This window comes from Saccostrea cucullata, unplaced genomic scaffold (assembly GCF_032062105.1).
Source record: "Saccostrea cucullata isolate Sc308-1 unplaced genomic scaffold, CSIRO_AGI_Scuc_v1 ctg3238, whole genome shotgun sequence".
NCBI lineage: Eukaryota > Metazoa > Mollusca > Bivalvia > Ostreida > Ostreidae > Saccostrea > Saccostrea cuccullata.
In genome coordinates this window covers 1-57,062 of record NW_026933424.1, presented here as the reverse complement: position 1 = coordinate 57,062, position 57,062 = coordinate 1, and the positions used below count along the sequence as shown (strand labels likewise).

Sequence of the window (57,062 nt, the reverse complement as noted above, 5' to 3'; positions counted from 1 at the left end):
TAATATAATGGAAATTATAACATTCATTCTCTTATGAATTCTGTTTGTAACGGAGGAATTTTTTAAAGTTTTCATCTTTTTCATATGTAAAAAAATGATTACACAGATAGAAAACAAGCCACAAAGAACACGAATAATTCTTAATGTATGCTGCATGATTCTATCAGCATTAGATAAATCTTTAATACTTGTTGATATTATCATAAATATGAAAGCTGAAAACAGTGAGGAATAAATCCAGATCATTACAGAGCATGCCACAACAATTGACGCCGTAAGTCGTATTTTGCTTTCTAAGGGATGGACTGTTAATAAATATCTGATCATAGATAGGTACAATATGTGTGCAGTTGAACAATTTATAATGGTTACATATAGAAAAAAGGCAGTCATATACCAAAAAGATCTTTTGTACATAAAATGTTGAATAGAAAGATAAGAAAATAAATTCGAGAATTTCTCTACAAAAATAATGATGATATTTAGAGTATCAGGCAAAGCAAGACACCCGATGGCGACAAATGTTGGAGTGTGGAACTTTTTATGGCATGACACTGTGCAGATGGTGATGATATTTCCTACAAAACCCAGGAACCCGATTATCAAAGCCAACACTGCGATTGTTTTCTCAAATCCTTCCGATGTCAAACCAATCAATTGTGAATCGAATAAATAGAACGATATTGCATAACCCTTTTTAGAAAATTCATACAAGTTTGAAAAGTCATCAGATATATTTTTTGTTTCGTTCCAGTTTCTACGAAGAGTGTCGTCGCCTGGTGCCAAGGATGAGATCCAAAATGTACTATTGTTATTCAATTCTGTCTCTTCATTAACCTGAGACAAATTCCATTGGGGAGAATCAGATGTGGATACCGAAATTTCCCTTTTGTAAAATTCCATTTCTCAACAAACTGCAAAAAGTATTTTCTTTAGTGTTAAAAAATTATGCATTAGTTTTTTTATATGTAAAAAGTTAAAGTAAATAAAAACCAGTCCCACTGAATTAATGAAATCTTTTTGATAAAAATTAATTCTACTCCTTTACATACCTTTCTTTGTAATGACCGGGTAGCAGGGTTTAAGCTTGACGCAAGTTAAATCCCGTCTTGTTGATGTCAAGTTTCTTTCAATGTTTACTATGAAAAAAGAAGATAAGGACTACATAACATGTATACACTCTTTAATGAGAGTTAAATTTGAAGAAAGGAAACGCGTAATCTTTCCTGTGTTTGGTTGTCTAGTACAATATATGTTTGTAACACTACACGAAAAGTTTGGTTTGATTTTACTGCGATTATTTGCTTCTTAAATGCACAGTATTTCATATTGGCGAATCGTAAACGTAAACAAAATAATTAGCATTTAAAATGAGTTTACTGGTTTCCCCCAAAAAACAAATTTAATAAAGTTGGAAAAATTGTAAACTTAGTAATATGTTCAGATTCAATTAAGTCTTCAGTAAAAAAAATATTATTGCTCTAGTAAACAAAACGCATGATTGTTATGAAACATCTAACATGGAGTTCTAACAAAATAGAAACTATACTAGAATTACCTAAATGTCGGACATTAAAACTTAACAATCATGAATGTAGCTCATATTTATATGGAATAAACGCTTTTGTTGAAATTTTAACATAGATGTACTGGTACTAAGTACTAAATATTACTGAATTAAATGACATAATTTGGATTTTAATTAATTAGTCAATCCGTAAAAAAGTCTTGACAAGAGCAACAACTCCTGCTGATGTGTCTTCATTCTTTTTTACTTCTTATCTAAAGTAGCTTCCTTGACATTCAAAACTCAAAAGTATTTCATAACTAGCATGAAGTTTGAAACTTTCAACAGCAGAATTTTGCATTTGAACCAGTTTTACATGATTTTTATAATAGTGTTTACGAAAAATATACGATTTTTTTAAGCTGACATATACCACTGCTTATATATTACTCCCATCTTAAGTATTATGAAAACCTATACCATTTTGTAAAAATGCTTGCTTCAAACTTAATGAAATGAAAAAAAGAGTAGTTTTTATACTTTGGTCAATTTTTGTCAGTTTCCCCAGCATTTGAAATGGGAAAGTGGTAAACCCAATACACGAAAAATGGCGACGTTTGATGGTATTAAAGCGCATTTGAGAGCAGTTCAGTTTGATTAGGATGTTGTAATGACACCTCAAGAGACATTAAATTAACACAGAAAAATAAAAATATGAAAAAATATCACCAGATCTTAAGTATATAAAGGGTGCGTCGATTTACCCAAATGGACCCAAATGGAACCCAAATGGAAATTAAATGGACCAATTGAAATATATAATATATATAATATATCTTATTTTTTAGTTTTTACTTATTTAAAATATAGATAATAAAGAAATAAAAAAAAAGAGAATATTTTAATATCATTATTTTCTTCAATTGTTTTCTTAAAAATGCGATTAAATGCTATTTGTAATAACTATTGAACATAATTGAATACAAATTGTAGTATTTTATAGTTTCTATGGCCGTAGGAACGGATGGCGGGGGGGGGGGGGGGGGGGCATGCCACCCCCCTTCCGAACCTACCCCCTAAATTATTTTGCAGGTATATAGAATACTATCAAAACTTCATGTCTCAAAACACAATATTAGAGATTAATTTAAAAAAATCATTTGTAACTGTAAGTTCATTTATTTTCATCATTTTAAATAAGTATTAAAATACGATAATGCATATTCAGTATTCTATTTGATTTCCATTTGGGTCCATTTGTTTCCATTTGGGTCCATTTGGGTTCCATTTGGGTCCATTTGGGTAAATCAACGCGCCGTATATAAATGTAATGGAAGTTTTCTTAGCGATGTATTTTTGATCGAGTCCTACCGGACAACCCTCGTATATAAGGGATTTCATTCATATAACACAAACATTGCAAGGCAAACAGCCAATTATATTTCATCACTGTCAAGGTCATTCCAGAACAACATGAATCGAAATAGCGCAAGCTTATACATGTTATAAGACCTTAGTGCGTTTTCAGCTCTGCTTCAGTGTGGATGCGCTATCTTTAAAGGATATTACCGTTATCTTTGACTTTCCTGCGATTTTAGTGAACAAAGGATTAACTTTGTAAATTAGTATCATAGCTACTGGCCATGATGAGAATGGCCTACTGGGGCTTTTTGATGATGAAACATCATCAGATTAAAAAAAAACATCTTTAGTACATTGAAAACAATTCAAAGCACAATGGAAACTGTTGCCACTGGTATAAACAAAATGGCTGATGCATTTACTACATTAGCAGCGGCAAACCCATATGATTGCGCCCATGACAAAAGGGTCCTTATGACATTTTTGCTAAAACAGAGAAATAACGTCATAAAGATGTGACGTTGCAGACTGACGGTGAAATTCGACGCAGATTTTTTTAACCACGTGTTTTGACGTTTGACGCATCCAGAGTTTTTATCGCTGTTTCCAACATGTGGAATTTATTTTCATGTATAAATTAATTTAATCAATATTTGAATCTCCTAACCCACTGATTTTAATAGATATTTATAAAAACATTTAGAGCTGGTTTCTTAACAAACATTATTAAATACGTCTCTATAATACCAATAGTTTTCCTACATGCGTAATTAAATGTATAGAAGCTGTAGACAAGCTGTTTTCTGATAGCATATTGAACCTTTATACTCTAGATAAATTTCATTTACATATTTATACCATTTTTAGAATACATCTTAGACAGGGTATATCGTAAAAAATATTGCAAAGGAAATTTGTCTTCCTACCTCTTTGAGATCCGCTCCACCACTCTCAAATACACATCGCGATCGCGTCGATCACATGTAAACGTTGATTCATCGGTGCATACTACTTAAACTGTTGTTAAATTGTTTGTACAAATGGTGAAACTAAACATACATTTTCCACGCTTTTTACAAATCTAGCAAGAATGTGTAAGAACGACAGTTAAGATTATTTGTATTTTCTTTAAATAAAAATAGGAAAGATAACTCTGATGTCAACAATCGAAGTAACAGGGGTACCAGACAGGGACATTCATTATTTTAATTGCGTACTTTTTAACATTTCAGCTGCATGTTCGCATGAATTTTCTCCCGGAATATAAAAGAGATATTTTATGAGGAAATAAAAGAAAAATTAATCGTCATCATAATTATGAATTTTTAAATAAAAAAATATTGTTGTACTTTGGGAATAAGGTTAATGTAGAAAAAGGAAAAACAAAAAAAAAAAAAAAGAAAAGAAAACTGCAAAATTGAACAGACTTTAATTTTTTTTTTCAAATCTCTTATCTATAGTTTTTTTTTTTGGCATGAAATAATTTCATGACGAATTTTATTTTTTAAAAAAATAATAAACATGTAAAGCGTCTACCTTATAATCAGGGTTAAATAAATTAAAACTTAAAAATGTTGTCTTGTCTTATATTCTTGTTGCACAAAGACACTCCAATTTAGAGAAATTAAAACAAGCAAAAACAACCGCATGAAAAAAAAAGTTCTTAATGTTCTAACTTTAATAGAACTGGTCAAGTAAATCTGATGAGAGAGAGAGAGAGAGAGAGAGAGAGAGAGAGAGAGAGAGGATGTAGGGTAGATAAAATATTTATATTGAACGTATTTATCTAATATTGAGAAATGTGAAGCTCTATTGAAAAAGATGAGTTTTCAAAACAAATGAAATTAATAAATGAAAGAAAAAATCATTTTTATTCTCTAAACATGTATAGCTATTTATTTTCAAGATCTCCAAGTTAAATATACATGTAACTCTTTGGTACATATGTGTTGTTGTTTTTTTTTCATATGGAGTTTAAATGTTTTAAGCATTATCTGCAAATTAAATCTTTAAGGTACATTGATACTCTTATAAGAGGGATAACTTTTAATGACATAAATGTCTATTATTCCTTTATAAATCTGCCAAGTTGAAGTGTCTTTTTTTTTGTCCAATTTTGCCCCGCAAACTATGTTATAATTGTTTGTATTTTACTTATAATACACATTTCTTTTGGAAAATCATTAAGGTACAAGCAACATTTTATATGAGTGAGCAGAGGGTTTATGATCCATAAGCCATGCCGAACTTTGTCTTTCATAAAAGCTCGATCAACATTGAATGTCTCTTAACAGATCAATTATCATGCTAAAAACTCAATCATCACTGAACTTATAATCTCATTGCAGTAATCAGTGTGGAATAACATATTGTTTAACCTGCCATCAAACTATGGATTAATATTATTAAATATGCTCAAAAATTATTTATTTGTTTTGGTTGATAAAAAAATCTTTATAAGTTCAGGTTCGGTTTAATTTCTACATGTAAATGTTAACAGAAAATAAAATTCAATGCTGAAAATACATGACATAAAATCGCAACAATATGCTTGCATTTTGTTTTATTTTGGCTGCAGTGCAGGGGATTGGGATGGAGGTGTCCTTATATACGTCCGTAACATGTAGGCTTTTACAAGGCTTAGAATATCTAAGCTTCTGGCACCAGGCACGTAGCATCGTTTTTGAAAGTGGGGGAGGGGGGGGGGGGGGCAGCCAGAGAATTTTTTTTTACTTCCCTGAAAAAGTTAACAAGCAAAAAAAAAAGGTTAATGTTGCACAAAGTCGAAAATCCTATTTCGTGGGGAGGGGGGTTAAAGGCCACCTTTTTTCAGTACCAATTTTTATACTACGTTTTCCATACATATCTAATAATGGGAGGGGGGGGGACTAGACCCAGACTTTCAATTATCAATTCCTATAGTATAAGTAAGGTTGGGGAAAAAGTGAAGGGCCAGCCTCCCCCCCCCCCCTGTTGCTACGTCCCAGGGTACGGGACCAGAATGGAATTCATACTCTTTAAAACTCACTTTGTAGAATAAAATTAGAAAACAACAATTTTTTTAGGTCATAAATAATATGAAGATTTTCTAAGATGTTTACGTCCCTACAAAAATCTGACATTTAAAAGCTCAGCCAGTTCACAGACAATTGTCAGGAAATATGTTACATGTGTACAAAACAGTCATATTCAACTGACTGTATATTTAGGCATAAACAATTACATGTTATTAATCTTTAACCCACTCCTACCCTATCAAAAGCTATACATATAAACCGTAAATGGCATCTTTAATTTAATTCTATGGGTGTGCTTCTAAAACCATCAATTTCATAAAATAAAACCAGATTTTTTAATTTTAGGGTATCATTATATACATGATTAACAATACTGAATTTATAGCATAGTTCCAGGCTCATAGTGTTTATGATCGCTGTGCGATTTTGAAAATGGCAATGCTCAGAATTAAAGGTACAAATATAAAATGAAGAATAATAGGCAGCATTATTTCAAACCTAAATAAGAAAAAGTGAATCTGCAAGTTGTAGGGTTAATGGTACTGGATGTACCTAAAACTTTTGAAGTAAAAAAAAAAAATTATTTTATCCCGTGTTCACAAGAATTGTAAGTTTTTGCCATTTACATTTTTTTATTTAAAAAAAAATAATTTTCACAAATATGGCAACTAAAGATATATCGTTTATGCTGAAATCTTGACCTATCGAGAGCAATGTTTAAATTAAAATAATTTTCAAATGAATTCTACAGGCTTATCAAATGACTCTTGCATGGATTACCAGTAAATATTTTGTTTGAGAAATGATTGTTCCAAAAAAAATGAATGGATGTTGCCCGCTGTTCAGGTTTCCCCCTGGTGTCATAGAAAAGTGAAAAGTAAAACAAACACTCACTCATAATGCTATACACCACTGATGAATCCATAATATATATAACTATTAAATAATTATTAATAATGAAAAGAGACAATGAGATAAAAATAATGTGCATGGAAAAATATCAAATATTATACAACTATTAATCACCGTAGTACAATACAGAAGAAAATCATTTAACGTTCACTCTGAAAACGTTTTACGTTGTTAAAAAGCATGACGTCATTATTAACCTGTTAAAGTATATTTGATAAAAATGAAGAAAAAACCTACTTAGAGTAGACGTAGGACAATAAAAATTCATATTTGACAACTTCTAACCTTACTCTATCAGAATCCGTGAAAAACTCAAAATGCATAAAAATTGCCATAAGGACCCTTTTCACATGGGCGCAATCATATATAACACAAACATTGCAAGGCAAACAGCCAATTATCGAGTATGAAAATCTAGAGGAATTGTAGAACATTCAGTACACTCAACACCCTTTTCTGTTACATTTTTAAGATTGTAAATAAACAAAACAGGTAGACGTGTACAACACACCATGATCAACGTTTTTGAATAGTGCCTCTCAGTGAAATATCTCTTTAATAAAATTTTCTTCTCAGATAAACAAATCTAATAAATCAGCTGTCGGTGCAACACTTACGACGTCAAAATATATCTCATAGGGAGTGTTTTTGAATTTGTTCTGGAAACTGCCTCAATAAATATTCATTTGGGCAAACATTCGACAACGTTTCTAATTAGTATTTATAACCAAGGTATAAATCTTAAATACCAGCAGTACTTAAAGGCTGTAGTTAAATTATTTTTTTAAATAGACAATTCCACAATCCCGATAATAAACCTACCTGATCGAATTATTAAACAGCGGACTTCATGTAGGCCTATGACGCCCCCTCTTATGTCTTTTCACTTCATTTTGATATATTTAAGTGGTATTTTCTCTTTTATCGTAAAACCAGTCAAGTCAACCTCAAGCCACTTTTGCTACTCTTTTCTTCATATGGAGAGGCCATATCCCGCTTAACGTATTGTTGCTTGATAGTTTGGTACTCCACGTTACCATTTTTGATTCTAAGTCTAATTCAAAATCGCTTTAGCGTATATCGTCATGTATGTTGGTTATTCATGATGCCAAATAAATGAGATTTTAAACACAAGTACACTGAATTATTGAGTATTAATTTAGGTAAAAGTTTTGACAATATTATGCCGTACAGCCTGATGACAACAAAAAGTTCATTGACAATTCTATTTGTAAAATCAAAAAATGTACGCCGACAACCGATATTTAACATCATTCAAATATTGTTTTATATGCATAAAACATCACAGGCCTCGTATAATATTTTGTCAAAATATCGAAAAGATGATTTCCAACAGCATGAAAAAATTATTTGTTTTGGTTGAAAAGTATTTGCAATATTAAAAAAGTTCGCGTTTTTCTGGGACAACCCTTGTATATGTTCTATATTAAATGCAATTTCAGATTGGAATTCAAAATAGAAACAAAAAAAATACATTTTCCAGTAAATATTTTTTAGTCTATGCCTAGAAAGTACAAAAAGAAGATCTGGTATCTGCACAAATTATCATGCATCAGAACATGTATATGTACACCTGAGAAGAATTCTTGTTCCTTTGGACTTTGACTTGTGACTCAGAGTAATATTTTATTTAAAAATTCCTTTAGAAATCTGTTTAACACAGATTCAAATTTAGTGTCTAAAAATAGGAAGAAGTAACATCATTGGGATATGAGGGCAATAGATATATGCTTTACTTAGTGATAAACATTTTAATAAACCATAAAACTAACAATCATAAAAAGAACTCACGTTAACAAATGAAAACTCACCTTGCTAAGAATAGTATTACTACATTGATTTCCTAAATCAAAAATAGGTGTAATCCCATTCATTAAGTCTGTGTATATGTTAATGTTCACAATCACTGACAATTTCCCACGAAAAATTTACTCAGACACTTAATGAAAGGAAAAAAAGTTTCCAATATCTTTTTCAGACATGAAACAACCCTGTAGTCTATTTCTCAAATGCTCTAATATCCCAGACAAATTAAGCTATTGACTGAGGAGCCCCACTAGCAAACAAGCAGAATCAACAGGATCGGTCAGGGACACCACTGTTCTCTTACATGGGTATCAAGATCTTCAACGTGCTGGCAGGAAAGCTCTTTCAGACTACCCTTTAATTTCGTTGTCTCCTACGTTTTTTCACAGTAAAAGTCCATGCTCTTATTATTTAAGTTAAACTTAAAAATCAATCGAAGTTTAAAAATATATCTGCGCATGTTCTTAACAATAAGCCAGACAACTGCAAACAATAATAAATATGGCAGCTTTGTAATATTTATTCGAATGCAGTAAACACTTTATGTTGACTGTGAAAAATACGAGTGGAAGAAAATATAATACCTTTCTTATCACTTGGTTATACATGTATTAGTTCAAATTAAAAGAAAAGCATCACAATTACACAAAAAAGCAGCTGATAATTTGTCTCTAATAGCTCATTTCTGTTCAATTGCTACATCATCAGGTTTATTGCTTGTTAATTGAAACGTAACATAAGCTCCTAAAATCAATATTACATTGGAATGCAAGACATATTGATAATGATATATTTCAGTCAATCATGCTCTAATCTTTTCCATAAAATTTCAAGAATAAGTTCTGAAACATGTACAGTATATGTGTTCTGTATCAACATATTTATAAGTGTATGCTACAATTATTTTAGCCTTATTCTTTAATCCTAATGCAAACAATTCTAGTCTTAAACTCCTTACATCAAATTGAAGAGCAAACATTCGACAACGTTTCTAATTAGTATTTATAACCAAGTTATAAATCTTTAATACTGGCAGTACTAAAAGGTTGTGGTTAAATTAATTTTTTTTAAATAGAAAATTCCACAATCCCGATCATAAACCTACCTGATCGAATTATTAAACAGCGGACTTCATGTAGGCCTATGGCGTCCCCCTCTTGTCTTTTCACTTCGATTTGATATATTTAAGTGGTATTTTCTCTTTTATCGTAAAACCAGTCAAGTCAACCTCAAGCCAGTCAATCATCCTCTAGTCTTTTCTATAAAATTTCAAGAATAAGTTCTGAAACATGTACAGTATATATGTTCTGTATAAACATATTTACAAGTGTATGCTACAATTTTTTAAGCATTTTTCTTTAATCCTAATGAAAACAATTCTAGTCTAAAACTCCTTACATTAAATTTAAGAAAACAAATTAATTTCCTATTCTTGCGATAGGATATTCATTAAAATCACCAATGACCCTTTTTTACCTATTTTATCGTTACCTCAACTGTTAAGTTTATTTCTTACATCTACGACAAACTAAGCCACTGACAGAGAAACCTTACTCGCACACAAGCAACAGCAAAAGGAGGGGTATCCCCTTTCTCTTGCTTGGGTATCAAAATTTGCAACTTACTGCCAGCAAAGCTCTTTCAGTTTTCGCTTGATTGTATTTTTTCCACAATAAATGTCTATGCACTAATTATTTAAGTCAAACTTGAACATACATGTAAGCCAATCAATGTTCAAACAATTAAAATAAAATATAACAGTTTTAATCTGTAATCAAGCATCAGGAAAAAATACCTATACCGTCAAAAATATAACACTAAGTATATTTTTTTATCTTACATTTTATTGTGTCAATGAAGGTTAGGTAAATAAAGCATCATATTTGTGCAATATAGTAGCTACTCAAGATAATTGATGGCTTATTAAAGCCCATTTTTGTTCAACTGCTACATCATAAGATTTGTGTCTTTTTTGTTTCTTTATCTGTCCTCATTCTTCCGAGGCTCTGCCTTTTAGATTACTTTGATTTGAGAGTGGAACTTTTGGTGTCCAGTTCTCTGTCAGTGGATACTTTTTTCATTCTTCAGATTGCCACTTCAGGTCGAAACGATATATCCTGGTGAGCTTGAGATAAAAGATACCACAGAGTCTGACACATTTGTTTTATGCTTGGATATTTTACTTGAAAAATGCAGCAATATGCAGGTACCATCATCACCTGTATACGGGTTGTATATATCTCGGTTGATTCGATACGCAAGAGCATGCTATACGTATGAACAATTTCTAAAACGAGGTAAATTATTGACAAGCAAGTTGATGAAACAAAAATATCAATAGTCTTGTTTAAAATCATCATTTCGTAAATTCTATGGTCGATACAATGACCTCGTCAGCAAATGCAATTCATCATTGAGTCAAATGCTGACTGCATATCCTTCTTCATAGAGACGTCACCATATACTGACACGCAAAAGAAACGCAACATCCTACTTTAGGGGGAAATGATTATATAATATATATATATCATAGTAAAGAATTTCTTATCTAAAAGTATGGATATCTTCAATTTTGTAAATATTGGTAATTTAACGGTTGAAGGACTTTCAAAGCATAACTGGAAGTCAAGTTGGAGTCTGCTTAACAGAAATTTAAAAAAATGCATGTTTATCAAACAATTGGCAATGTTTTGAGTTTTAAGGGTTTGTAACTGTTCATCATAAGTAATACAGCAATATATTTCAAAAAAATAAATTCTCCTCCCGTTTCCCGTAGCGATGCAAAGGCTTCTTGAAAATGACTTAAGTACGCATTGTCATTGCTGTAGCGGGAAAATATCTAATAAAAGTGATGGAGAGTTGATGATGCAAGGATTAACTACATTACGCTTCAACAGGATCTTACGTATCATGAGTATTGATAACAGTACTTGGACCGGAAGTCCAAGGTTACTAAATGCTCTAGGTTAGAGAAAATTCGACCTAGGCTAGTTATCTGAAAAACAGGCATTAAAAATGGCAAAAAAATTCCTTCAATCAGATCTAGATATTAATGAACCTATTGAATCGTAGAAATTAAACTGCAATTGTTCTGTAGGACAGTCTTGCACGTTTTAATTCAAAGGCTGGAAGGGGGGTGTTTTAACATGTTACGTTATAAAGTTACAAAATAATCATTGAACATTTTTATCAAATCTCTTATGTTTTGAAAGTTGAGTTTAGTCTTACTGTATTCATTTTTGAAAATCATTGGATAAAAAATTCAACCCATTGTAGATTATTGCTTGTTGCGTTTCTTTTGCGTGTCAGTATATTATGTCCATATACATGTAACGGTGTAGGGTTTCAAATTTCGACCTTTACTCGGCACTCAGCGACAGTCAGCAAAAATACAAACTCTGTCTTTAAGTACAATGTATCATTTATTCCCAAATATTGCGTATATCAATTTAAGGAATATGTGCTTTTTCTATAGTCCCATATTAATTCAAGAGTTTTCAGCTAATATATGTTTGTTGCTATGACATTCACAAACATGTGTGTAAATAAGAAAATAAAAAAAATTATAGTATTTTTCTACATATTGGAGTGATTTTTTTATTCGGTCAAATACCAAGATATAACAAGAACTAATTTATTGTGATATTAAATGTATTTCTTCATGAATCTTATCTGTAGGATTTTTTTCATTTACCTTATTTCTTCAACAAATAAGTTTTTATTTACCTTTGTACTTTATTTTATTATTATTATATCAAATAAATATAAAAACGAACTAGTTTTACAAAATATGTCAACATTTTCATAATAGAAAATTTTTTTTTTCTCTACTACAAAGGCAAATAAAAAAACAGCTAAACGAAATCAAAAAATCCCAACATACATGTATATCAAAAGCATGGTTTTTGTGCCAACTCTTGGCATTGACCAAAAAAAAAAAAAAAAAAAAAAAAAAACAATGAGAAATTTGTTGTCTAGAAGGGGATTTTCAATGTCAATATTTCTATATTTAAATTAAACAGTGTGTCTATATGTAAGGTATCTACATCCAGCGGGTAAAATGATGCCTTTCAATTCCCTGCTAAGTTATAATACAGATCGGAAGATGATAGAATTCATGCAACGTGTCAATAGAATCAAATTAAAGAGAGTGATTTACCTGTGTATCTCTTTTAGGATTCTGATTTCTGTTTATAAAACACATTTGTGAAGCAGAAAAGAGTATGTAAGAATTACAAGAGAAATTTAAGAGTCCAACGAGTCTATTTATACTAATAATGTATGTACAAATGGTCCAAAAAATAGAAATCTAAAAAAAAAAAAAATATTTTAGACCAATATAAGCAATTTAAACAAACATCAATGAGATTTGATGGGAAACAAAAATTAATAATATAATGGAAATAACAACATTCATTCTCTTATGAATAATGTTTGTTACAGAAGCGTTTTTTTTTTTTTTTTTTTTTTTTTTTTAGATTTTTCATTTTCTTGATATGTATTATAATGATTGCACAGAGAGAAATCAACCCCCGAAGAAAATTGATTTTAATATTTGTAAGATTCGTGATTCTAAAACCGGTGGAATAAGGAAAAATTTTAATACTCGTTGATATTATCATGAATATGAAAGCCGAAAACAGTAAAGAATAAACCCAGATCATATCAAAACATGCTATAGCAATTGACGCCGTAAGTCGTATCTTGCTCTCTAAGGGATGGACTGTTAATAAATATCTGATCATAGATAGGAACATCATGTGTGCACTAACAATTAATAAATGTTAAAGATAGAAATAACGCAGACATAATATACCACATAAATGTTTTGTACACAAGATCTTGATAAATAAGATTCGAAAATTTGTGCACAAAAATAATGATGATATTCAGAGTGTCATAGAAAGCAAGAAACCCTATGGCAACAAATGTTGGAATATGAAACTTTTTAGAGTATAAATTTGTGAATATGGTGAATATATTTCCTACAAAACCCAGTAATTCGATAATCAGAGCCTAAACCGTAATTGATTTCTCAAATCGTTCCGATGTTAATTCAAATTCCTCTGAATCGAATAAATAGAATGATATTTTATAATTGTTAACAAAATCACTATTGTTTGAATAATCATCGGACCCATATCTTGTTTTGTTCCAGTTTCTCTGTAGAGTTGTGTCATTTAGAAACAAAGGTGAGTAAGAAAATGTACTATTGTTATTCAATTTTGTTTTTTCATCACTATGAGACAAATTCCATTTGGAAGGTTCAGATCTGGACACCAAAAGTTCCTTTTTGTAAAATGCCATTTCTCAACAAACTGTAAAAAAGTATTTTTTTTACATTAACATAAATGCAACATTATTATTTTTAATAAAAAATATTAAAAGTAAACACCAAACACTCTCATCAATTAAAAAGAAATGAATTTTACAAAATGAATTGTACTCCTAAGCATACCTCTATTTGTATTAACTTGGTAACAGTGGCAAGGCGTGGCTGAAGTTAAACACTATCTTGTAGATGTTAATCCTCAGCTGATGTTAGCTATTAAATAAAAACCCAAACGATCAGACTTGTATACGTTTTGTCCTATTTACTGAGCGATCAGTTGCTTAAAAGGAAACACGTCATTTTTCCTGCTTTTGGTTAGATAATACAATATATGTTTATCAGTCAGTAGGATTTTAGTTAATTTATTGGGCATATCCTGTTTATCATTCAGAAGAAATATACAATTTTGCCATATCATACCATATATTATCATATGGCTTACAGAGAAAATGAACGCTACGGTCATTTCTGCAAATTCACTTAATTAAATTTATGTCGCTATGGTTGACCGTAATATTTTTGATCAATTCTGCTGTCATGTGGCTATCCAACCCAAAAGCACGGTTGATCTCAAAAGGCTTTGAAATAAATTTAAAGTACAAAAGAACTTCTCCCCGGTCACCAAATGGAAATGATAAAATGGTCTAAAAACTGAGTGAGTCGGTCTGGTTTTAGCTACATTTTTTTTACAATAAACGTGGGGATTTAAAAAGCCTCTGATTTTTAATATTCATAATCACAGGTTAAATCCTATATTGTTGTGTCGAGTAATCAAGAGATACTCTCCATATGAGTGAAAAATTATCAATAGAGACGTTAAACAATATACAATCAATCAATGAATCAATAACCAAGAGTTAAGCTTTCCTTGGTCTTTTCAAGAAGAGTATTTAAGTCTCAAAGGAACAGAATAAGTTTGGTGCGAATATGATGTAGATTTCACTGTTGATTTACATCAAGTTGTAATGAATCAAATTAGACATCGAGTATAAAAGGTTTATTGTAAGAAAAATGGCCATGAATACACTTTTTGTGAGGTTTAAAAGTTTTATCAGATTTTGTTTTATAGTTAATTATAGCTATGAAAATTACCAGAAAATTAAATTTATATTCATTATATTTATATTCTCTTTACTGAGATTTCAGTTTAAAAAAAAGAAAGGGCACAATATGTCTAACTTATAATGTAAAACGAGGAAATTTGGCTCATACGTATTGTAGCGCAAACACAAGTAGGAATGCATTGGCGTAAATAAATTTTAGCATTTGTCATTAAAATATATAAATGTTATGTTGTCTTCTTTTATCCACGCCAGTATTTGACTTTTTGGTTATTCAAGCACAGAAATACAATGCCACTCCCGTAAATACTATATAAGTAAACATTTATCAACTTTACCGTGATGCTGCAATCACATGGACGTGGCACAATGTCAATTTTATTTATTTATTTTTAAATGAAATAAAACATGGAGTATATATGCATTTAATTCATATTTAAACGATGCATGCATCGAAAGAAAGTTACTTGGATAACGGTAATCATAATCGGGTATTGTCTGCAAGCTCAATCGCCATGCTTGATTGCAATGTTTACTTCGAGGAGATAGATGATTGACACGCCGAAAAGCCAAACTTTGAAGGTGCTAATAATCAGTTTCGGGTAACAACTAACAGAATTTTATAATTAAACTATAATTTGGCAGAACTTTCTCGATCGATCCTATAGTGCTAGTGTGTATATAAAAATCCAACGACCTTTTAACAAAACGTAATCCCACGTTCCGGTTTATATGTACTTATTTAAAATCTGTGAACACACATACTAAGTAATAAATAATATTTAGAAATCCGTGAGCGCGCAATAAATTTTAGCGTTCAGGAGCTCTTGCGCCAAAGGCGATAAAATTAGTAATGCGCTATATATTCTCGTTTTAAAGCATGTGTTTTAAATTCACCAGGAGTTTAGGAGGGAAACCATTGGCGTTATCCGGTTTGTCTCTCAGAAGAAACATTTTACAAACATAAATTTGGCCATAACTTTTGAACGGAAATGGCCATCGCCTTTATACTTCCTTTATGTAACCTCGGAGACAATGTCTTTCTTTAATTAGAAACCTTTGTCCTTGATCCCAGAGTTTGTCCTACCTTTAAAATGTTAACCTTGGATATAATCCTTGAACAGGTGGTGCTAGGGTTTTATATTTAACATTAGTATTTCTTATGAAAAGGCCTAATTCTAGGTACCAACTTATTTGATCTGCATTTGAGAAAGGTTATCCTTCGCTATCCTGTTAACGGGGGCATCAGCGTTTCACAAACACTAATTTTTTTAACAATCGCTCTCGTTGTATAATTTCTTTGTGAAGCTTCATATTTCTTTTATTTTTTAGATCTGATTTCGCAGGATAAGCAACTCTGAAGCACCTTTGTCTTTCCTTGACGGTCCAACTTACCATAATTTTTGTTCATTTTTTTCTTTTAAACCATTTCTTCACAGATTGTTTTCATTTGTACAGAGTGACAGAGTGTCTGTAACTCAATTATTGCCTGTACGAATTGTACGCACATGCATAACTAGTTTGTGACATTTTGTTTTTATTCCTCCAACATTTTTAGAGTTCATTCAGTTTTTTTCTGTGTAAAACACAGAATTATTTCGTTATCTGCTGCTCCGTGACGTTTAAAACGTCATCGTTTTAGTCGTTTACAGTAAGGATTACCTTTCTTCCCAAGTTGATTTCTTTTCCGAAAAGCAAATAATGAGGCCATTATTTGAAATGCGAGTCGATGTAACAAATCTCAATTTGAACTTCTAGATTTTTTTTTCGTTTTTGTTGAATTTTACAGAGATTATTACAACAAGCATTTGCAACTTTCTTGACTTTTTTCGATTTATTCATTTTTAAAATCTGGATACGTCTTGAATAAATTGTATAAATCGTATTCTTTAAAAAAAGAATAGCAATTATTTGGATAAATTGTTAAAATATTTCTACTAAATCTGTATAAGATATGACGTCAAATAAGAAAAATAGATATTTTCATTTTTTATTTTTTTTCTTCTCAAATGGTTTCTTACTTGGATATCAATCTTTTCCTTTGAGTCCATATCTACTTTTTTGAGATAAACGGCAGCAAAAGAAAACATGTCAGGTGAAATATGTCGAAAATGCAGCTTACATATTACGTCAAATGAAAATTACATATTTATTGAAAAAAAAATGAAAATGATAATTGAAAAAGAAAATTAAAGTTGTTCATTCATTGTACTTTTAATTACAGTTTCACATTTTCTTACGAAGCTGTTACCTCCTATGAAAATATTGAAATATTTTAAGATGTAATATCATAATTTTAAAATATATTGAATAAGCACCTAGTGTATATGGTATAACCTTGGTCATTTTTTCGTAATCCGTTGACTAACTTATTTATTCTTCGCAGCTCTGCTTAAGATTAATATGAAGAAATCAACGGAATATTTTATTTATACAAAATTTTATTCACATAAGTGAATGGGATTGGGCAGCAGGCAAAGCCTATTTTAGCCCTCTCCCAACAAGGTCAAAATGAACACACAATATATAGATATAAAAATAAATAGACAAACATAGTAACAAAAACAAAAGAACAAAAACAAAAGAGAAAAAAAGAGAGAAAAAAAAAATACAATGAAATACATGTACCGGTTATAAAGTGTTGGCATGAGTAACATACATTACAATTTAAATAAAACGTTTGGTTGCTGCGATGAAAGCGTGTACTGCTTCAAATATTTGAGTATTAATATTTAGTCCATGATTGGGACTACCATACAAAAGTAAATCAAGTTCATGAGTTTGATCACAATCAATAATATTTTGAATTGTTTGGAAAAGTACATTTCTTGGAGAGTTATATTTTGGACAAGCAAAAAATAGTGATGAGCATCTTCAACAGAGTCAATACAGTATTCACACATTTGTGTTTCTGATAAAAATTGGTTATATAAGTCTGCCTTTAAATTACTTGCATTATTTCGCAACTGACAATGTATTATATTGTACTTTCTTATTCCAAAATGATAAATTTCTTTACCCTTTTTACAATAATAAGAATTTAAAAGACTTTTAAATGAAGATATTCCAGGGGCATTTCTGATATAATCAGGCAAATCATTCCATAGTTTAATAGTTGATGGGAAGAAACTTTCCATATATGATGTAGTTCTAATAGAAGGAATTTTGAATTCTGCATCATTATTTCTAAGATTATAGGGGTGGTTTGTAGGACGAAAAGGTTCAATCAAGTCCTTTAAATATTTAGGTGAATAGCCATTTATGAATTTATATAATAGTAGCAATTTATGAATATTCCTCCTAGTTTGTAAAAGATCCCACCCTAATTCATCATACAATTTTGATCTAGAGGAATTTGATCTTAATCCAGTAATAATTCTACCTGCTTCAACTTGGATATCTTCTAAAAGTTTTGCATCTTTTTCAGAACAATTGTCCCAAACAACATCAGAATATTCTAAAACAGGTCTAATAACTGCAAAATATATCTTAATAAGTGTTTTCTTTTCACCTTATACTTAAGCATTCTGAGGATATTTAGTCGTTTTGTAGCTTTTTCATAAATTAATTGTATATGCGAAGTCCAGGTAGCATCACTTTGAAAATGTAATCCGAGGTGGGTATGAGATGCATTTTGAATAATGGATGGGCCATGATGACCAAATGTAATAGGCGGATATTTTATATTTTTGCGAGTGAAATCAACATTTACAGTTTCGTTTGGATTAAAGTCAACAAGCCATTTTTTTGACCATTTATCAATTAGGTCTAGATCACTAGTAAGCGACTGTGCTACATTTGTGGCTTCTTTTTCTACAATAGCATATAAAGAGTTGTCATCAGCAAAAAGACGTATATTGTTTGCTAAATCATCACAAATATCATTTATGTATAGAAGAAAGAGAAAATGTCCCAAAACAGAACCCTGGGGAACACCAGCATTTACTGTCTCATGGTTTGATGAAAAGCCATCAATTACAACTTTTTGTTGTCTATCACACAAATAATTCTCAATCCAGCCTAATATGTTGCCATTAATACCATATTTTTTTAGTTTAGATAAGAGACCTTTATGCCAAACTTTATCAAATGCTTTTGAGATATCACAAAAAATAAATCTAACATCTTTACCTTTTCAAGACTTGAAATTATAGTGTTGTATATTTCTACTAGTTGGTTCACAGTTGAGTCTCCAGGTTGAAACCCTGACTGATATTTGTAAATTACATTATTATCTTTCATAAAATTATGCAATTGTTTAAACAAGATTTTTTCCATTATTTTACATAAGACACTTGTAAGGGATATTGGTCTATAATTTGATACTTCTTGAGCACTACCTTTATTTTTAAAAACGGGTGTAATCTGTGATAGTTTCCAAATATCTGGCAACTTTTTTTCAATTAGTGATATATTAAAGAGTTTTGTTAGAGGGGTTTTAATTGTGCTAGCTATTTCTTTCAAAATTCTTGGGGAAATACCATCAGGACCGGGTGGTTTACTACTGTCAATGATACATAATTGATCATAAACTTCATTTTCAGTGATAAATATTTCAGATAAAGTGTCTGTATTTTGTAATGGTGGACCAGCACCATGAAGGGGAATGTCTGGTTCATCTGTAATAGATGAAACTTGTGCAAAGTATTTATTAAGGACTGTAGCTTTCTCAACTGGATGGAAGATAAGTATACACGTGGAGAAAGGGGGTTTCTTTTAAAACTGAATTGATTTTTATAAAACTGTTTCATTATCGCATGCGAATGTTTATCTAAATGTTCGTGGAGTTTCTTCATATTTTAATTATTTATCAGTGTGAGTTATTGAAAAGTACAAATGAAAGAAAATATACTAGCTGAAATTGAAAAAAAAATCAAATGTTACTGATAGTAATTCTTTGGCAGTTGGCATAAAAACGAATTTTTGGAATGCGGGGAATGGGGGGGGGGGCATTTACTCTTTCATTATCATTTCAATTTTCAATATTAATAGTGAGATAAAAACACACTAAAAGGCATATAAATGACACTTATGTACTTACGCAGCACAGTTAAGGTGTGCAATGGAAATATCAACTAAATTTTGTATTTAAAAATGTATTCGTATCGTGATGGCGATTATTTTTAGTACATGATTTATATCAGATAATTGTTATCATGTTTTATAAATACATAAAATCATGATTATTTTTTTATATATAGACTAGTCACGTGATGCGGCAGTCAAGCTATTTTAGCACATTGACTTGAAGTATTGATGTTACATATAAATGTCACTTGTGCAAGGGCTAACCAAGTTAAATTTCCAAGTATAGTATATAAATATTTTCAACACGCATTATAGTTTCTAAAAAGTGCTGCGATCCTGTCTAAATTCTGCTATTTCATTGTTAAAATTATACTTGTATGACCGAATGCAATATTTTTTGCTGGTCAGCGGCATGAAATATTGATATAATTAAATTGTTTTTAAGATTTCATCAGGATCGCAGCACTTTTCAGATACATTAATAGTTCTGTAGTTGAAATGTAAAAGCTTACTTTGATCCATAGAGTGTATGCCCTTGCACTAGATCGATTTATTAAGACCCCCCATATTACCCTCCAATGTATTTGCATACAAATATATACGACAGTGTCAATCAAATACGTCTTGTACAGAAAATATATTAATAAGATAGTGAAGAAGACATTAAATTCAAGTTATTATCCCATAGAATATATGTAAATAATATTTTATTTAATTAGAGAATACATATTTTGTTGAAAAAATTTTACTTGATCTGTCTCTCACTGCATACAAACTACGTCACGTCGTAAGAAACGACGTCATATTGACAAGTGCATTGCGATCAGTGACTTGTTTATAACTTGTCGTGTGGGATTTAACTAACGACAAAACAACACGCTGTAGTAAGTTTTTATGTATGTTGATGATTTTTTACGGGTTAAATTAGCAGAAAAACTCATTTTGTGGTATTTTAAAGAAATGTTGTATGACGTATATTGTGTATTGTGTTATGTCATAGTCAAGTTTTCCAGTACAAATTAGGCTCCGTCTCCTTTTTGTAACATTAACTGTGCTGCGTATTAAATGTGCTTGACCACTTATGAAGCTTTGTGTGAAAGATTTACTGATTTAACTGGATATTTAGTTTATCAGTTGTTTAGATGCCTTTGATCATAACATTGTACAACAACGTCGAAATTTGTCAAGTTATATTTTTTTTTTTCAAAAATCTCGGGAACAGTCTTGTTTAAATGCATATACTACTGGTACAGGCTGGAAAAAATGCTGTCAACAACTAAATATCTAGTGGTTTTAAAAATTTAAGGACAATAAAACTTCTATTTAGCTCGATTAAAGGTATGACCTCCTTTTGCGGGTTTGCACCTTTAAAGAAAGACTGGATTTTCTCTACATTTTATGCGTAATCTAATGCATTTCCCTCAGGTAGTGAAAATAATATTCGTCCGAGACTTATAGTAGTTCTAACTCCCCATCTTTAATAGAGGAGGAATATACTTATTACCATGTGTACTTACATCAGTGGAAATTGTACGGAAATTAAAATACAATGTCGACATCTAAATAAGAGAAAAATCAGAATTTTAATTAAGATATACACCTTTGCATATAATCTTAAACGCATTAACTGTGAGATAAAAAAAATTAGATAGCGTTATACTAGTATATTGTTCTACATCCATTCATTTAAAATTTGTATCACAGTATAATGACAGTGCAAAAATTCATTCTAAAAAAATATATCATTTTTTCGTGCAAGCTTATATCCGTTTTTTTTCATATCACAGCTATACACCTGGACAGTGTTGTGTAAGACTTACTCGCTAAAATGTCCAATAGTGACTTATTAAATCCACTAAAATGTCCAACAAAAATTTAATTCTTTCTGTAATGATTCACTTTTTTATGTTATGATTATAGATGATATTGTTTTCTAGTATATGTTTTTTTTCTAAAAATCAAAATCCTCCTCAAGATTGTCCATATCCTTCAAACTGGAGTCACTATTTGTGGTTGAATTATCTAATTCCTCGTCAAAATCTGCACCATAATTATTCATATCACCATTCACCCTTGCAGTAATTGTGTCCATCGCACATACAGAAGATCTCAGTGAGGACGTCTCGATATTCTTTAAAGGGTCGCTCATCTCTGAAAATGAAGACAATGAAGTAAAAATTAGAAAATAAGTGGGATTAGTGAATTATCACTCTGTACGTATTCTGATCATGTAAATGGAACGAAATAAACGGAAATCATGTTTTCCACTCGCATTGAACAGTGACAATTACATCCAAATTTTAACTATACAACTGTGGATATATCAGTTAGACAAGCAAAAGACATTTAAAGAAGCAATACGTTTTGAATCTTACATGAATTCAGTAAGTGTAAATCTAATATTGACTTCTAAATGTCGTTTAACAGTTTTTATGAAAATGTGGAATTTTAACTATTTATAGATTTTACATTCCATCTTTTAGGTATTATATAAAAGATCAAGATAGCGAAAAAGTGAAAGAGTCACCATAATTTACATTTAAAATGTAATTTACAATGAACAAATTGAATGCTAAAGACTTATTAAGCATTGATTATAATTCATGAAAGATATATTGAATAATTCAAGTAAAATAAGAAATACGTATTCATCGCTGAAAAATATTTCAGAAGTTTGCAACAAATATTTCAATTCTTTATGTACATGTATAAAATCTCACAAGTTGTCTAATTTTGCAATTCTTATATGTATCTTTAAATTCTAAAGATTGTTTTAAAATTATCTATTTACCTTCAAGCTTTTTAATTATATGATCTTCCATCAAGTTGATATGACCTATTTGAATTACAAAAAAAATATTCTCGTTAAAATCGTCAATGCAGAAAGCAATGAAACTAATACATGCATTACCAACCAAAACATGATACAAAGGTACAGAATGGAAATTCCTTGCAATGCAGTTTGAAGTTAAAATAACATAATATACTTACCAGAAATCTTCTTTGTTAATCGTTTTTCAAGGTTTTGAAATTGTTCTAAAATAGATAGAATCATTTTTTTTAATGAAAGCCACCCCTTTCAGAAAAAGAAATACATATACTTATTTGTTAATATGTTTTGATCGATACCTTTTAAAATCCCCATTGCTTTATCTTCAAACGCTTTCAGAGATTCTTAAAAATAAAATTAGAGAGCAGCCTGAATAAAGCGAGGTACATATTCTTCTGCGTTCTTATATTATTCATCTTTAAAGGTATTAAAAAAAGAACAGCAGATAATTTATAATATAGATACATGTGTTCATACTTTCATTGTGACTGTATTACAAATTCGAAGATTAAAGGAAACGTTGGGTCTAAAAAGACTTTTTGATATTTCATTCATTGAATGGTCAATAATGAATTTTACCTGCCATTTGTTTTAACTTAATTATAAAGTAATAAGACATCAAAGTTATGAGTAAACTGGCTGCTGGTGGCTGCCATGTTGAGAGATAAAGTTATCGCGCTTGCTAAATATTTTCCCTAATCCTCACTTTTATGACGTATTGCAGGCCATTTGGCTCAAAGTGTAAACGTTATCATGTCGGAATCAAGTTTTGAAAATGTGCCAATTAAGTGTGTGCAATTTGATTTTGGATCTGAATGTATTATAGGAAATATAATTTCATATTCCTATTCTTCTAGTGTTTCAGAATTCAGGAAATTAAAAGAAGGATTTAATAATAAAAAGCCATAAACTTGTCGGATGTAACATTAATTCAAAACTTAGCTGTAAAGGTTGCAAATGTATTATTTTACATGATTTTAATTAAAACTTTTTAAAGTTTTAATGTGTCCAAAAAGTTTTATGTAATTCCTATAAATAACAATTGCTTAATTAGCTTATTTCTGAAAGAAGGAATTTTATTTTTCTGCAGTCATAAACACATTGACTCTATACATCTGGCATTTAATCTGTCTACACTACGTCAGCAGAGGCCATGATAAGGTTTTCCCCATGCTGCTCCAATGAAGCTATCAAAATCCAATTTAACTGCTGTTATCATCAGCGCAGTATTGTTAGATGCAGCTTTTCTTTTTATATGAGAGGTACAGTTTTATATATAAAAATTTTAATTCTGACCAAACGTTCCCTTTAATGATGGTGTTATTTTTCTTATTTAAAAAAAACACAGAAAAAAATATATATTAGTGATTTTATAAATTTATTATTTAAATCTTTCTTGTACAATAAATGCTTGCAAGTAACTTTTTTTACTGAATAAATGGATGCTATTTTAAAATACAGTATCAATGTAGCTTTTCAATTTTTTAAATATCTTCCGGAGCATTGAAATAAAATGAATTAAAATACTAAAGGATTAATTTACTCTATCTGCATCTTAAAAAAAATTCCAGGAAATTTGCAACATTGTTCTTAATGATCCGTAATGAAAATCCACGAAAAATGCATTATTTTCTAGGATAGAATAAAATCAATTATGACAAGAAAATAGGAACTCCAAGATAAAGTCTATCTACTGCTTTTATATTTATGTATCTTTCTGCTACAAAACAATTGATCTTATTATAATAGAAAACTGTTATACACGTTAAATTACGTTTTGAAATAAACAAAAGAATCCTTGTTCTTAATAATCGATTTCTCACCGGATGTCTCCCTTGAGAGAGTCTTCTGATGCTCTTCTGTTTTGTTGAGTCGCTCTTAAGAAGATTTAAAAACAAGAGACACTTTAAAATATATTTCCAAACAAAATTTAATAGTGTAAGAAACTTATGTATACATTATTAAAGAATGTGCTCGATTTAACTTCAGTTTTCTGTATTCAAAAAATTCTTCTTCTAAAGACATATTTAACACATTATAAACTGTGTTTCATTTAACGTCACATAATTCTATTTTACCAGGACTATGATACAACATCAACGACTACTAGGTGTTACTATCGTACAAAACAATTTTTCCTATGTAACTAACTCTCTCCCTTGATCATTAAAATATCAAATTGTAATGATATATATATACTATTTTCCCTATTCTTAGTATAATTATGAACGCTTGTCAGACAGTTAATCATTTACACAACTTTTGATATTCCTATGTCATAAAATTGAAAGGAAAATAAATCTGTTTTAAAAGTAAAATAAAACATTACTTTTTTTTTACTGTCCATAAGTCCGAAAAATAAACAAGAGGCCCAGGGGCCACAACGCTCACCTGAGCACATCGGGCTTGAATTTACTCCCCACCCCTCCAGGCATTCATCATTTGAACAAACTAGAATCTACACTACCTGAGGATGATTCCATATAAATATCACTAAACATAGCTTTGAAGTACTTGAAAAGAAGATTTTAAAAGATTTTCCTATATATCCCTATGTAAAACTTGGGTCGGCCATTTTGGCCCCACCCTAGCCCCAGGGGTAATGATTGGAACAAACTTGAATCTACACTACCTGCGGATGATTCCACATGAGTTTCATCTTTCCTGGCCCAGTGGTTCTTGAGAAGAAGATTTTTAAAGATTTTTCCTATATATTCCTACGTAAAACTTGGGTCGGCCATTTTTGGCCCCACCCTTGCCCCGGGGGTCATGATTTGAACAAACTTGAATCTACACTACCTGAGGATGATTCCACATGAGTTTCATCTTTCCTGGCCCAGTGGTTCTTGAGAAGAAGATTTTTAAAGATTTTTCCTATATATTCCTACGCAAAACTTAGGTCGGTTATTTTGGCCCCACCCTTGCCCAGGGGTCATGATTTGAACAAACTTGAATCTACACTACCTGAGGATGATTCCACATGAGTTTCATCTTTCTTGGCCCAGTGGTTCTTGAGAAGAAGATTTTTAAAGATTTTTCCTATATATTCCTATACAAAACTTTGGTCGGCCATTTTGACCCCACCTTTGCCCCGGGGGTCATGATTTGAACAAACTTGAATCTACACTACCTGAGGATGATTCCATATGAATTTCATCTTTCCTGGCCCAGTGGTTCTGGAGAAGAAGATTTTTAAAGATTGTTCCTATATATTCCTATGTAAAACTTGGGTCGGCCATTTTGGCCCCACCCTTGCCCCGGGGGTCATGATTTGAACAAACTTGAATCTACACTACCTAAGGATGCTTCCACATGAGTTTCATCTTTCCTGGCCCAGCGGTTCTGGAGAAGAAGATTTTTTAAAAATGCCATTAATTTTTAACAAATTCATGATTATCTCCCCTTGGAAAAGGGCGTGGCCCTTCATTTGAACAAACCTGAATCCCCTTCACCCAAGGATACTTTGTGCAAAGTTTGGTTGAAATTGGCCCAGTGGTTCTTGAGAAGAAGATGAAAATGTGAAAAGTTTACGACAACAACGAAAACAACAACAACGACAACAACGACAACAGACAACGGACAAATTTTGATTAGAAAAGCTCACTTGAGCCTTTGGCTCAGGTGAGCTAAAAAGCAGATATTAAAATTAATTACCTTGTTTGAGCATTAGTTCGTCTGCAATATCAATTATTAAAATGCAACTTCAATTCAAAATAATGTAATGTACATGTGACAATATTTTCTGACATTTTATTGATAAGCTCGCATATTAATAAATGAACATAAAACAAAATCGCAAAAGTTCTATATCAATTTACATCGGTATTTATACATGTTCAATTTGGCAATCATAGAAAATATATACAATTAAGATATTTGTTTTAATTTTAATCTTGACTGCAAGCGAATCTTATAATTTAAGTCCATTTTATATAAAAATGACTGATTTATTATTAACTTAATGTAATATGATAGAATGTTCTATGTTTGCAATACAAGACTTAATTTTACGCAGCACAATGAAGGTTACATAAAGGTGTCAGTCTATTTTATATTTACTATGTTTACTATGTTTTAGTAAAAAAAATAAAATAAAATAATAAAAGAAACATTAGGTCTTTCATTTACATCAGCATACATGATTTGCATTTTAAACTGTTGGATAGCTCTATACTATATCATAACTTATTTTGTCATCCAAAGTCTTCGTCAATGTATCCAGCATATTAAGATATATAAACAAATTCACTGATCGCAATGAAATTGTCAATGTGACGTAATATCAAATTATTTGAAACAGTTTGAACACTGTGAAAGGCTGATATACCGTATAGCCGGTTTTTTTGGCGGGACACAAATTTGGCGATTTTAGGTTGTTTAGATATATAATTAATTTTGGTGGATAATATTTTGGTGAATTCAAAGAAGAAGGTATGGTTTTAGCCTTATTGCGCCCTAGAAATTTAATGATATCAAAAAGTTTTGAAACTGGCTTAAATATTAGTTAAATAAATGACTCTGATAAATCAGGAAAGAATATGGCATGAAGGTTTACCATTCTGCAAATATGACGTCATTAATGTGAAGCATTTCTCTATTTTCAACAGAAAAAGCTTCAAAATGGCTCATTTCAAGGGTGATTTTCCTTTAGAAAACTATGTCTACAGCCGTCGCCCACGTTAATTTTTTGATATTTTGTGCAAAATTCAATAACAAATCACATATCTCAAGATCTTTGTGGTCGATGCCTGTGGACAATGTTATCTGAAAGAAAATTCCATTGAAAATTGGTGTCTTCTGCAACTTTTTCAGAAAATACGGGAAAATGCACATGTTTATGACGTCATAATTAGCATTTAAAAACACATGTGATCAAAATTACTTGTATGATTTTTCTGTACATGTATTGATTTTTAATTAATTAAAAAGCATGAATTTTCAACTTTTAAACCAGTTTCTTTTTTTTAGAAAATCACAGGGCAAAATTTGTATGGAAACCACACCTTCTTCTTTATTACCTTTAAGTCGCAGGTTAAGAATACGCTCTTGTTACGATTGCACACCCTCCCAAACTTGCGAAAGTGTCGGGAAATCCTCGGAAATACGCAGATACTATTGTTAAATCACATCCCAAATATGGAAATTCAGATGTAGCTCTTATTTGAACTGCACAAATAATGTAAAGTATATTTTTTAAGAAGTAGAATATTTGTATTTAATTGAAAACAAAAGTAGGACATGAACTTCTTTTTTCCGTAGCTAAATCCGTTTAAATATACGTATTGCTGACAATACATTCCAAGCGCTGTTTGTGTTTACGTAAACAAACCATCCCAAGCGCAATTACTTTCACACATAGATATTAATTGATACCAGTTATTTAGTTATAACAAGTACATATAGTTTAAAACATTAGTTGTTGAAAAAACTTCATTTGTCATGAGTGTGCCGTTTAAATGACAGATGATTTGAACCCATTGTTTAGCAAGCATGACACTTTTTTCACTTAGAGACGTTGTAAATTACTAGATAATTTTCCAAGAACATAATGTGAACACAAATTATATATATATATATATATATGTTTCTGTGAATCGTCATACCTTGCATTGCTTCTTGAGATCTCCGTAACCACTCTTGAGATTCTTCAAGTGTATCAAGTCTTTCTGTATAATACAAGAGGTCCGTAAGCCTTATAGGTCACCTGAGCATTATGCAATAACTTTCCAGTGATTGAATTTGATCCATGTTTTCAGCCAGATGCTATAGCAATTACAATTTTGATCATCATAACTATACACTTAGCAGTTGTTGAGTTTGGTTACTTATTACCCATAGGTAGGGTAGGGGTACAAAAAATGCATTTCAACAAATCAGTAATATTCAGCAATAATCAGTAGTGCCGCTACCACACATGAACCCTTGACTCTTAGGCCTAGATCCACACGTTGCACAATTTTTGAAAAGGCATCCTTGCTTTTCAAAAGTATTTGATTAATACCAAGGAGCAGTTTTCAAACAATTTATTATTTTTTCAGTATATAAGAACAGCCTCCCCCCTATGGTACTACTGACCATGGGGCCGTGAAATTCACAATTTTGGAAGATTAGGGCCCTTGCTCAAAACTATATAGGTAGTTTACATGCTTAATACCCAGGAGCAGGGAAGAAGATTTTCAAAGAATTCATGTATTTTCACTTTATAATCAATAGAGCCCCACCCTAACACCAGAACCCCTGACCCTGGGGCCATAAAATTCACAACTTTGATAGAGACACTTTTGCTCATCATAACTATGTTCTTAGTTAATTTATTTAATGCCCAGGAGCAGAGGAGAAGATTTTCAAGAAATAATGCATTTTCACTTTATACTTATTTAGCCCCGTCCTAGCACAAGAACCCCTGACCCTGGGGCCATGAATTTCACAATTTTGGTAGAGGCACTCTTGCTCATCATAACTATGCACTAAGCTAATTTATTTAATACCTAGGAGCAGAGAAGAAGATTTTCAAAGAATTATTGTATTTTCACTACATAATCAATGGAGCCCCACCCTAACACCAGAACCCCTGACTCTGGGGCCATAAAATTCACAATTTTGGTAGAAGCACTCTTGCTCATCATAACTATGTACTTAGGTATTTTTTTTAATACCTAGGATCAGAGAAGAAGATTTTCAAAGAAATAATGCATTTTCACTATATACTTATTTAGCCCCGCCCTAGCACAAGAACCCTTGACCCTGGGACCATGAATTTCACAGTTTTGGTAGAGGTCTCAATGCTGATTATAATCATGTAAACAGTTTGACTGCTTGATGTCCAGGATTAAAGAAGAATATTTTTAAAAGATTGCATTAATTTAAGTGGTTTTGGCCCCACCCCCAAGGCCCCAGGGGGGGGGGGTGGGGCAGGGATTATGAAATTCACAATTTTTGTTCCCCTTTACCCATAGATGCTTTTTGCTAAATTTGGTTGAAATTGGTTCAGTGGTTGCAGAGAAGAAGCTGAAAATGTTTAAAAGTTTACAACCGATTGACGACGAACAACGTACGACGGACGACGACGGACGAAAACAGATAGCAATAGGTCACCTGAGTGACTCAGGTGACCTAAAAGTGGAATGAAGTAGAAATTCGCTAGCAAAATCATCTTGCTTTAACTCTAATTATGCAGTGTTTGATATATATCTATAAAATTAAATTGAAAAAGTTAAAGTAATGATAAAATAATTACATACCACTTTTAATTTCGAGTTGAACTGCAAAAAACCCACAATAATATTGTTTATTAATGATGATGAAATTTTTAGACATTTTTGTAAGTCTAATATTTTCAATATCATACAATAAATAAGCCATGCTCTTAAAAATATAATTATAATCCTTTAAAAAATCAAGAATCTTGAAAGTATTGTTATAAGAATGTTCTTATTACAAATAAAATTCTAAATGAATAATGGGGAGAAAACAGTCTTTGTAGAATATCTGAACTGTTATTATTTTAGTTCTGAATCTACTGGTCAAACAGACTTCATTTCATTTATTATATTGTGTTAATATATGATATATCGTGCAAATTTATGGTGAAAAAAATTACTAGTATCCCCTGTAGTCAATTTGGAACCAGAATAAAGAAAAAAATACAATATAGATAAGACACAAGTAGAACATTCCTCGAACTTGTTGAAAATATGTGATCACTTTAAAGAGTACTGTATAATAAACATAAGTTTTATACATAAATTTCTAATAAGTTTTACATGTGTTTTGCCATGATATATGTGATAATATTATTCAAATTTGTTATGCTATATGTTCTCATATATTATACTTTTATGTAAATAAGTTGAATCTGATTGGTCGAGAAACACTTGTTAAAAATCATTGTTATACCTTTAAAAATTGTTCCTATACAAATCTATACAGAAAAAAGTCTAACATTTTTAATGTTTTGCTGAGCGGGCATAAAAAAATCGATGTTGGGCCGCTGAGTGAGATTTTGGACCGCTTACGTCACAGAATGGGCGAGGCTGAATCTCATTTTCATTCTTTGGTTTTAAACAGTGACAGATCTAATGTTGCATTACGGAATATAGTACAAAATACATGTATGTCAAAAAATATATAATAAAATGAAAGGTATAACAAAACATTTATTGACAGAGTTCTCGAGCAAAATGCGTTTTGTCGGACCCTCGAATCAAACTGTCTGTCTTCGGCCTAACGGCCTCAGGCAGACAGTTTGGTTCTTGGGTCCGACAAAACGCATGTTGCCCTCGAACTCAGTCAATAAATGTATACTATTACCCGCTGAATAATGAAGCCATGCGCTCCAGCGAAGCAACAGTCAACATTGCTTGATTACGATTGATATTCCGAAAAATAGCAACTGAGCAGAATTAATCCGCGCACGGCTCTCTGTTATATGTATTTGTATGGAATATTCAGTGTAATATTATAAATCAATATAAAAGTTGAGTGTAACATAGAAAATTTTCACCCCTCAAAAACACTGTCTACCTCGGCTGCGCGTAGGTTGACTTTTTTTTTCTTAGGGTAAAAATTTTCAATCTTACACTCAGCTAATTGCAATTTTAAGATAATGTTGAGCATTTCAAAATTTTATTTCTACTTTTACTTTTTAACTCGTGATATCTTTGGACATCAATGTGAAATACATATAATTTGTGTTTTAATCAATTATAAATAATGCCAATTCTCTCATCCCCTATCCCTCTAAAAAAACTTTAGCGATTAATCCTAATTAAAGAAAAACATATCCCAAAATATTTCCAAACAAGCTAACAACAACTGTCACTTAAAACCTACCTTGCATTGTCTTTATTTTATCGGTAAATTCTTTTACTTTTGATGGATTTAAATCACAATAATATAGATTATCCACCTCTCTCTCATACATGTTGCCACCGCCTATTTCTTTTTCGAGTTCAACAACGACGTCTTTCAGATCATTCCATGTCTTTTCGAATGTAGAATTATCAACTTGTCCGTCATGTGAATGTGCAATCAAGTCATTCCTGTAAATCCGAATTCTTTCTATGCAGGCGGACAATGAATAATCTTTTTCAGAAGGATTTCTCCCCCAACTATTGTCGTGTTCTTTGATATTGCAAAAATTCCTTAAAATTTTGTATAGAAGTGAAATATCCAACTCTGTCGTGTTAACAAACCCTGGAGTGGAAGAGTTCTGAGAGATAGGGTAAAGAATGTCTTTCTGTATTTGACTAAGTTTTCCTATCTTTGCTTTTCCATTGTCAAGACTGATTCGAAGCTTGTTTGGAGTTATATGAAGATTCAGAACATCTTTTAGCAGATTCGTACACGTTTGTAAGAGAAGAAGACAAAGACGAGCGAAGTTTTCTGTGTTCTTGTTTGGTACATGTAATTGACTTGTAGGCAAATAGGCTTGCATCGTCTTATGCATTTTTAAGACCTGGAAAAGAGTACCAAAGGTTTTTAATGATCGAATTATCACTTCGTTTCATCAAGTCATTTGCTTGATCAATCCGTGATCGGAAGGGTGTCGGTTCAAATTCCGGTCGCGACTGAAATACGTAAAACAAGATGTTGCACCTATTCCTCTGCTAATCGCTCTGCACTTTGAATTGAAAGTTGTGGTTCTTTCGGATGAAACTTAGAAATTGAGATCCCGTATATAAGTAGACGCTGGCACGATAAAAACCTCACTGCTTAATAGCCCTAACTGCCCAGTAAAAGTCAGAAGCCCTCGTATATGATGACATTTGTTAACGAAGTTAAAACTCTCAAACGAGAGGTAAAAATACAATTATTCAATCAATTGTTTCAATCACGAAAATTTCTTAGGTTAAAATACCAACAGTAGAAACCTAGATTGTACCAAACTCTTTGTTTTGTCAGTTGGTACCGAATTTATAAAAATATTTCGAAAAGTTATTACCGCCGTCAGATATCAATGCAGTGATATTTTTTAAAAAAAGTATACTGTATCCAAAGAAGCGATATGGTATCAATCTACCTAGAAACAAATAATACACTTTTTAAAAGTGAATTGTAAATGTTGGATGCTAATTGTATCATTACATGACGATCCAGCGTAAAACTTTTTAGCAGTTGTTGAACAGTACATTTAACAGCACATTTAAACGTCTTCTTACATGATGTAAATTCCCAAAAGTAACAAGTCATGCTATTCAATGGTTTAAAGTATAAATACAGTATATCTGTATATAAGCCTGCATGGCATGTTTGGTGCAAGATTCCTTATGGCATCACCTATTACGATGGCTTAGTCGGTGGAGCGATCGCTTCGTGATCGAGAGGTCGTGAGTTCGAATCTCGGCCATGACTGAACTAAGTCGATAAAGAATGGATAGCAACTATTCCTTCGCCACGCGATCGGCACTTTGAAGTGAAAGTTAGGAGTCCCTTGGATGAGACCTTAAATCCAAGGTCTCGTGTTCCTCTAGGCGTTGGCACAGTAAATATCCCTCACTGTTTGATGACTGTGAGTGCCGATAAAATGTCAGATTTCGAAGCCCTTCATCGGTATAATGGTGCTGTCTCTATAAGAGTGAAATATTCTCGAATGGGTTGTAAAATAACTACTCACAATCAATCAATCCTGATGGCGTTTACATTTATTTAAAAATCCTTTTACATGTTTTACTTTACTTGATGAGTATACATGAACAATGGCAAAATGAAGAGTATAAGTAAATTACCGTTTTCCTAAGAATGTAAATATCCTGAAGGCTTTTTTAATCAACAGAGAACTTAAACTTCTCTTTTCATTTTTTTTTCAATTTTTTATATGAAAAACGAAGTTTCAAATGAGTTATTCACACTGCGTATTCCTTAAAGTGTGACTTGATTTACTTTATTTGTTCAACCGTATACATCATTTCTGCTCAAGTAAATACAATTAAGAAAAATTTTGTTGATTCTTTTCATTTCAATAGAACATTGCCTTTTAAGTAATTCCATCAGAAATCTGTTTACGCACTAACACAAATAAAATCATACGAAGGCCTTGCACCTCATTCCTGATCATTTAAACCTTTATTTGCTCTACTTGCATTAACTCAATATAAATCTCAACCGACACAATAAATTGCTTAAAAAATATAACGGTTTTCAATAAGTAAAGGGAAAATCATTATAAAGTAAACTTTTTTTCTAACGATTTACTTTTTTTCACCCTTGTCGAGTTAAACCTTAATAAGAGAGAGAGAGAGAGAGAGAGAGAGAGAGAGAGAGAGAGAGAGAGAGAGAGAGAGAGAGAGAATATTTTCTTGACACCGTTACTCTTTTGCATTCAAAAGTAGGTAAAAATTAAGGGCAAGATAAGTACAATAAGACAGTATACATTATTCTTACTTTAAGATGATGAACCCTTCTTAGGGCTTCAGTCATTCATATGCATTAACAAAACTTAAAATGTAGAAGCGCAAAAATATCATTACCACTTTTTTCTACGAACAAGAACAGTATTAGAATCTCAATGATACTTAAAATATTTCTGAAGACCCTTTTTAATTTCCGTGTTTTTGAGTACATGCTGAAGTACGGGAAATTTGCAGGATATTTTGTTTATCATAATTTAATACATATAATATAAGAAAGCAAACTGTTTTATTTTGTGATGGCGACTATCAAAGTGCATCCATTTGAAATATAGAATTTGCTTGAACGCCAAAGATATAGATATAGTTTAAGAGAAAGAATAAGAAATATTACTTACCCAGTTTTGAAGGTATGTCTATTTTTCAATTTTCATTCAAAGCCATTACCTTTCAAAAGCACGTTTTGCAACTTTGCACACTTAAGCAAATCAACTACTACTCTTCATGGATTTAAATTTCAATAACACTGTACGTTAATTTTATTGGAAACATTTGTTTGTATTTGCTGAATAAATGAATGGTGAAATTGTATGCGAAGCACTGCCATGCTTAAGAATTTAAGGAAACGATCGATATGTGAAGTATTCAGTATTTGATAGTCTGCATCATTTTTTGTCTTTTTTAAAACCTTACAGTATAATTGAACCGGTTTATTTTTTGTACATTTCTCTGTTCATAAATAATGAGTAAACTATTGTTTTTGATGAAGAGAAACATTCTAGCAGAATATAGTAAACTAAAAGATGAATTAAGCTGGTATTTGTCAGCTTATTTTTAATCAATTTCGCAATCTCAAATCTACATGCATTTGTTATCATTCACATAACATTCATTCATGGAGGTACCTGCAAGCCCTCCTTTTGAATTTTAGCAATGGTAGTAAAGAACAAGTTTATCTTGGTGGGTTGAAGGCCAGAAGATATTTTAAACAGTTGGCAGCAAAATATGTTCTGTTCTCCATTTAAAACAGTTGTTTTGACCCCGGAATTTTAACATGATATTGGATCTGCGCCTATTCATATAAACAATTTAAATAATGTTTTGTATGTGCATAATAGTATTTCACAATATTTACTTTTCAAAAGTTCGAGATTGAATTGCAAATATTTAATTTTTCGACATAAATGTGCAGGTTAAATGATAAACGTGATAAAAGAAGTCATGTGCAGGGCGGAACAAATAGAGAAAGAAGCGGGGCTTCTACAACAACACTTTATGACTTCCTCTATTTTATATCTTTTGTAATCACAGTGAATTTTTGTTAAAAACCCTTACTCTTCTAAATAATGTTTCTGATCTGTGAACATTATTAAAACATTCTCCTTCTATGACTTTTTTCTCGGCTGATCCCGATTCATTTTCTGAATACAATTTCTAGGCTTCCATTGTAGGCAACATTTAAAAAAAACATTTTATGAAATTATCAATATATTGACAGGAAAAAAATTATAACTTGATCCACGCTAACAATACTAAAAACTCCTTCGGTATACAACTAGATATACTTAGCTTTCATCCTATGTTTAGTTTTTGTTATTAACATTGTTCAGGAAAACAATATCATTTGACTGTTGGGAAAATAAAAATACATATCTACATGTTTAACCGGATTCATGTGCATTGTATCAATATGACCTCACCATGGTTTTCCCACCTCATCATGTGCTAATGTGGGTGTGTACACTTTGCCCCCCCCCCAACAGAGAGAGAGAGAGAGAGAGAGAGAGAGAGAGAGAGTATGTGATGTATGTTGTCTGTGTGTTAAAACTGTCGGAAGTAGCAACTCTTTTAGACCAATCTTTTGATTTATTTTTAATCAGGAGGGATATCTCACTTTTATTCTTCACAAAGAATAGTTTCTCCTTGACCAGCTTGCGATGTATTTCATCATTAAATCATGGATTTTTTTTCTTATCTAAAAATGCTCTATATATAATTCCTCCAGCAATGTGTTTCTTTCCTCGAAAAAAAAAATATTTTATATAAAATACGTTAATTTAATTTGTGTTGTATTCGTGATGGAAGGAAAACGGTCATGAGTGTTCACTTATTAGAATAATATTTATAATAGATTTAATTAATAGCTTTTTAGCTCACCTGAGCCGAAGGCTCAAGTGAGCTTTTCTGATCAAAATTTGTCCGTCGTCTGTCGTTGTCGTTGTCGTTGTTGGCGTTGTCGTTGTTGTCGTTGGCGTTGTCGTTGTCGTAAACTTTTCACATTTTCATCTTCTTCTCAAGAACCACTGGGCCAATTTCAACCAAACTTGGCACAAAGTATCCCTGGGTGAAGGGGATTCAAGATTGTTCATATGAAGGGCCACGCCCTCTTCCAAGGGGAGATAATTATGAATTAGTGAAAAATTATTTGCATTTTTAAAAAATCTTCTTCTTAAGAACCACTGGGCCAGGAAAGATGAAACTCATGTGGAATCATCCTCAGGTAGTTTAGATTCAAGTTTGTTCCAATCTTGACCCCCGGGGGTAGGGTGGGGCCAAAATGGCCGACCAAAGTTTTACATAGGAATATATAGGAAAAATCTTTAAAAATCTTCTTCTGAAGAACCACAGGGCTAGGAAAGATGAAACTCATGTGGAATCATCCTCAGGTAGTGTAGATTCAAGTTTGTTCAAATCATGACCCCCGGGGCTAGGGTGGGGCCAAAATGGCCGACCAAAGTTTTACATAGGAATATATAGGAAAAATCTTTAAAAATCTTCTTCTTAAGAACCACTGGGCCAGGAAAGATGAAACTCATGTGGAATCATCCTCAGGTAGTGCAGATTTAAGTTTGTTCAAATCATGACCCCCGGGGCTAGGGTGGGGCCAAAATGGCCGACCAAAGTTTTACATAGGAATATATAGGAAAAATCTTTGAAAATCTTCTTCTTAAGAACCACTGGGCCAGGAAAGATGAAACTCATGTGGAATCATCCTCAGGTAGTTTAGATTCAAGTTTGTTCAAATCATGACCTCCGGGGCTAGGGTGGGGCCAAAATGGCCAACCAAAGTTTTACATAGGAATATATAGAAAAATCTTTAAAAATCTTCTTCTTAAGAACCACTGGGCCAGGAAAAATGAAACTCATGTGGAATCATCCTCAGGTAGTGTAGATTCAAATTTGTTCAAATCATGACCCCCGGGGCTAGGGTGGGGCCAAAATGGCCAACCAAAGTTTTACATAGGAATATATAGGAAAATTTTTTTTTAAAATCTTCTTCTTAACAATCATTGAGAAAGGAAATATGAAACTTAAATGAAATTATCCTCAGGTAGTGTAGATTCAAGTTTGTTCAAATCATGACCCCCGGGGCTAGGGTGGGGCCAAAATGGCCAACCAAAGTTTTACATAGGAATATATAGGAAATTTTTTTTGAAAAATCTTCTTCTTAACAATCATTGAGAAAGGAAATATGAAACTTAAATGAAATTATCCTCAGGTAGTGTAGATTCAAGTTTTTTCAAATCATGACCCCCGGGGCTAGGGTGGGGCCAAAATGGCTGACCAAAGTTTTACATAGGAATATATAAAAAAAATCTTTAAAAATCTTCTTCTCAAGAACCACTATGCCAGGAAAGATAAAAAACACTTGTGGTATCATCCTCAGGTATTGTAGATTCAAGTTTGTTTAAATCATGACCCCCGGGGCTAGGATGGGGCCAAAATGGCTGACCAAAGTTTTACATAGGAATATATAGGAAAAACTTTTAAAATCTTCTTCTCAAGAACCTTTGGGCCAGGAAAGACGAAACTTATGTGGAATCATCCTCAGTTAGTGAAGATTCAAGCTTGTTCAAATCATGACCTCTGGGGCTAGTTTTGGGCCCAAATTGGCTCACCAAATTTGTACATAAGGATATATAGGGAAACCTTTTAAAATCTTCTTTTCAAGTACTTCAAAGCCATGATTAGTGATATTTTTCTATTTATATGGAATCATCCTCAGGTAGTGTAGATTGTACATTGTTCAAATCATGACACCCAGGTGGGTTAAAATTCAAGCCCCCCCCCCCCCCCCGGTTAACTTTCAGTTTTGATCTGATATGTGCTTTTTCCTAGTAGATGTGCTCAGGTGAGCGATGTGGCCCTTGGGCCTCTTGTTTGATTTAAATATCATTGATAAATTCTTCAATGTGTAACTTTTGTTATATGCATATATATTCAATGCAACAAAACAGGTACTTTTATACGCTTGATTAAATTGGACGTTTCAAATTTCATTAAAAAAAAATTTATCTAAAGGAAGGATATTGTATTTAAAGATTGCATAATATCTATTGAAAAATAGGGTTACCCACAATACCCAAATAAAATGTGCTACTTTCCGAAAATGAACTCCTGGGTAATTGCGTAGTCTTTATTACGCTTTAAATTCACGTATACAGGTATTTATTACACAGGCTTATCTTTAAAGCATATGAAATCAACTTTCTCTTTTCTCAAAAGGGCTTGAATATGAAAGTAAATTCCCAATGAATATTTTTTTAGAAGGATTAATTTTTCAAAAATTATGTACAGTCCAAAATCTAGTATACGTATTCCCTTGTTTACAAAGAGCATGTACATATTTTTAAAAATTTCACACAGAAAGTAGTGTCCTACTAGAAATATAATATTAACTTTATAAATTCAAAAAACAAATGCCTTACACTCGGAAATCAAAACGGACTGATATCTTGGACAAACCAATAGGGCGACGTAAAAGAAAAAAGGTAAAATGGTATAATGAAAAAGGACTTGATGATTGTAAAACTATGTTGACAGCTAAATATTTAACATTCTATGTCATTTTTATGAAAATATAAGAAAAGCCTTTAACATAGAATATTTGTTCAGTTCACAGATAAATGAGATGAATATTTCATAGGTATTGCCATGAAAATAAAAACAAAACATCAATTTGAAAAAAAATCCTTTCATATAATATTGGAAAATTAAGTTCAAATTCATGATCGTCATGTTATTGGTTTACTGTAAAATATTTATTGGTTAAGTTGAGCTCAATATTGCACAGAACATATTGCACAGGACATACTTTAACAATACATGAACATGAGAAAAACGCGTCATGATTACGTTTCTCGATTACAGAAAAACCCAACTATCACATATTTGCGAAATAAGCGAATAAGACATACCTACAGATTTATTTCTATCAACAACCATGTAAAAATATTTCTTATGTTCTCAAATTCCAAAAATACCCCATCATGTACTGATCATAGGGTCACTATTCCCTGTCCTTGATGTTAACTTTGCATTAGACAACAGTTGTATAGTTTTCATTAAATTTATTAAAGACTTGGAAAAGCATGTACAATCTTGTGTCATTCATAACTGTGATGGACAAAAGGGGAGAGTAGGTGTTAAATGGTATCATTGCAGAAATCTACAAATGAAAATAGGGTCCAGGAAGGACAACTGGCATACCGACTAAAGAGTACCAGTGGCCCTGTGTCGGTCATAGGTGCCTTGGATCCCAAATTTAGACACTAGGCAATTGGGCACTGGAGAATTGCGAGCACATCTGTATACCCTGCTTCCGATGATTGCTTCTGGTCAGCAGTACTTTAACACCCAAGTACTCCAGTACTCCAGGGTGCCCCAGGCCTTCAACTTACCCGGTAGCTACGACCCCAATCGAAAGACTTCTAAATTGACTTTTTACTTTACTTTTATTAAACTTTACCATAAGTTGGATACCTTATAAAGAACCTGTCAACCCAAAAATGCGCCCTCAACTTATCTGCAGGCTGGACAGGGAAACAACGAGTCAGATATGTTCAAAAAACCCTTCCACTTATCCCTCCGGACTCGCCACAGGCATCAGTATGATGTTCCTCCATTACTTTACATTAGGGGAAAACTTTCCTCCTCCCTAGAATGAAGGACCACAATCCACTTACATTACATTATTTAAGAAAGTCATGTTGCCTAGCTCAGGGGGTTGGTTCCGTCAAATCTAAACAAGTCTGTATTGTTGACGGAAATGAAGCGTGAGAAATAACACCCCGATCCAATTCTGTGACAAATATTGATAAATTTTTGTTGAATTATTTTGCGTTTCTGGTCTATCTTTTTTTTTTTACCACTGTTCAATGGGGCTATTTCAGCATTTTAATTGAGGGGTGTGATCCACCATATGAAGTGGACAAACCTGTAGAGAAACCGAGTGTTAAACTAGTCTATGATGTCATCTCATTCAGTACAGTGAGATCAAGGTGGCTTTAATTCTACATCCTAATAGTGTAATAGTGACAAAATAAGTTACACATTTATATGATATTTATGAGAAGACATATGTAGCCATTGCCCTTAAGTGATGGGAGCAAGTTAGACACTGTTGCTTAATTTACCGTAATTTTGTATTATTTCAATGCATATAATGTTAATGTGAATAAAACAGATTTCCTTACTTTTCGAAAAATGTTTATCCTTAACGCAAGAAGGTAAGGCTACGTAAAGAGGTTTTTATTCAAAAATATAATTAAAACCCATAATGACTAAACCTACCACACAGAAAAAGTTTAGACTTGGTATAATATACGATCTTGTTACCCACGACATGTCATAGTCAGTACATATTATGACGCCATATGATGACGTCATCGAGATCTAAAACATAAGTTTACAAGGAACTTCAACAAAATCGCTCCGGGGCAAGGGCATAACTTACTTTGTTTTACAGAAACGAGGTAAACATTGAGGGAGAATATATTCTAAGGATTCAAGATGTTGCTGCAAAAATGTCGACACTTGAAAAAATGCATGGGATATGTGCAGCAATTGTATTAATTTTTAGAATAATCTCTTTAATATGAAACATTATCTATTTTGAATTAAATAGGTTATGTCGTTGTGTCGACGTTGTTTTGTTGATGTGTTTATTAACTGAATGGGAAAGAAAAATGACATCATTTTGTGACGCCATAATGTGAAGCCATAATTTTAACATGCCGTAGGTACTTAGTTTAAATTAAAAAAAAATTAACTTGAACTTCCCCCGTATATGAAATAAACTAATTATGCATTTTCATTAGTTCATACGCATAGAAATGCCTATATTGAGCCTTAACTCACTCGCATATCTTTACTTTATGTACTCTCGACACGGACATGTTATGAAAATAATACACCATAAATAGAGCCTTAGGCTTTTCTTCTTCTTAAATAAGCATTGAACCCCATTCATGTTAATTGAAACCTCTTTTGTGTTTGCTGAAAATTTATCCAATAACGAGGGAAATTTTATAAGAAGATGATAAACAAGTAAAATTTGGGACAAAGATGTGTCAAAGAAAAATCTTGTATGACGTTTGTCAGGACTTAGACAAATGTTTTGTCGAAATGGACATTGATTTTTGAGAGAGTATATACGTACAAATGCCTAAAACTCGAAAAAAGCAGGAATATTTCTACAAACCTTTTTATCTCTTTCCTTGCACTTGGAAATACGAAATACTTGCTCAAAATTAAGGATACTTGCATTTTTTTCTTCACAAAATAAATAAAAAATAATAATGTGCTTTATTTTATGATGGCGTCAAGAAAGGTGACCAATTTGAAATGTACAATTTGTATGAGGATTGTTTTGCCTGAAGTCAGAAGAAGACTTACATGTAGTAAATGAACTTACTGTATTTTAATTTTATTTCAAGGGCATTGACTGTCCAAAACATGTTGCACAATTCACACACTTCTGCAAATCAAATCTAACGTTTTATTTTTCTCTTCAGGGATTTGAATTTCAAATACGTTTTTGAGAATGTTGTTTGTATATGTTTGTTTATATCAAATAGTGAAAATTTATGTAGCACAATGGAAAATCTGCAGAATAACACATGATCAATACATAAAGTATTCAAAACGTTACATTCATTTTATATCATTTTACCACCAAGAAATAGTTGTACATTTTATTGTTATTGAATAATGAACAAAGCTTTGTTTTTGTTGATAAAAAAGATTCCAAGTAGAATATTGTAAACCTCAGGATAAATTTGGTTAATTACAGTATGTTTTAGCCTACGTCATATCCTTAATATAAGCAATATCTTTCTGCGAATTATTATTTATAAAATATTAATTGGGGTATCTGCTAACTTTCGTGTTGAATTTTAGGAAATATATAAAGAGCAAGTCAACTTTGCATTGATTGCATGCCAAAATCGGAATGTTTTTAATATTTGACGGTAAAATATTTTTCGGTCTACTTCTATACAGTTGAGCAGTCAACAACCCAGATAAATCTACTTAAAATAACTATTATCTATATATTTATGTAAAACCCGCTAGAGCTGTCCTTGAATTTCCGCAATTGTAATCAATCTACTTGTACGTTTCAGAAATAACTTGAATTGTAATTTGACCTCGGATTTTTTAAAAATGATATCAGATCTGTGCCTATTCAAACATACCTTTTAAATAATTCTTTGTAAGTGCATATTCACAGTAGGTATATTTGACAACATCATTAAAGGAACATGTCTGACATTCGTAAATCCAAGAGGAAGAAAGCGACAGAATCACGGCGCAAAAGAAAAAGGTATGAAAAACGTAAGCAATAAACAGTCATAAAAATATTTCTATATGAAAGAAATATTTTTACTTGGTTTTCTGTTTCCTCATTTTGTACGTTATGTACATGCTTAGCAAAAGGATAACTCCATATTATATACATTTTTCTTCCTGGTAAATGTTTTAAATTTTGTTATTCTAGTCCAGCGAATACAGTGTGGTCATACTTGTAAAATGATCAATTTTCCGAAATGACCGCTTATAAAACTTGTTAATGGTATAAAACTCTTTATTAGTACTTTTTTTTAAAAACTGTTTTCCAAATTCTTATTTCACATTGATGAAATAAGAAGATTTATGTACCTTTTACTCACCAATGTGAGATGACTTTCTCGGGTGTAACTATTGCAGCACGCAGAGCAGCACACAGAACGACGATATTATTTCATGGGATGAATATTTCATGGGTATTGCTTTTCTGTCAGCGAAAAGGAGCAAATATGAAGTTCGAAAGGTAATTATAGGCAAATATTCCGAAATTCTTCCTTTTATGATGAATAGTTATCGTCAATTCCGTATTTTTTGTATTGTGTACTGAATAGGTCTTTTACATGAATCGTACGAAAATATCTGTAGAAAATGACTATTTGATATTTTAAAGGAAAAGAATAAAAGGAAAATTAAAAAGAGAAAATAAAAAATACTTCATTCCCATCAAATATCACTTGAAGTTAAATAAATGTTTCTTTTATCTTTTAACTTTTCTCATACCAAACTTGTTCACGGAGCCTTGGCGAGGGGATAAAAACACACAACGAGTTGGATACAAATTATATCCAACTACAAACCATGGGAGATTCTTTTTATCCCATGTTTTTAATACTTCACAACCGATGTTTTACACTGCTTTTATATGGAAATCCGCTATATTTTACTTCATCACGCTAACGCAAAAACCATAATTGTGACGTCATAACGGCACTTAAGTGTGGGATATGAAAACGATACTGTAGTTTCCTTATTTTTAGCGAGTACTTATTATCGTGAATGGGCTATTCAACATCAAATCGCGAGAATATCAAATCGAAAATGGTAGATTGATCTAGAGATCTTACACAAATTTCAGCACAATAAAAATGGGCGAGTAAATTTATTTCGCGCCTTGTGCCTCTCGCGAAATTACGCGATAATTAATTCCACGCGTATATTAAGAATCTACAGTATCACTTGACCTATATCCACTAAATAAGGGGTAAACATGTGATAAAATATATGATAAAGATATGAGATTTTATACGACGAACAATTGCAGGTTGGTGCGTGTATAGTCAACGATGAAAACAGAATTGTTTCAACTGGATATAATGGTTATGTTGATCCACTGAAAAATGATGAAGAACAAACAACTTCAAATGTCAAAATTCGTCGTACATCGAAAATACATGGAAAAAAGAACAACGATGATATATTTGAAGGAGAGGAAAAACGTCTATCTGGTATACGTCTTTCTCACTTCTTACTCAAACAATAATTCAGTTTGCACAAAAAGTCACCCAAATTAACTAGGTATCACTTACATGTACCTCATGAGAAATAAAACCATTCTAATAAATACAACAAAGATGTTAAAAACAAGCTTTAAGAATAAAAAAAAAAAAAACATTAACTTAAATTCAAAAAGTACTAAGCTTTCAATATTAAGTTGAATTTGTTTAATTTTAAGAGACTATTTACATTTGCGAAATTGACTTGAAAACCATTTTCGTGTATACTCACGCGTAGAAATGTACAACATGCCCTAACGTAACTTCACAACAAGGCTACAGTGACGCTTGGTAAAATTCAACGATATAGGGCAGCGAGAAATTCAAATATTGAGTATATTTTAGTTGCTTTCATTCATGTAAAATGTAAGTATAAGTAATGTTTTTGAGTTTAGTGTGAATTATTGGTGTGTGAATCACACAGACTTGCACGTAGGCTTTTTTCATGAAGCGCTAGCACGCTTCATTAAATATGTCTTCGTGACAAGTCTGTGTGTTTCACTTACTAATAACTCAAACAAAACTTAAAAACATTCCTTAAATGTATAAAAAAAAATGCGTTATTTTATCTTCTAGTTTGTCATGCTGAAATGAATGCTGTTATAAATAGACACGGCACCAGTTTAAAAGGCTGCACGGCCTACGTTACGTTCTTTCCTTGTAATGAATGCGCCAAACTGCTTGCCCAGTCACGGATAAGTAAAGTTATTTATTACGCCAATGACAAAGCTGACAGCGAAAAATACACTATCTCGAGAAAAATACTGGACTTTGCAGGCATACCATACCGGTAAATATGTTCATCATTTACACAATTTTGAAAGTTTGCAACATAAAGAATAATAAAATTTAGCAAGCTTAGCACCACATTATCATATTCTCAATTTCAGTTTACATACGTGAAAAATGACTACTCACTGTATGTTTCTGTACATGTAGGTACTTACAAGTAATAATCGTTTGTGACAAAATGTTGTTTTTGAAAATATTTAACATCACACAATGGATTTGAACTTGCAGTATAAGGAATAAATCCTTTCTATGTGACTCTTAAGTAAATAACATAACTACTGTGCCTCGCGGGCAAGATCTAAGTATATGAAGCAAACATGCAAGACTCTAACACTAGATGTTATATGTACGGACGTGGATACATCTACAATTAATTCTATGGATTAATCGCAATCCCTGTTTTCGTCCGGACATATTTCTCAATGTTAAATCACACAATCTATAATGTTAAAAATAAGTAAATGCAACTGTTTGTAATAATCTAGGATATTTGTGGTACAAAACATATATAAATCAAAATACTCATAAGTTTCTGTTTAACGTTTTTCTTTAAACACCTTTTATTTTATTTGATTTTTACCGTTTCAGTTCGTACAATCTTCTAAAAAAAAAGAAGAAATCATTGTCTTTCTGGAAACAAAAAGCCTATCATCTGTTATTCTGATTGCCAAAAATTTATATCTCGTCCATACTTTCTTATTTCATAGAAGCTACATAGAAGAAGGAAAAGATCCAGCTCTAGGTAGAAATGAAATCACACTGAAGTTTGAAGAAATTGCTTTTCCCAAAAGTCCTAAAAAACGAAAGGAACGTCCAAAACTAAATTAAAGAAAAACGACTTGAAATAGTGTTGTATGTAAAAAGACTATAACCATCTCAAATCAATCGGTTCTATTCTGATACATTTTAACACATTTTTTAATTTTTTTTTTCAAATTGTTCCAATTGTTTGCTCTGTTTAACTGCAAACCAATAGATATTTTTTTTAGACAAGACCAAAAATATCTCAAAGAGTTCTTTGTATGTACCACTGAAGATGTTTTTATACGTTTTAATAAATATCGTTAAAATGACACTATCATTGGTAAAACAAAGGTTACTACTCATGTATTTTATTAATATTTATCAATCATTATTTAAATGACCACTAGTTTGTTCGTTTAAGTTTTGTTTAAACAACCTAAAAATTACAAAGTGAACAAAGTTTTTAAGCTTCTCTGACTAATATTAATATAATCAATTTTATTTTCTGAATGAAACATAAAGAAAATTACGGGTGGGTCGAAATATGCATAGGAGTAATGTAAACGGCGAAGATAACACATAGTGACTGTTCTAATAAAAATCTATAAACAATACAAATATGTAAAGAAGCCTTAAAACAAGGACCCTAGAGGTTGGAACAGGTGCAGGCATACCATACCGGTAAATATGTTAATCATTTACACAATTTTGAAAGTTTGCAACATAAAGAATAATCAAATTTAGCAAGCTTAGCACCACATTATCATATTCTCAATTTCAGTTTACATACGTGAAAAATGACTACTCACTGTATGTTTCTGTACATATAGGTATTTACAAGTAATAATCGTTTGTGACAAAATGTTGTTGTATAGTAGTAGTGTAGTGGTATTATGTGCCATTATAACTGAGCTGATCAGATCGAATATCTTTTTTCAAATATTCATTAAACATGTATGTACTTGGGAAGTGAAAACTGAATTTGAATTGCGTTCACACGGGAGTTTAATGCGAATTAGTTTAATTCGTATCAATTTACAAGAGACGGTTATAACGTGATACACTCCAACAATCCCAAACTTTTCTGAGACGTCACCTTATGAATATAAAACGAGAGCTAGTTTGCTTTCATTCTATGTTTGGTTTAGCTTGATGTTATTTACATTATTGATAGAAAACAGAAGTTATTTTGTGTTTGTTAATTTTTTTTTTATTTTTTTCATTCATATGTGTTATATTTTCGATAGAAGTTACATTGTGATAGAATTTTTTCCATTATGAAAATACTTTTGATAGATTTTTTTTTACCTTTTTAGTTTGTATCATGGATAAATTCAGTGTGTTAATAACTTAATGACTATTGATATTCATTTTAACTGAAAAGGTATTTTTATATGTTCAGTTCTAATGAAAGAGTTACATTTAAAAAACAAATTATCTTAAGGAAGGATATTGTATTTAAAGATTGCATAATATCTATTGAAAAATGGGGTTACCCACAATACTCAAATAAATTGTGCTGTTTTCCGAAAATGAACTCCCGAGTAATATGCGTAGTTTTTATTATGCTTTAAATTCTTTAAATTCAATATATATTTAACGCGGAGAAAGGTATATATTTATTGCACTAACTTATCTTGAAAGCAATCGATATCCACTTTCACTTTCGCTTTTAAAATTCGCCTTAAAGGGCTAGGATATTCAAGGAAATTCCTTGTAAGTATCTTTTTAAAGAAGGATTAACTTTACAAAAGCGATACATAGTCCAAATGTCTATATGTAGTATATATTTATTCTTGTTTACCTTGTTTAGAAAAAACATGTAGATATTTCAAAACTTTTAAACAAAAAGTAGTTTCTTTTACGTAATATAACGTTTATAAATATAAAAAGAAACATGTCTAACACTGGAAAATCAAAACGGACTGATATTGTGAAGGGATCAACAGGGCACCGCAAAAGAAAAAGGTACAGTGATATTATAATAAGAGGTGTTTTCAGTGTTAAACTAAGTTGACAAATAAATATGTGACATGCCATTTTTATTAAATAATATGACTTTTAACATAGAAATATCTTTAAGTCCACAGATAAATGATGTTATTTCTTGGGATGAATATTTCATGGGAATCGCCTTTTTATCAGCGAAAAGAAGCAAGTATAACGTACGAACGGTAGGTCATCTTTTTAAAATCTATAGTTTGAACTATCTCTAATTAAACATTAAAATGCTAGAACCTTATTTATGTTAAATCATGACATTTGCTCTTTAAATGGAAGTTTTAAAAAGCAACGGATAAATTGCCATAACCTTTTCAATCCCCTTTTCTACGACGAATTGAACAAAAAATATATACAAATAAAGAGTAATAAACAGGACTACGGAAGCCCAATAGTGCAAACGAAATTAATATATAAAGAAAAACGAAATTATTAAATAAAGAAAAACGAAATTAATATATAAAGAAAAACGAAATTATTAAATAAAGGAAAACGAAATTAATATATAAAGAAAAACGAAATTATTAAATAAAGAAAAACGAAATTAATTAAATAAAGAAAAACGAAATTTATTAAATAAAGAAAAACGAAATTAATATATAAAGAAAAACGAAATTATTAAATAAAGGAAAACGAAATTAATATGTAAAGAAAAACGAAATTATTAAATAAAGGAAAACGAAATTAATATATAAAGAAAAACAAAATTATTAAATAAAGAAAAAACGAAATTAATATATAAAGAAAAACGAAATTATTAAATAAAGGAAAACGAAATTAATATATAAAGAAAAACAAAATTAATATATAAAGAAAAACGAAATTAATATATAAAGAAAAACGAAATTATTAAAAGTAGAAAAACTGAAACTAAAATACGGAATTTATAGAGGTGCACGGTAAGGGTCTGAACCCATAAATCATTAGTGCACCGCGTCTGATGGACCTGATTTTGTTTCGACAATAAACGAGCGAGATGTTTGCCTTTACATTAACCTTTTCCTACATCGAAAACATATCCATTACAATTCATGGATGGGGAGAATTTAACCTTTGATATCTAATTTCACAACTATTTAAGAAAACATGAACGTTAAGATTCCATTGTTTACAACTCGTAATTGTTGAATTTTTAACATTAAGGAAATTCCCTTATCCATTATTCAACTATCGCACAATACATTCATTAGAAAATGCTGTAGAATAATACGTTATCGATCGGACTTGGGTTTGTTTGACATTATAAAAAATTGTTTAAAGAGAACAGGTGCAAAAAGTAAAACAAGTCAAAGAGGTTACAAGAAGTAGATTTTAATGATTGCTTACTATATTAGAAGTAAAGCAAATCGCCTTCAGTTGATTCCTTGGTCTTATCAACGCATAATTAGAGGTGATGTACTGGCTACTAGTACTTGTTCTCACATATTATAAATGTCAAACTCTCAATCTGTACTATTTATAAGTCAGTGGTACTATAGTTCTTGTTCTCATATATTTTAAATGATAAACTCTCAATTTGTGTATTTATAAGTCGGTGATATTTGTGAACAAACAATGCACACTCTTGTAAATAACAAATCCCACAAAGTAATCAAATCATTTTTCTTTTTATAGTTTAAACAATTTAAGATTTATGGGTACACAGATCGGACGCTAGGTTAAGTTCGTGGGAATCCAGTAATACGATACGCAAGGTCCTGACCTTTTGCAATTCAAGTTCTCTTTTGAATTGGATGTCATTAATTTTAATCAAGCAGAAACAGCCACCCTCATGATCCTCTATGCATAATGCCACACATTAACAAATTACGTATACCGTTAAACAATTATTGACAATTTACTTCAAACATTAGATTGAAGTATTTGTTTCAGTTGATATTTTCTCTTTCTCCCTCACTCTCCTTTTTATTTAATAATTTCGTTTTTCTTTTTTTAATAATTTCGTTTTTCTTTATATAATAAATTCGTTTTTCATTATATATTAATTTCGTTTTTCTTTATTTAATAATTTCGTTTTTCTTTATATATTAATTTCGTCTTTCTTTATTTAATAATTTCGTTTTTCTTTTTTTCATAATTTTGTTTTTCTTTATTTAATAATTTCGTTTTTTCTTTATTCGAAAATTTCGTTTTTCTTTATTTAATAATTTTGTTTTTCTTTATATATTAATTTCGTTTTTCTTTATTTAATAATTTCGTTTTTCTTTATATATTAATTTCGTTTTTCTTTATTTAATAATTTCGTTTTTCTTTATATATTTTTGGTTTGCAGTATTGAGCTTCCGTACAGGACACTATAGGAACAGATTTCAACATTTGGAATGCATGTGTACAATTTTTCCTTTCTCATAAACGTAGATTTCAATGAAATAAAATGACGTTGCGAGAGACAAAAAACATATGTATTTAATTAAGAAGCTTTGTAAAGTGAAATGTGGCTAAAATTAAAAGGAATCTTATGTAAATAGTGTACTCCTACTAAAAATTAAGTTTTATATCTTATAAGAGGGTTGTTTGAAAAGTTCGTGGACGGGTTCGGTACTGACTGCTGTATTTGTTTGTTTAAAGTGAAACTTTCCAGGATGCTTCTATTTTATCACATTTCCAGTAAAAACAGAACTTTTCAATTTTTTGGTCCATTAAATAATTTTTTAGCCATTCTAATTTCTTTGGGAAGGGGTCACGGAGCATTCTCGTTTTCTGCGTATTTGAATCTTTTAAGTTTATACTGTCATTACAAAATTTTAAAAAAAAGTTCCTCTCGAAAATTTATAATATTCAATATGACATCTCAACAATGGACAATCGTCATATTTGAGAAGTTTCACTTATTTTGAGCATGTGTTTCTCAGAATTTCTATTCACAATGAAAGGGGGTGGTCTCGATTCACCGTTGAAAATGGCGTAAAAACTTGACGTCTTAGAACAGTGCGCTGTGATAAAATTTTTTATGGTAGTAAGAAAGACTCCTTTTGAGACAAAACAATTTCTAGATGAATGTGGGGATAGGTCAAAAGTATCAAGAGGAATGGTGAAAAAGTGGTAGAAACGATTTAAAGAAGGACGATGTGAAACTTGGGATAATGAAAGGTCAGGACGACCTCCAACTATTGACTTGGACTTTACGGCGTCTGTGTTACAAGATCTTTAGAAAAATAGAATATAAACAGTAAGGGATATAGCGGATAGATTTGAAATAAGTGCGTCCATGGCAGGTGAAATAATCATAAAATCTAAAGGTTTGTGCTCGTTGGGTGCCGAAATTACTTTCTACTGACGAATAAAATTGGCTTATCGTAGCATCGAATGAGTTTCTAAGAAGAGTATTCATAAATTATAGAAATATAACTACGTCATAAAAATTGATATAACTTACATAAATGTAAGTAAAACTGGCTGAAATTTGGCATATTATTTCAAAATATATCATTATTTAATGTAATATACAAAATCTTTCGAATTGCAACATATCTTCGGAGAAAATAACATCGTCCACGAACTTTTCGAACAACCATCTGATCCAATTATATTTGATAAAAATGGACGATGTATTTCATGAGAGTAAATATATTAAAGATTATGCGCATATTTACGTGTTTAATATCTACCGAGAGTCTTTTTGGCTATTGGATGTTTCTGATGACATACAATAAAATAAAATAATTAAGTAATTAGATCACTCTGCATTGAAAAACAATTAAGAATAGAATTTGCAAAATTGTAAAATGGTTCAAACTCTGTGAATTTTATTTTTTGACCCTTTCTCCTCCATTCAAGATAATAATTTATGGAGAAAAAAGGAGAACAAGTAAACTAAAACGTCACCTTTTTAAAACTTTGTTGTATTTGCTGCGTTTAATCCAATATATTGGTAGAGCGTTCGCTTTGTAACCGAGAGGTCCGCGTCCATTCTCGTTCGCGCACCGCGTCAAAATAGGTAGTGATTGTTCCTTCGCCAAGCGCGCGGCATTAGAAATGAAAGTCACGGGTCTTTCGGATATGACCCTGAGAACGTAGATCCCGTGTCACGGTAGGCGTTGGCACGATAAAGAACCCTCACTGCGCTATGACCCTAGGTGACGAGTATGATTTTAAATTTGAGGCTCTTCACGGGCATATGATGACCTCTCTATAGGAGTGAAAATTGGGACGTTAAAAAATATACAATCTGAATCAATCAATTTCTTTACTTGTACACTTAGCGTTTGCCTCTGTGCTAGAATCCATGGAACTTTGTCAAGTCAGTGTAATGTAATTCTAAACTCAGTCTGGTGTTAAACTTTCAGGTTGGAACATGTATAGTTAACAGTGAGAGAAGAATCGTTACAACAGGATACAATGGTTTTATTGACCCTCAAAGAAAAAAGACCAAACAGAAAAATGATCCAACATTTTCAAAGAGCAAGGCGGAGCAAAGTCTCTTTGGTACTTCTCTAGTTTCTTCATATTCCAGAAATTGTTTTCTTGTAAAGCTAAAAAAAAATCATAAAATGAAAGTTATCTTCCTTTGAATATTTTGACGTCTAGAAAATATGATTTTTATATTCAGTTTGCCATGCTGAAATGAATGCCGTTATAAATAGACACGGGACTAGTCTTAAAGATTGTGTTGTGTATGTTACTCTCTTTCCGTGTAATGAATGTGCCAAGCTTCTGGCACAGTCACGGATAAGTAAAGTGATATATTACGCCAATGATAAAGCCGAGAAACCCAAATACAAAGCATCTGCAAAAATACTAAAATATGCAGGAATAAAAGTGCAGTATGTATATTTTTTATCAATTACTCGATTCTACAGTAAACGACATTCAATTAATCAATGTTAAATGGCTATGTTCAAGTTCATGTTTTAGAAAAGAGTTTTGCACAAGGATTATTTCCTTTTTTATGTTCATTTGTTGACAATCTGTAATGATTATTATCATAATAGTAAGATAGAAAGCAACTTTTTAATTCAGACAAATATTTATCATTTCCTCATATAATTGAACTCCTGTTAAGCCCTGAATTTTCATTTGGGTTCAATTATCAATGTTTTGCGGAACAAAGAGGGTTACAAATTTATATTTGTGATAATTAAAAAAAAATGAAGTATAATATTCCTCAATTTCTCTGAAATATCGTTTTTCAAACCACAACAATTTTACCCTCAATAACCAAGTGATTTTTACAGTGTTAATTTTTCTCTGTAAGATTTTTTTTGCAATATACCGGGTTATGTAAAATTATTTATCGAGGACCAGGCAATTAACAGTTTTAAAATGTCAGAATTATTCGAACTAATCGACTTCTGCACAGAAGTAAAGTTAAAACCTTATCATAACTTGTAAGTAAGAAATATTTATCTGAACATCCTAAGTTTAAAGAGGATTTGTTCTCCCACATTTTATCGTTTTTATATATATATATATATATATATATATATATATATATATATATATATATATATATATATATATATATATATATATATATATATATCTATATCTATATATCTATAAATATCTATAAATATATATATATATATATATATATATATATATATATAATTTAAGAAAAATCCAGTGTTTTGGTACAGTAAAATATATCCAATGAACAAAAGTCAGAAATCACAAATCTCGAAAATCATTTTTACTGTTAGCGCTTTCTGCCTAATGGCTCTTCAGACAGTTAAAAGTTAAATATAAAATTGCTTAGTAACGTTCATAAGCACGACGTCAAGTATTGTCCATTGTGACGTCATAATAACGTTAAAAGGTAGCATTATAATTCGCACCGTTACAATCACTTAAATAAACCAAAAAACAAGTAGAAAATAACTTTAGTTAAAACTGAAGTAATTATTTTCTGTTAAGTTTTGGGTTAAATAGTTTAATGAAGTAGTCCTCCTTTGCTACTCTGGATATTTCACAGTCATTGTGCATTTTATAAAATGGAAATAATTTGAATTTCCCTTTCCCACAGGTAGCAAAGTGCTCACTGCACGGCGTATTCCTTACGCTAGGGTCCCGAATTTGTTGTTTATGGACTCGCACTCGTGCGTTCAGTTTGCCGGTTTGTCCTATGTAGTTTTCATCACAGGTCGGACAGGTTATGCAGTAAATAACATTTTCTGATTTACAGGTCATGTTGGCGTTTGGTGTTAATTTTTTACCACATTTTAAAGTTTTTTCGCTTCCCTCCTCCAGATATTCACATGTTCCACAACGTGGGTCACAGCACTTTTTGACGACTTTGGCATTGATTGTTGCAAATCTTGCTCTGGTTAGGATTTTCTTCAGATTGGGTGCCTGTCTTCTGCTATTAATAATTTGAGACTCCTTGATGATGTCTTTTAGATTCTGAGATTGTTCTAAAATGGGAAAAAATCTCCTGGCTGATCTTAAAATATTGTGGTTGCGTGGATTGTGCGTCACAACAAAAGGGATGTCGCTTTTTTCACTATCATCCTTGCGGCGAGTGTTTCTTAGTACAGAAGTAGGAATGTTTTTTGCTTTTTCAATTCCGGCATTGATAAGATTCTCCGGATAATGTTGTTTTTGGAGATATGATTTAAATTCTTCTAACCTTTTCAAGCGTAATTGTAACGGTGCGAATTATAATGCTACCTTTTAACGTTATTATGACGTCACAATGGACAATACTTGACGTCGTGCTTATGAACGTTACTAAGCAATTTTATATTTAACTTTTAACTGTCTGAAGAGCCATTAGGCAGAAAGCGCTAACAGTAAAAATGATTTTCGAGATTTGTGATTTCTGACTTTTGTTCATTGGATATATATATATATATATATATATATATATATATATATATATATATATATATATATATATATATATATATATAATTAAGAAAGTACATATATTAGATGTTTAGGAGAAAAACAAATATAGACAGCAGGAAAGCTTGATAGTCATTCTTTTTAAGGAAAACGCACGATAGAAGATGTCGTTATATCCAAAATAACAGAAAAGTATCATCATTTGTGTAAAATAGAAACATTGTCTGATTACCACATAATACTGTAGTTAGGAACTGCATGACTGTCAGCGTTGTATATGATATACATCTAACTGTCAAATTGTGTGTCGTCTTTTCTTATAGATGCTACAAACGACTTAAACGTGAAAACAGATCCCCCGTGCGGAAGAAGATCATGCTTGATTTTGAAAAGATTGCTTTTCAAAGAAATTAAGAGAACAAGGAATTTCAAAAGTCTGCATGCGTTTTTATTTTCTCTGTCTGGGTGGTTTAAAGTGATCTACGTTTTTAACAATTTCAATTATTTCCGCTCTTAAATTTCTAGGAATAATTAGAGTGAAACTAACATAACTTTCATTTCAAATTAACAAGACGCCCCGTTTAAAATTATGAATTTCCTGTTTCTATATGTATATAACGGGAAAGTGTGATTGTATTCATTTCTTCAGTAAGCATGATAGATTTGAAACATGACTATTGAAATTGTACTGCTTTCAGGAAATGATTGTTTTGATAAGAGTTATTACTTACTTGCACAATTAGTATTATAAAAATTCTATGTTAATCAACGTAGTGATCATTATGATCATTTTGTATATGTTGCTTGAATAGTATACACTCAGTGTACTTCCTTATTAAAATCCCAAAAACTAATACATGATTACATGCAGAAATTTGTACAAGATGAATAGGTAGGATATCGAAAACGAATCCAAAATTATGAAGGAGAAAAATACTAATTTATACATGTTTGTAAAAAGTCGAAAGTTGTTTTTTTAATTTTAACAAGAGGGTTTCATTAAATTTTATCTCTGCTGATCTTTTGGCTTTTCTGATCAAAATTTGTCGCTGTTGAGTTTTCACATGTTCAACTTCTTCTTTAGAAATACGCAGTACCGTTAATGTTTACACGGTGAGAAAACATGTATTTTTTTCGGAGATGCTATTCTTTAAATATTTTAACTAATTTTATGCAAATTTAACTTAAAAAGTAATATGCTTTCTTTGATCGTCAGTACGAGAATTAACGTTACAGGAAGACGTAATTTTTCTCTGTAAAAGCTGCAACGATGATTCACGATCTAACAAACACAAAAGAAATTTTATTGTTTAAATTTATTTATATCTGTATATAAAATTATTCTAGGTAGAATTAAGTATGTGATTAATATATTTGTTAAATGTCCATGATTGAGTGTCTGATTTATGGAACAGCTGATGCTCAAAATATATATACAGGTAATTTGTTTAGAGGTGTTAAATGACTTATTTTTTACCATGTTTTATAAGAAATAAAGGAGAGTAGTAGATACAAATATAATAGTATTAGCAAGAATTGTGAAATCCTTTATTTTTGTGGGGGTTTAATTTTCGTTGCTTTCGAGGTATGAAGAGTCCTACGAACTTATTTCCACTACGAAATGCAAAATTTCATATACATAATAACTTATACATACTTAGCCAACAAGGAAATCAAATCTCCATTGACATTTTTTTTTCCTTAAACCTCGAAAAATTTACACCAGGAAAATATGTGATTTATCATTGTTGATAACAATTAGATTTTCTATTTAAAATTGTTACGCTATTTGAAAATCACGTGATATTTTGCAGAATTGATATCACCTTTTAATTTTAATAAATTAAGTGCATATTTGTGTTAAAATTCAAACTTTAATTCTATTAATATCATAATTAATTTATGAATATATATTGTTTATAACAAAAAGTTTTCCATGTGAAGAATCTACTATTTTCTTATTTATATCATATTTATATAACTGCCTATGGAAATTATTGGTGGCCAGCTTCATTAAAAAAATTAATAAAATTCATTTGATTTGAACAGTATCGCAGGACTTTTATATTATCTAATTACTTCTAAGTGGTATGATTGAAAGCTTGTCATGATCCATTGAGAGTCTTTGCACCAGATTAACATATTAAGAGTTTTAGACTACCCTCCAATTTACTTACCAAAAGTTTTCGGATGTATCAGTTTACTAGGCTATGAACGGAGAAAAAAATGAAGAAAAAAATCATTAAAAAATGCTCTCAAATTTAATGCCTGTGAAAATTCTGTAAATAATATTCTTTTTTACTATAAAACATTAATTTGGTTTAAAATATATATAACATGATCTTCCCCTGGATCTGTGCAAACAACTCTACGTCCAGTTAAAAGGAATGTCGT

At 31.2% G+C, this 57,062-nt stretch overlaps 2 protein-coding genes and 1 long non-coding RNA gene across 4 annotated transcripts; 2 read left to right on the top strand and 1 right to left on the bottom strand.

Annotated features, from left to right (window-relative positions):
• Positions 1-23,174: 23,174 nt before the first annotated feature.
• LOC134238309 (uncharacterized) lies at positions 23,175-26,631 on the bottom strand. Its single transcript, XR_009985970.1, has 3 exons — positions 26,531-26,631; positions 24,700-24,753; positions 23,175-23,220 (listed from the first exon to the last, which is right to left on the bottom strand). It is a non-coding gene; the product is annotated as an uncharacterized LOC134238309 (long non-coding RNA).
• Positions 26,632-42,677: 16,046 nt separating this feature from the next.
• Positions 42,678-46,157, top strand: LOC134238308 (deoxycytidylate deaminase-like). The gene is made up of 5 exons (XM_062720433.1): positions 42,678-42,829; positions 43,213-43,315; positions 44,114-44,297; positions 44,922-45,135; positions 45,845-46,157. Exons 1-5 carry the CDS (start codon positions 42,768-42,770, stop codon positions 45,963-45,965), a joined length of 684 nt encoding a protein of 227 aa, XP_062576417.1. The 5' UTR covers positions 42,678-42,767; the 3' UTR covers positions 45,966-46,157.
• Positions 46,158-46,276: 119 nt separating this feature from the next.
• Positions 46,277-55,617, top strand: LOC134238307 (probable deoxycytidylate deaminase). 2 transcript variants are annotated; one of them, XM_062720432.1, is made up of 5 exons: positions 46,277-47,597; positions 47,965-48,055; positions 52,169-52,307; positions 52,432-52,645; positions 54,992-55,617. In XM_062720432.1, exons 2-5 carry the CDS (start codon positions 48,005-48,007, stop codon positions 55,080-55,082), a joined length of 495 nt encoding a protein of 164 aa, XP_062576416.1. In that variant the 5' UTR covers positions 46,277-47,597; positions 47,965-48,004; the 3' UTR covers positions 55,083-55,617. The 2 variants fall into 2 exon arrangements, with proteins under 2 accessions (XP_062576416.1, XP_062576414.1); XM_062720430.1 differs by lacking the exon at positions 46,277-47,597 and adding an exon at positions 47,604-47,849 and having other exon boundaries at positions 54,992-55,616.
• Positions 55,618-57,062: the final 1,445 nt, after the last annotated feature.

Coding starts and splice junctions, on each gene's coding strand:
- LOC134238308 (XM_062720433.1), top strand. CDS start 42,768: ATGTCTGACATTCGTAAATCCAAGAGGAAGAAAGCGACAGAATCACGG. Junction 42,830..43,212: donor TCACGGCGCAAAAGAAAAAG/GTATGAAAAACG, acceptor TAACTATTGCAG/CACGCAGAGCAGCACACAGA. Junction 45,136..45,844: donor TTTGCAGGCATACCATACCG/GTAAATATGTTC, acceptor CTTATTTCATAG/AAGCTACATAGAAGAAGGAA.
- LOC134238307 (XM_062720430.1), top strand. CDS start 47,779: ATGTCTAACACTGGAAAATCAAAACGGACTGATATTGTGAAGGGATCA. Junction 48,056..52,168: donor GCAAGTATAACGTACGAACG/GTAGGTCATCTT, acceptor TTAAACTTTCAG/GTTGGAACATGTATAGTTAA. Junction 52,308..52,431: donor GGCGGAGCAAAGTCTCTTTG/GTACTTCTCTAG, acceptor TTTTATATTCAG/TTTGCCATGCTGAAATGAAT.